The sequence below is a fragment of the Microcaecilia unicolor genome, chromosome 5 (genome assembly GCF_901765095.1).
Source record: "Microcaecilia unicolor chromosome 5, aMicUni1.1, whole genome shotgun sequence".
NCBI classification, from domain to species: domain Eukaryota; kingdom Metazoa; phylum Chordata; class Amphibia; order Gymnophiona; family Siphonopidae; genus Microcaecilia; species Microcaecilia unicolor.
In genome coordinates, this window is record NC_044035.1 from 21,214,145 (window position 1) to 21,286,233 (window position 72,089).

A 72,089-nucleotide genomic window follows, 5' to 3' on the forward strand; every position below is an offset into this window, starting at 1 on the left:
CACGTCTTTTTTTTATGGCCAGTAGAGGTTTTCTTTTGAAATAATTTTGTCACATGTTTTTATTGAAATAGAATTCAAATACATAGTCAGGTGAGTTATTGCAATTGTCAAGACTGTCTTAAAGATGATTGGAGAGAAAACAAGAAGATGTGAGAAGGTCGACAGGGTTGACCTGCAATGGAAGACGTCTCGCGGGTACCGTGCTGAACATCACATTGCCCCAGTGCTGTAGAACCCACCGTCACAAGGAGACAGACGTCGTGTCTATCGTGGAACTGCTAGAGCATTCTGCTGTAAAATACTGCTGCGTAGATTCCCACCATGAAGAGCAGACGGTAGAGAACATCTGAGAACCAAACAAGGGAAAAAAGTGAAATCCTTCAAAACGGTTTCGAGTTATTTTGGATTTGAAGAGGCCGCTCTCTTTCCTTGCTTTACTCTTACCTGAGCAGCTATGGCGACCTGACAGGCCTTTACCTAATAAAAATAAATAAATTAAATTGTTAAATTAAATAAGTAATAACCGTGGTTCTAATCTTGTAGCATTTTTTTTTCAATTTGCATATTTTATCATTCAACTTTTTCAAACAATAAATACAATAAATACCAATACAAAAATATACAGAAAATACAAACTCCAAAAATACCAAACAGATAATGTCCGACGTTGTCCTCTTTATCAGATTGATTAAATCAGCTGTAGTATAAATCTCTCCGTCCCTGGCACACCCAGCCTAAACATCCAACCCTTACAACAAGTCACTCCAAAGTCCTTCTGTGGAATGACCCATTATAAAGGTCAAATGCCCAACCCAAGTGTTGTGGTGTGGATCCTTCCGTCTTTTCTACACTTGGGTTGGGAAAAAAAAAATCTTGTAGCATCTTGATTTTCGTGTCATAACATATGGAAAGTGTTTACTATAAAATCAAACACGGGTCTTCTTACCAGATTTACAACTGCTGAGAAAACAACCAGTTTCCCTCTATCTCTCTATCTATCCATATAAACTATATCCAGCAGTTCCAGGAGGAAAAGGCCTCCATTTGAAAGAACAGCGTAACGTTCATGACTATCAACTTCTGCACATTCTGTCGGATAGGCATCAGCCATGTCCTCCTTGTTTTCACCAGGAGAGTATATATTATCAGCTGCCACACTTATGAAACAGAGTAATTTCTCTAAATATACATAGAAACATAGTAGGTGATGGCAGAAAAAGACCTGTAGAGATACTATCATCAGTGAGGGAGAAAAGTGGATCAGTAGACTGGCACGGAGGTAGGAAGCCTTTCACCTGCTTCAGTGTCACCAGTACAGACCCAATTAAGAAGAACCAAAAGGCCCAATATTCAGCCAGCTGTCGTCAGTGTTTTGCTGACCACTGCCAGCATTATCCCAGACCCTGGAAATTCAATGCTGGGCCGTGTTCGAGCAACAGCATTGAATTTCCAAGGTATATGGAGCAGGTGAAAACATAGCCAGTTAAGTGCAATATTCTACTACTACTTATCACTTCTATAGCGCTACAAGGCATACGCAGCGCTGTACATCATACATGAAAAGACAGTCCCTGTTCAAAGAGCTCACAATCTAAAGATGGAATGTTGCTAGTGGAATAGCAGCATTCCATGTAGAATCTCAAGTAATAGCAACATTCCAGAATCTCAAATAGTAACAACATCCCATGCACTAACCACTAGGCTACTCCTCCACTAGCAACATTCCATGTAGAAGCCTGCCCCTTGCAGATTACCAATGCGGCTGCGCAGGCGTGCAGGACGTCAGACTCACAGAAACAGAAGCCTGCACGGCTGCGTTGCTGATCTGCAAGAGCAGGCTTCTACGTTACTACTACTACTACTTATCACTTCTATAGCGCTACAAGGCATACGCAGCGCTGTACATCATACATGAAAAGACAGTCCCTGTTCAAAGAGCTCACAATCTAAGTAATACAGGTAAACAGAACAATTAAGAGGTAAGGGAACTAAAGAGGTGGGGTACAGGGCAAGTGAGTAGTAGTTAGGAGTCAAAAACAGTGGCAAAGAGGTGGGCTTTTAGCCTGGACTTGAAAACGGCCAAAGACGGGGCTAGACGTCCAGGCTGGTGTTGGAAATAAAGAGGAGCAGAAGGCCGCCTTAACCCTAGTCCCTGAAGAAAGAAGAGTGAAACCCGCGGTGTCGGGCGTGTTCAGGGGAAGGCGAAGGAAGAAGATATATATAGTGTCAACGATGCAGCCATTATAAGAAGCTCCAGATGCATGACTCAGGTAAGTTATTGCTTATTTTAAATAGTAGCCTGCCTTACATCATTATATATGTTGAAACAATAGTATCAATCAATGAGGCAGTGAGCACGTATTTTGGACTGGTGGGGTATAAGAATTCTTTATAAGAAAAAAAATATATATAAAAATATTGGCACCAGTCTGATAGCACTTTAATTGGGATATAATGTTTCTAAAAAAACAAAAAAAGTAGAGCAACCCGATGAATGAAGTGCTACACCACTAAGCTACAGAGAGATACTGTGTGCTAACTAGAGTGGGAATATCTGCGGGTGCTCTTTAACAAATATTGATTCTAAGTCCAATTCTAATGGTAGGCTTATGTTTTCCTGGTTTTGGATGAGCTAGTGGAATAGCAACATTAATATTCCATGTAGAATCTCCAATAGTAGCAACGGAATTTCAAATAGTACCAACATTCCATGTAGAATCACCAATAATAGCAACATTCCATGTAGAATCTTCAATATTTATTTAGATTTTGCTCACACCTTTTTCAGTAGTAGCTCAAGGTGAATTACATTCAGGTACTTTGAATATTTCTCTGTCCCATGAGGGTTCCCAATCTAAGTTTGTACCTGAGACAATGGGAGGGTTAAGTGACTTGCCCAAGATCACAAAGAGGAGCAGTGGGATTTGAACCGGCCACCTCTGGATTGCAAGACCAGTGCTCTAACCACTTGGCCACTCCTCCACTCGAGAGCAACCAGAAACATCCAAGGGAAAAACGCACAAAAACAAGCCATTGAGATGTCTGGGGGGCCAGCAGTCTCACTAGACTGGCCACACAGACATCCCAGCAGAGTAATGGAGCAGCCTAGGGGGGCACTGCAGTGAACTTGACATAAAAGGTCCCAGGTACACCTCATATCATAACCAGAAGCGTAGCCAGGTTTACACATATTTGTCGTGGAAAGAGTTAACCTTCCGGAACCCACCAAGGACCTTATGTGCCCACATATAGGTGACACTTACAGCCAAAAGGGTTAGTGTAGTGGTATACAGTTGGGTATAGTGGGTTTTTGGTGGGTTTTGGAGGGCTCACCCTACAATATAAGGGGGTAACAGTGAGATGTATACCTGGGACTTTTATGTGAAGTCCCCTAGGATGCCCCACTGCTCTGCTGGGATGTCTGTGTGGTTAGTCTACTAAGAATACTGCCCCCCAATACATCCCAATGGCTTGTTTTTGTGCGTTTTCCCGTAGGACTTTTTTTTTTTTTTTTTTTTCAAAAATGGTCCAAAAAGATAGACACACTGAGCACAAAAACATCTACTAAATGCCCATTTTCAAAAAACCCCCAAAAAGATAGACCTTTTTTCTGGTTCAAAAATCACTAGGTTCGCCACTTGATTTTTGCATGTTTTCAGCAAAATGGCCAAAATTGGGTTCAGACTTCATATCGAAAATGCCCCTCACTATTTCAGAGAAATGGTGTGCTCTGATAATAACCTAGCTGGCTTCTGTTTCAGAATGAATACTATCATCACCTTTGTACTGTAACATGTGCAACATTCCTTGAAAACAAGAATTGAGTATTAAGATGGAAATCTGCAGGGATTACCGTGAAGTGAAATTTCTGCCACTAGAACCCCTCCTGTTCGCTCCGAATGCTGTTGGCGTTTTCCACATGTCTGAGAAGAGAAACACTGGTTATTGACGCATAAAGTTGTGGAGAATAAAGGCAGCTGAACTCCCTGTGAACGAAGCACTGACTGTTCCTGACCAAGAATTCAGTTTAGGATTAATTGTCCAGTGCAATGGACACGTTACAGTCCTTCGGTTGACTGATGATTTCACCTAAATAAGTCTAGTTTTTTGGTCAGTTCATCAAAGGATATGAAGTCCTGCTTTTTAAGATAGAGAAATGGCAGCTACAATTGCACGGATGCACATGAGACAAAATTAAAATTAGTTTAGCCTGGTAGCCTGACAGGGGCGTAGCCAGACATCGCAGTGGGAGGGGGCCAGAGCCCGAGGTGGGGGGACACATTTTAGTGTACCGCCGCTTCGTCGCTCCCTGCCGCTGCAAATACCTTGGCTGGTATCCACGCTCAACTTTTAGTACGAGGAGTTACACTAACTTAAACCAGGTGTAAAGCCCGGAGTGCAAGTTGGGTGTGGATCCTCCTAATTCTATAACAATAACTAACTTTCGCAAATCCCTGAAGACCTACCTATTCGACAAAGCATACCAATAAGAGCAACAACTAGAAATATAATACACTGCAACCTTACCTACCATCAACAATGTTCTTGCTTATAACCACTTGATTGAACTTCGATCTCATTATTTCCTATGGTATCTCCACCTTACCTATTATTATTAATGCCCTCCCGCGGGAGGTGGTGGAGAGGAAAACGGTAACGGATTTCAAACATGCGTGGGATAATCATAAAGGAATCCTGTTCAGAAGGAAAGGATCCTCAGGAGCTTAACCGAGATTGGATAGCAGAGCCGGTAGTGGGAGGCGGGGCTGGAGGTTGGGAGGCGGGGATAGTGCGGGGCAGACTTATACGGTCTGTGCCAGAGCCAGTGGTGGGAGGCGGGACTGGAGGTTGGGAGGCAGGGATAGCGCTGGGCAGACTTATACGGTCTATGCCAGAGCCGGTGGTTGGGAGGTGGGGCTAGTGCTGGGCAGACTTATACGGTCTGTGCCCTGAAGAGCACAGGTACAAATCAAAGTAGGGTATACACAAAAGTAGCACACATGAGTTGTCTTGTTGGGCAGACTGGATGGACCGTGCAGGTCTTTTTCTGCCGTCATCTACTATGTTACTATGTTACTCATACTTGCTTGATTTGCGAAGATACTACTTTCTATGTAACACTAATAGCTATCTCCTAATCCACTATCTACTGATAACAACACATTGTAAGCCACATTGAGCCTGCAAAAAGGTGGGAAAATGTGGGATAGAAATGCAATAAATAAATAAATAAAAATACGTGCACTGTAAGGGAACGCCTCTGACCAACCCATGCCTCGCTAATGACCATGCTCCTTTGCAAATCTGCGCAGAAACACTTAGGCCAGTGGTTCCCAAACCTGGTCCTGGAGGCACCCCAGCCAGTCAGGTTTTCAGGATATCCATAATGCATATGCACTGGTAGCGCGTTCATATTCGCGTGCGCTAACTGGTTAACAGGGAATTAATGCAAACATTAATGAACAAGCTGGGTAAAAGGAGCCTTAAGGTTGTTGCTTAGAAGACTTCAGGAAAACAGCAAGGCAAACGATCTGCAAACTCCAAGATGGAAAGACGAAAAAGCAGATCAATCATAAAAAATGGTTTATTGAATGACAACCAAATAAACAAATCAGCCCGACACTGGCCGTGTTTCACCCAACAGGGCTGCGTCAGGGGCTATAAAACAAATAACATAACATTTGAAAACCACAATTAAAATGATATATTATATATTTAAAAACTATTTTAAAACATATATTATGTAACTAAAAAAATATATTATGTTACATAATATATGTTTTAAAATAGTTTTAAAATATATAATTTTAATTGTGGTTTTCAAATGTTATGTTATTTGTTTTATAGCCCCTGACGCAGCCCTGTTGGGCGAAACATGGCCAGTGTCAGGCTGATTTGTTTACTTGGATGTCATTTAATAAACCATTTTTTTGATTGATCTGCTTTTTTGTCTTTCCATTTAGAAGACTTCAGGGCAGGGGCAGACTGATAGTGATCTGGACCCTTGGGTAATAAGGGTCATGGGCCCCTAACCACCTATCAAAAGTGACTAAATTAGATGGAAGCTAGGGGTGTTTGGGTCCCCTACTCCTTTAGGCCCTCGGGCACTGACCTGTTGTACTGATGACCTGTTCACCCCTGCTCCAGGGATGTCGGTGATTTCTTAACATGAAGGGCAAGTTATTTAAGGCTTCCTGTATGGAATTACTGACTCAAGTCAGGGACAAAGAAAAGAACTCAATGCAACTTACCACAGGACATGCAAACTTTTCACTGTCACAGACGTAGGTGTCACAGTGAAGCCAGACCTTGGATAATCTAGGGACGTTGTGGAAGCGGAAGGCATTGAATTGAAAAGTCGCTTTGTTGTTTTTCCCGTTTTCATACACCAGGATGGAGTCATCGGTTGGGCACCTGCAACATGCAGGCCATAAGAGCAGCAAAGAAACAAAAAGTACTTAATTTGTCTTAAAACATTTATATTCTGTCAATGCATGAATTATCTTTAGCAAATCGCAAAACATAAGAAATTGTAAATATCGTCACAAAATGTAACAAACATAATTAAGTGCTGGAATTCATTGCCAGACAGTGTGGTAAAATCAGTTAGTGTAGCTGGGGTTACAAAAAGGTGTGTACAAGTTCCTGGAGGAAAAGCACACAAACTGTTGTGAAGGTAGAACTTGGGGGAAGCCACTACTGGGGGTGGGGGGGGGGGGGGGGGGGGGGAGAGGGAGCCTGGAATCTTAGCTACTTTGTAGGATCCTGCCTGGTACTTGTGACCTGGATTGCCCACTGCTAGACACAGGACACGGGTTTGATGTACCTTTTGGTCCGACCAACATATTTAGTAATATAGTAGGTGACGGCAGATACAGACCTTCATGGTTATCTAGTCTGCCCAACAAGATAAATTCCTAGCCTATGATATGATAACATATGCATATGTGATCTTGAACTGACCTTGCCATTTTCAGGGCACAGACCGTAGTCTGTCTAGCACTGGAGTTGCTGTCGAAGTCTGCTCCAGCCCAATAAGACCTATCTAGCCATGATCAGAACACAGGCTATAGAAGTCTGCCCTGCACTAGCCTTAGTTCCCAACTACTGGATTTGCCGATTAAGCATTGCCAAGTTGTTGTGATTCCATTCTTTTGCCATATAGGAATCCTTTGTGCTTATCTAAGGGCCCAGTTTACTAAGCTGCAGTAGAGGCACGTTACTGCTTTTAGTGCATGCTAACTGTGTAGGCGCCCACAATATTCCTATGGGTGCCTACACAGTTAGCGTGCGCTAATTTTGTGCACGCGCTAAAAACGCTAGCGCACTCAGTAAACAGAGCCCTATGTATGTTATTTCTTAAGATCACATCATTAACATAATAAAATACATCTCAAGCAACAAAAAATCCTAAACAATAACCACAATATAACTAAAATCAAAAGAACTATCTTGAGGGCCCAATTTACTTCTTGCTGCAATGCCCTAGGTCCCAACTGATCTCCTGTTTCCCCTTCATTTCCTTGCAGCTAGGCGAGATCTTCTGTGCTTATCTCATGCCGTCTTCAGTTCTGTTGCTTTTTATTTGCCCCCCTCTGTGTGTTTTAATAACTAAAATCCCTTTCTCACATTTTCAGGTAAATTAAAATCTTGGGGGCATGGGATAGGGGATGAATGTCTCATTGTGTGATGTTGGGTTGGCTGAACAAGCTAGGGTTGCCAACGTTTTGTCAGAGAAAAACTCAACAAGTGCCCTGCTCCATGGTCCTCTCTTGCCTCACCCATGCCTTTCCATTGTCCTACCCCATGCCCCACCCCATCCCTTGCTACACCTACTGTAGCTCCTGTCCCTCACCCTCCCCTCTACAACCAACTGTCCGCATTAGGGTTGCCATCTCAGAAAAACAAATGACATCTGAATGTACGTTCTGTGATTATTTCACAAATCCTGTCTGATGTTATGACGAACTAAAGTTAAATTAAAGTTTTGATGTCGCCTCAGTAAGGCCAACATACAATTCCTCCACTGCAAAACACTGAACACAAACTCATGCAAAAACACATTCAGAGCCTTAACATACTATAAAAGCTCCAACTCCCAGGACTCAAAGATCTATGAAAAGGCAGCAAGCATCTTGCTCACACATGCAAAACACTGACAGACCCTCAACAAACATGCAACAAAGAACCACAGACCAGTAATGGAGATATGAAGGGGCATTGGTAAGGCAACGGAGGGGCATGGAGTAGGGCAGGTGTCAGGTTTTTCTCTGTCAAAAAGTTGGCAACTCTAAACTTGCCTTGATCACTGGCGACAGCAATTAAGGCAGACTGCTTTGTCCGGCATCATGGCCTTCCCTCTGCCAGGTCCCGCCTTCTGTGAGGTAACTTCCTGTCTCCACATGGGCAGGACCCAGCGGAGGGAAGACTTCAATGCTGCCACTGCTAGCAATTGAGGCAAGTTCAGAGGACTTGGGGGGTGGGGGTGGGGGTGTGAAGAAGAGGCTCTGGACCTGGGACCATGGAGGTGGAGAGAAGGTGAGGCACGCTGGCTGGACCCAGGAGAGGAAGAATGAGGGACTGTGGGCAGGGGTCAGCCGGCAGCTGGCCTGGCCTTTTTAAAAACTGGTGGGGCAGGCTCAAAACTGGCCAGTTTGCAACCCTAGAACAAGCCTTTGAACCTGGAAAGAGCTTAAAAGGCTCATTACCTTGTTAGATGAACCTTTGTTTTGTTTTTGTTTCAATAAGTTTCAAATTTACAAATCAAGAGAAACTCTTGTACACCATAGCCTGAAATAAGCAAATTCCATTAGGAAACTAATTGAAAAAGAAAAAGAATATTAAGGCTCTAGACCACTATAGGATGAACCTTTTGAAGCAAATTTTCCGGATCTGTTTTGCAATTTGTTTTTTTAATCTGAAGCTGGCTGCATGGAATTGATGGATCCACTGTGGAATTAATTGAAAATCTAAGATCAAAACTGTTGAATTTCTTCAATTCTACAGGTAAAAATCCAATGCATTTCTCCATTGGATCTGAGGGGAAATTATCATGTTCTACCAAAGTTGACAAGACTGAAATCCTAACAAAGATATTTTTGTCAGTGGAGTCTACTACTACTACTACTATTTAGCATTTCTATAGCGCTACAAGGCGTTCGCAGCGCTGCACAAACATAGAAGAAAGACAGTCCCTGCTCAAAGAGCTATGTAATAAAAGTGAGCCAAGTATAGGACAATCAAGCCATTGTGACATCACTGATGAGGTTGGCTCTTATTGGTGGCCTGAGGCATTATGACATCACAATATTAGCTCTGGTTACAAGAGACTACTAACCTACTATTTATCACTTCTATAGCACTACAAGGCATACGCAGCGCTGCACAAACATAGAAGAAAGACAGTCCCTGCTCAAAGAGCTTACAATCTAATAGACAAAAAATAAATAAAGTAAGCAAATCAAATCAATTAATGTGTACAGGAAGGAGGAGAGGAGGGTAGGTGGAGGCGAGTGGTTACGAGTCAAAAGCAATGTTAAAGAGGTGGGTTTTCAGTCTAGATTTAAAGGTGGCCAAGGATGGGGCAAGACGTAGGGGCTCAGGAAGTTTATTCCAGGCGTAGGGTGCAGCGAGACAGAAGGCGCGAAGTCTGGAGTTGGCAGTAGTGGAGAAGGGAACAGTTAAGAAGGATTTATCCATGGAGCGGAGTGCACGGGAAGGGGTGTAGGGAAGGACGAGTGTGGAGAGATACTGGGGAGCAGCAGAGTGAATACATTTATAGGTTAGTAGAAGAAGTTTGAACAGGATGCGAAAACGGATAGGGAGCCAGTGAAGGGTCTTGAGGAGAGGGGTAGTATGAGTAAAGCGACCCTGGCGGAAGATGAGACAGGCAGCAGATGACACTAGAATTACTTGATTTCCCCCCTTACATTCCCAAATTGAATATGCTGAAATATAATATGATAGCTTTGTATATTTTGCTTGTGATGTCCTCCAAGTGTAAAAGTTAGTGCCATCATTTTGTCTTCGAGAAACAATACACACCCTTTATTGATAAGGTGCCACTGGATTTGATAGGAGTACTCAGATGAAGGAGTCGCCCAGCAGTAGCTTAAAACCACCTTAAACCTGCAACAAATTAATCTTATTTATTTATTTCATATATTTAGGGCCCTTTTGCCTAAACTTCACTAGCAATTCCTGGCACGGCAATGTCAATAAAGCCCATTCACTTTGAATAGGGAAAGGGGACTTGATATACCACCTTTCTGTGGTTTTTGCAACTAAATTCAAAGCGGTTTACATATATTCAGGTACTTATTTTGTACCTGGGGGAATGGAGGGTTAAGTGACTTGCCCAGAGTCACAAGGAGCTGCAGTGGGAATTGAACCCAGTTCCCCAGGATCAAAGTCCACTGCACTAACCACTAGGCTACTCCTCCACTAGCAACAGTCCATCTAGAAGCCTGCCCTTGCAGATCAGCAACGCGGCCGCTCAGGCTTCTGCTTCTGTGAGTCTGATGTCCTGCACATACGTGCAAGACGTCAGACTCACAGAAACAGAAGCCTGCGTGGTCGCATTGCTGATCTGCAAGGGCAGGCTTCTACATGGAATGTTGCTAGTGAAATAGCAACATTAACATTCCATGTAGAATCTCAAATAGGGAAAGGGAAATGGGACTTGATATACCGCCTTTCTGAGGTTTTTGCAACTACATTCAAAGCGGTTTACATATATTCAGGTACTTATTTTGTACCAGTGGCAATGGAGGGTTAAGTGACTTGCCCAGAGTCACAATAGGCTTCATCAGCATTACTGTGGGGGAATCGCTAGCACGGTTTGGTAAAAAAGGCCATTAAATTCCACCTAACTTCCTAGGCAGATTACAATAATACATACATAATCATAATTAAAACATTACAAAACATAAGGTGCACCTTTCGGTTTTTTTTCTAGGCAATGATACTGATCTATGCCAAAAAATATCGGATCGGAGTGAGATAAGGCTGGAAATCTGGGAAAAGAGGGTGACACAAGGGACAGAGTCCAGGATACCTCTGTGCTGCTGCCTGGGTCAGGAGGATGGTAGGGAACTGTACCCTGTGCCCTTGGAGAGGCCGGAAATGCCATGGAAAAAATAAACGTGGGTAGATTGTGCCGGTTTGTGCGTTCAGCGAATCACTCATTAAACCTGAGGTGCCATTTATTTTCGATAAGATTAACAGCCAGTTCAGCTAGGGTAACTTCTCCATCCTGTGGTGAAAGTTATCGTGCTTTAAAAGTACGTAACGAACAAGGAGCTGTTTTTGAGTTCTTTCATTATTTATAGTTGTTTACTGTATTTTCTCTGAACGTTTTGTTGTAGCCCGCCCTTATCAAACGTAAATCTGTTAATTAAATGTTAGATGTGTGCTTTGTTCAGCGTCTTTGGGTCTGTTGGGAATAGAAACAAGCATCTCCATGTTTTTTTAATGTCTAGCAGTGCATTTTCTCCTTGCTTCCTTTCAGTGGTGTAGCCACAGGTGGGCTGGGGCCCACCCAACTGAAGCACACATTTAGCAGTAGCTGGTGGGGATCCCAAGCTTGGCCAGCTGAAGACTTCCTCCTGATGGTAACGAAAACGCTACTCTCCACGATACTGGCACCTGCGCATGCTCAAGTTTCAGCGCATGCCTGCTGCAGACTGCCAAGTTGGAAAGAAGCGTTTCCCCCGCCAGCTGGTGGTGGTTGGGAGGGGGGGAGAACACTTGGTGCCCACCCACTTCTTGCCTAGGCCCACCCAAAATCTGTTGTCTGGCTAAGCCCCTGGATCCCAGACCAGATGGTTACAATACATTGGGAAATGAGTCAGCCATTCACTGATTTAATTGATACCACTGCTTCTCCATCACATATTCCATAGCTTCTCCATCTCTCTCATTCATTTTCTGTGCCTCCAACCTCTCTAACTCCCATCTCTCATTTCTCCTTTGGTCCATCTCTACCATACAGGTCTAGTGTAAGGTGATATAGAGATGGTTATAGTGAGCAGGAGCATAATTCATCAGAGAAAGAAAGACGTGCCAACTTAGCTCTCAAGAGACAAAGCCCTGTTATCATTACATCCAGTGACCACACAGTACCTGCTGCTCAATCCTTTCGCCTCAACTCCAGCGAACACGTCTGAACCAATTTCTGATGTTTCCACTATAAAAGGAGCTTCCTTTTTGTTAGAAAACTTGCCATTCTTTTGAGAAAAGAAAACAGGATTAGTTTATAAAGGCGTTATGAGAGGTACATACACTTTCTTTCAAATTTGGGCCTATGAAACGACATATTTGAAGCACCAATATTTTTGTGAATGTCCAAACTGAAATATCTAATGGTTTAATAAAGGATATGGTATGTTTCAAGGACACTTCCAAGGTATAAATTCACAAGAGTTAATGGTAAAAAAATGTATCCTTTTCTTTGGAAAGTCACACACTAGACAATAAAGTGATCACTCTTCAGAAAACAGTCAAGAGTTCGGGAGTCTGGTTATATTCTGATTTAAATGAAGGCACTCATATTAAGAAATTGACAACCGTTACCTATTTCAGTCTTAGTCATCTGTGTCAAATACGTTCATATTTCTCCACTGATGACTTACAAAAACTAGTTCAAGCTCTGTTTTTTTTTTTTTCTAAAATCGATTATTGTAATTCTCTTAACTTGTGCCTAACCTCTATATCCTCGACAAGACTTCAAAACTCCGTGGCCCAATTAATCCAATTCTGGAATATACTACCACGCAACTTGAAAACAATCCAGGAACTAACCAACTTCCGCAAACTACTGAGGACTCATCTCTTCGATAAAATTTACTGTAAGGAGCAATACACATGAAGTCCACACTCACTGTTCCAGAAATACACCAATACATTCTTTTCTGAACTCCCATCCCCCGTAATCTCATCACACTTAAACCTTCACTCACAGAAAATGTTATACCGAAGGTTCTTTTGCTAAGGTTCTATCACCCTACCAATTTCCCGTTGTCTCTTTCCATTGTTCCATTGTTCTTTTTCTTGTCCTGTTCCCTAACGATACCTTGACTTTGTCTCGCTTAACTTCTCACAATGTAATCCATAACTGATTGTAACAAATTGTTTTTCCATTATTCACAATGTATTGTAAGCCACACTGAGCCCGCAAATAGGTGGGAAAATGTGGGATACAAATGCAATAAAATAATAAATAAATAATCTTTCTCAAAAACAAATTTGATCATGTTACACCTTTGCTACAGACTCTTCATTGGTTACCTGTTCAAGCCGGAATCCATTTTAAAGCCTTAGGTTTCGTCTTTAAGATCCTAACATGGATTCTTTCCAGAATATCTTTCAACTTTGATTTATTTATTTATTTGGATTTTGCTCTCACCTGTAGCTCAAAGTGAGTTACATTCAGGTGTACTGGGCATTTCTCTGTCCCTGGAGGGCTCACAATCTAATTTTGTACCTGAGGCAATGGAGGGTTAAGGTCCCCTTTTACTAAGGCGCGCTCACGTTTTTTAGCGCGTTCTAAAATTGTGGGCGCGCTAAACATTAGAGACGCCAATGCATTCTTATGGGCGTCTCTAACGTTTAGCTTGCCCACAATGGTAGCGCGTGCTAAAAACATGAGCGCGCCTTAGTAAAAGGGGGCCTAAGTGACTCGCCCAAGGTTGCTTGTGTTCGGCCTTGTAGAACCACCTAGACTTATCCATGCGAATAAGTTACAGGCTCTTCTCAGTTACTTTTCCATTACCAAGAGATTACTTACTTTGGCTGCAGTCCCCATGTGGAGACAAATTACTTGGGGTTCTGGAAATTACTTAAATCTTGGTTTTTCTCTAATCATTTATGGATAATCATTTATCATAGTGGAGGAGTGGCCTAGTGGTTAGGGTGGTGGACTTTGGTCCTGAGAAACTGAGTTCGATTCCCACTTCAGTCACAGGCAGCTCCTTGGGACTCTGGGCAAGTCACTTAACCCTCCATTGCCCCATGTAAGCTGCATTGAGCCTGCCATGAGTGGGAAAGTGCGGGGTACAAATGTAACAAAATTTTTAATGTAAGATCTGTATTTACATACAGGATAATAGTATTTGTATATAGGATTTTTATTATTTTGTTAGTTAATATGTATTTTCATCTGGTTGTGAACCATTCCGAGCCTCTTGGTGTTGACATGGTATATAAGAACTGACATGTTATGTTATGTTTCTTTCAATGAAAATGGATCTCATAAATGTGGGGTCATAGGTTGAGAGTGAAAGGGGGTAGAATCAGGCATGATCCAGTGGCGTAGCCACAGGTGGGCTTGGGTGGGCCAGGGCTCACCCATTTATGGCTCAGGCCCACCCAACAGTAGCACATGCTTAGTGGTAACTGGTGGGAATCCCAAGCTCCGCCAGCTGAAGATTTTCCCCTGATGGTAACGCAAACGCTACTCTCCACGACACCTGCGCATGCTCAGTTTTCAGTGCATGCCTGCTGCCAAGGTGGAAAGAAGCGTTTTCCCACCAGCTGAGATAAGTTTTTTTTTTTTTTTTTGGGGGGGGGGGGGGGGGGACAACACTTGGTGCCCACCCAATTCTTGCCTAGGCCCACCCAAAATTTGTTGTCTGGCTACGCCCCTGGAATTTCACCTACTTCTGCAGCCACCACACTTTCCTATGCTCCTCCAGTTTCCCCAATATCATCATGCAGTGACCCCTCATCCAAGGCAGCCTCTGATCCACCCATAGCTGGATTTAAAGGTCACTGCCACTTTTCTGGGCTCAGCAAGGTCTCCATTACCAGGGATGAGGCTAGTTCTACATGCCTCCAAGGCCTCCCAGCAACATTGCAATGGAGTTTCCAGTCATCCCAGCAATACAATGTGGACATAAGTATCCATCGGGCCAAAAAAGGATGACACCGCAGGCTGCGAGGGAGAGCACCGGGCCCCGCCCTTCTTTTTTCTCAAAGCCAGAAACTACAAAGAGGTAAACGCTAGTGAGTATGTATCACAGAGACATGTCTGTCATCTTGCTTCACTGTCAGTCAGAGTTTCAGGATATCCATAAGGAATATGTATGAGGCATGTCTGCACACAGTGGAGGCGGGGCATTCAAATATATCTCATGCATATTGTGGATACTCTGAAAACCAGACTGGCCAGGTGGTTGTTCAGGATAAGACTGAGAACCACTGAGCATCTGTGATCATTGATCATCCTATATAATAAAACGCACCTCCAACATTCTGAAGCTGACTGCATGGCTGAGGCATTCCTGCTCTCTGTATCCATCTCCTGAATTGACATCACGTACTTCCGGGTTCGTCACAAGCAGAAGTGACCAACCACACGAGGTTTCTCGGCTTCAGAATGTTGGAGGTGCATTCTATTAAATAGGATTGGTCAGTTCCTTGAAGCACAACCAGAGCTCAGCGTCCTGCACAGTAACGCTCAACCAGAGAGAGAGGGGGGGGCCTGACACCAGAGAGAGGGAGGGAGGGGGGCCTGACACCAGAGGGGGGGGAGGTATCTCTGTCACACACACACTCTCTCACACACACTGTAGCTGTGTGAAACACACTTTCTCTCTCTCACACTGTGTCTCACATACGCACTTGCACACACTCTCATTCTCACACACACACACTCTCTCTCTCTCACAGACACACTCGCACCTAGACTCACTCTCTCTCTCTCTCTCACACACACACACACACACACACTCGCACATTCACTCTCTCTCTCACACAAAGTCACTCTCACATACACTCTCTCAAACATACACACTCCGAGGAAAACCTTATTAGCGCCCGTTTCATTTGTGTCAGAAACGGGCCTTTTTTACTAGTAAGAAAATAAGAGTAACTACACTGGGCCAAACCAATGGTCCACCCAGCCCAATATCCTGTTTTCCAAACAGTGGCCAAGCCAGGTCACAAGTACCTGGCAGAAACCCAAATCGTGGCAACACTCCATACAGCAAATCCCTGGCAAGCAGTTGCTTCCCATGTCTGTCTCAATAGAAGACTGTGGGCTTTTCCTCCAGGAATTCATCCAAACCTTTTTTTAAACCCATATGATTTCATGTTAAAAGTGGCAGGCTGAACCAGCCCCGGTTCTACTCCCCCTCCCCCCTCAACCCTTTTGCATAATCTTATAGCTCTGACTTGCCAAAAAAGAGCAGGGCCGACTGCTTCTCCCTACATGCAATGGAGGAAAGCCATGATTGGCTCAGCCTGTTCTGTCTGACCTGGGGGTTTTATAGGATCATTTAACTGTGAGCAAGAACTCTGTCTGGGATCTAGAATTTATAAGACACTGGGGTTCTTTTTCTAAGCTGCGCTAACCACTAATGTGCTCAGGCGTCCCACAGTAATTTTGGCATCTGCACACACTTCCCACGTGTTAAAAAATATATTTTATTTTTTAGTGCTGAGGATGGGTCGAGGGCAGAGAGTAGGTGTGTACTGCGCTAATTGGTTAATGCAGCTACAATGACGCACGCTAACCGATTAGCACATGAGCCAGCGGTGTACGAAGGGCGGGGCGGTGTGGGCAGTCTGCCCCGGGTGCACGCTGCTGGGGGGGGGGGGGGTGCAGAGAGCAGCCACGCACCTGTTGGCTCCGCTGGTTCCCTGCTTCTTCTGCTCTGGAACAGGTTACTTCCTTTTCCAGGGCAGAGGGAGCAGAGAGCCAGCGGAGCCAAGAGCCGCGCGGATGCTCCCAGTAGCCAAAAATGCACCCGGGAGGGGGGGGGGGTGTCGTGCTGCACCCAGGGGGGGGTGCGCATTGGCGATCTGCCCGGGGTGGCAGCCAACCTGGGATCGTCACTGACATGAGCCCTTACCACCTACAAAATAGGGGGCAATAGAGGCTCACACGCTAATGGGGAAATTAGCGCGCGGCCATTATCGTAAAAACAGACAAAGCTTCCTTTTACCGACAGCACTGAAAGTGGCCTCGTTGCGTGGGAAAGAGCCGTGCCGGGGCTACTGCAGGCCACTTCATAGCACTGCTTGGCAAAAGGCCTTCGTTATTTGTAAAGGTATTTTATTCATATCTTCGTATTCAGCTTTCCCTTCCTTCTCTCTCCTTTAGTATAATTGGTCCTCATGACTCAGTTCCCTGTCTGTGAATAATGTGTAAAGATCTGCAGAAATTTTCGCAGCAAAGCTGAACAGAAGCTTCTCAGTCCTTCTAGCATAGGAATGAGCTAAGGTGCTTTATCTTCCTGAGTATCACATGCAGAGCATTTTGCCTCTCCCATGGTAATGCGATCTCTGCATATTCAGGGATGAGCTCTTACTGTCCCTGCTGATAAAGTGCTGTGAAAGGAGGGTAGATCTCTGGGTCAGCCTGAGAAACTAAAATTCCACCAGGTAAGATAAGGATGGAAGCGAAAGAACACTCGGCCAACACCAGGCAGAGAAGGGTGACCCTCACGAATAAAAAGACCCTCTATTTCAAACCAAACCACCACAACAAAGGGTAACCCACATTGGACTCCTTGGACTGTCTCACTGATCATCTCAGCAAGAGAATAAAACAAGACGAAGTAAATATGCGTCTCTTAGGTATCAACCCCCCCCCCCCTCCCCATCTCTCTGGCGTGAGGAATAGATGGAACTATTTTAACCAAAGAAGAGATTTCCCATTGCAAAAAGGAACAGTTGGGGATCTCATTCGGACAGGCAAATTTTACACTGTTAATTTCCAGTGCTGACTGCTGAAACCTGCAAGCAACCCATGGGTGACCTGCTAAATGATGTGGCATTGTACTGGGACTCCACTGCTCTCAGCCAGTGCATTGCTAAAGGATGTTAGGGTCAATATAGTGTGGTTAGCATACATTGAACTAACACTTTATTAGCCACAGAGTCACACCAAGATTTCTTATATTCATGTGTGTGTAGAATAGCTTGTGCAAGAGAGGTGTGACCAGGGGAGTAGCTACGTGGGGTCACAGGAGCCTGGGCCCCCACAGATTTAGTCCGGGCCCCTGGTTTTGCTGGCAGGGGTCCTCAACCCCCGCCAGCCGAAGCCTTCTTCAGCACCGGCCTCTGGTGTGCCGCATTCGCTGATCTGTGCTTTCTTGAGTCCTGACATCCTGCACAATCCTTTAAGTGAAACTGGGCATGCTCAGTTTCACTTAAAGGAACGTGCAGGGCATCAGGACTCAAGAAAGCACAGATCAGCAGCGAACGCAGCGCACTGGAGACCAGCGCTGAAGAAGACCGGCTGGTGGGGGTTGGGGACCCCCGCCAGCAAAGGTACCTTGCGGCGAGGGCAGGGGGGTCGGAAGTGGTGGGGGATGGGAGGCGGCTGGGGGAGGGGGCCTAAAATGTGCCCCCTCCCACTCTGGACCCCCCTCCCGCCGAGGTCTGGCTACGCCACTGGGTGTGACAAATCTCTTGTTTGTAAATCATCCATATGAGGAAGGGGCTAAGGAGGTGAGACCTGTTCAGCTTGGAAAACAGATGGCTGAGGGGGGATATACTGTAATTGAGGTCTACAAAATTCCGAGTGGAGTAGAATGGGTAAAAGTGAATCGATTTTTCAGTCTTTCAAAAAGTACAAAAACCAGGGGACACTCAATGAAATTACATGGAAATACTTTTAAAACAAATAGGAGGAAATATTTTTTTTCACTCAACGAATAGTTAAGCTCTGGAACTCATTGCAGGAGGATGTGGTAACTGTGGTTAGCATACCTGGGTTTAAAAAAGGTTTGGACAAGTTCCTGGAGGAAAAGTCCACAGTCTGTTATCGAGATGGACATGGAGGAAGCCGCTGCTTGTGCCGGGATTGGAAGCATGGAACGCTGCTACTAATCGGGTTTCTGCCGGGTACTTGTGACGTGGATGGGCCACTGTTGGAAGCAGGGTACTGGGCTAGAAGGACCATTGGCTATTCTTAAGTTCTTGTGTTCTTAACTCTACATTCAGTGGTACAGCAAACAACCAAGTGATAAATAAATATACACACTGCAGAGATAACTGAAAGTGCTGAATCAAGACAGGATCATGTACTGCACTGATAACACTGAAAAGGTGCCGATTTAAATTCAGCTTTAATAGGTTCAAGTCGGAGGAGGACAGACAGAAGCACAGCACTTACTGAGTAAAAATTCAGGGATAACTGGCTCTCGAAGGACCCTGAACTCCCGTTCTTAACGTGCACAGTTGCAACTCTGGAAGAGGGAGAAACCCGTGTATGACTAAACATACAGGTAGGAGAACAGCACCAGCCATGCCCCAGCGTCCCTGCTTCCAGCTCTGCTGAGCATCGTTACCTCTGGTCAAAGGCGGCATGGTTTAGCAGGTAGTTAGCGCTGTAGCTGCAGGTGAATGAGTAGTTCACTGGCTGGTTTTTCACAATAAGGGTGCTGTCGTTGGAAACGATAGAGTTGTGGAAGTGGTAAATCGGATTCTTGAACTACAAGAGGGAAAGAAAGACCCGTTTCACTGTTACTCCTTTTTGTAAATTGCTGCAATGTGAGAGAAAACAGTATGGTTTTATAATATTCTTTATTCTTTATTGCACTTGCTGTACTGCTTAAACTGACACACAGAGCGAAGCGGTTTACATAAAAATATACAAGAACCATTATTATTATTATTATTAACATTTGTATAGCGCTACTAGACGCACGTAGCGCTGAATACCTGACATACAATCTAAAAATAATACAGACAGACAAGACAATTAAGGGCGAGGGAAGTACTGGGTGAGAAGGAACAAGGGGAGGGCAATTCAGTAGTGGCTAGGAGCCAAAACATTCCATCTGGAATCTCCAATAGTAGCAACATTCCGTGTAGAATCTCCAATAGTAGCAACATTCCATGTAGAATCTCCAATAGTAGCAACATTCCATGTTCCACTGCACTAACCACTAGGCTACTCCTCCACTTGCAACATTCCATGTAGAAGCCTGCCCTTGCAGATGAGCAACGCAGCCGCGTAGGCTTCTGTTTCTGTGGGTCTGACGTCCTGCACGTACGTGCAGGACGTCAGACTCACAGAAACAGAAGCCTGCGCGGCCGCGTTGCTCATCTGCAAGGGCAGGCTTCTACATGGAATGTTATTATTATTAACATTTGTATAGCGATACCAGACGCACACAGCGCTGAACACCTGACACAGAGAGATAGTCCCTGCTCGATAGAGCTTACAATCTAAAAATACAGACAGACAAGACAATTAAGAGCGAGGGAAGTACTGGGTGAGACAGAACAAGGGGAGGGTAAATTGAGTAGTGGCTAGGAGCCAAAAGCAGTGGTGAAAAGGTGGGTTTTCAGCATAGATTTGAAAACAGGTAGAGATGGAGCTAGACGTACAGGCTCAGGAAGTCTATTCCAGGCATAAGTCGCAGCAAGGGAAAAGGAACGAAGTCTGGAGTTAGCAGTGGAGGAGAAGGGGGACGACAGAGATTTGTCCAGTGAGCAGAGTTCACGGGGAGGAATGTAGGGAGAGATGAGAGTGGAGAGGTAATGGGGAGCTGCAGAATGGATGCATTTAAAGGTCAGTAAGAGAAGTTTGAATTGTATGCGGAAGCGGACAGGGAGCCAGTGAAGTGACTTGAGGAGTGGGCTAGTGTGGGTATAATGATTTTGAGGGAAAATAAGCCGTGCTGCAGAATTTTGGACAGACTGGAGAGGAGAGAGATGGCTGAGTGGAAGACCAGTGAGAAGTAAATTGCAATAATCCAAGTGAGAGGTGACAAGGGTTTAGATAAGGGTTTCGGTAGTGTATTCAGAAAGGAAGGGGTGAATTTTGCTAATGTTGTAGATAACGAAACGACAGGTTTTGGCGATCTGTTGAATATGCGCAGAGAAGGAGAGAGAGGAATCAAAGATGACTCCAAGGATACGAGCAAAGGAGACAGGGAGGATGTGAGAGCCATTAACAGAGATAGAGAAAGGGGGAAGAGGAGAGGTGGATTTAGGGGGAAAAATGAGAACCATGAGACCATGAGACAAGAAAGGAACCACAACAGTGTTTTTCAACCAGTGTGCCATGGCGCATCGGTGTACCGCGGGAGTTGAGGGTCATTATTAGTAGGGACGGCTTAATTTGTGCCGGAACAGAGTATACCTTTTAAAAGTTTCCATGTCTCTAGTAGTTGGTACCAGAGAGCAGCGATTCATACAGCCTGCTTGCGCCAACCCCGGAGCCTTCTCTCTGATGTAACTTCCTGCTTCTACATATGTAGGAAGTTACATCAGAGACAAGGTTGCCAGGTGGGCAGTTTTCCCACCCAATTGGGCGGCTTTCCGCGACCTGCTGCAGGAAAATTTTGACGGCTGCGGGAAATTGGGCGGCATTATCGCGGCCGTGGTGCGGGTTTGGGCGCTTTTCCCGGGCTTCTATTGGTCCAATTTAGTCCAATAGAAGCCCCGCGGAGGCGGGGTTAATGACGTCAGAGGCAATGTCGGGGTGGGGTTAAAACATCAGAGGCGGGGTTAAAGACATCAGAGGCGGGGTTGATGACATCAGAGGCGGGGTTGGTGACATCGGAGGCAGGGTTTGACTTTGTGTGGGTTTGGGGCGGGTTTGGGGCTGGTTTTGGGCGGGGAAAATGTTTCCCATCTAGCAACCCTGATCAGAGAGAAGACTCTGGGGTTGGCATGAACAGGCTATATGAATCTCTGCTTGCTGCCTCCAAGAGCTGGAGAGAAGGAAACTTTTAAAAGATACATAAGGTGGGGGGGGGGGGGGGGGTCAAGAGAGACAAGGGAAGATGCCTATTTACTGGCTGGAGAGGGAACAGGAGGGAGAGATACTGGGCTATTTGTGAGGACGGAGGGAGGAGAAGAGAAGGTAAATGCTGGACCATTTGTGGGGGTGGGGAAGAAGGGAAAATGCTGAAGCCTGTGTGGATGGGGGGGGGGGGGGCGGTAGTAGGTAAAATGCTGGACCATTTGTGAAGGTGTGCCTTGACAATTTTAGCGCCATGTATGTGTGCCATGAGACCAAAAAATTTGAAAATCTCTGAACTACAATATAAGATAGGATAAGAGGGGAAAAAGAAGACACCACTCAAAACCATCCAAACAAATGAATGAATAAGGGAAGACCCCCATAGGATAATGAGGAAATAGAGGGGAGGAGAGGGGAAAGGGAAAGGGGGGTACCTGGACTCGACCATTACTGTCCGAACGCCTGCCTAAATAACCAAGTTTTTATTGCAGTTTTGAATCTAGAAAGAGAAAGCTGTCCATGAATATCTAACAGATCGTTCCATGAAGCAGGGGCCAGAATATAGAAAGCACTGTGACATGTTCGTTCATATTTGGCAGCTTTAGAACCTGGGGGTACCATAGAATGGTTGTTGTTGGAGGGGAGTAAATGCATGGGAGAATTTAACAGTATAACACAGCTCTGTTTAGCACAGTGATGGCTCTTTGTCTCCATCTGTCTTCCTGGACTCAAACTGTAAGAGATTTTAGCCTCTTCAAATTGAGGCCAGCAGCCTAATAATTCAACTATAGTACCTTGGAGGTCTCATAAACATGTTTCTGAGGATTGGGTTTAGCATCCTTTTAGCATCCTTTTAGCATCCCCCCCCCATTTTGAAAGATCAGAAGTTGAAGGAAAATAAAAAAACACAGACCAGTTGATAGTCAGCCAGAAGCAGTGAGTGTTTTTTATTTGTTTTAAAGCGCTCACAGCTGCTGGCAAAACTAAACCCAGACATTCAACGTTGGAATATGTATAGACACCAGCATTGGATATCTGGGTGTGTGACGATACCTGGAAGTTATGTGGTATGACTAATATTCAATGCCCTTCACACATAGCTAACCGGGCAAAGTTATGACTCCTATTTGTGCAGTCCTACCTGCCCGGGTAACTATACAGAGTCTCTCCTGAGTGGTTAAAATCGCTTTGAATATCAAGCCCAGAATTCCTGTAGGCTGTGATGCTGATTAATGCAGCGATGAAAATGCTATTGCACGTAGGGTTGCCCAACTGGCTGCATTTTTCAGGACAGGTTGATGCAGTCCGGCTTTACCCACATTGCGTACTGGGACTTGCAGCTCTGATTTTCCCATTGCAATCCTTAAGAAAAAAGCACTGTCCCCTTTATACAGTGCGGTAAAACCAGAACTGGAACACAGTGGCGTACCGGGGGGGGGGGGGGCGGGGGGGGCGGTCCGCCCCGGGTGCACATCGCTGGGGCAGAGGGAGCATGGAACGAATGAAGGACAGGCGCGCACGGCACCCCCCCCCAGCGGCGTGCACCCGGGGGGTTCTTTCACGGGGGGGGGGGTCACGCTGCACCCGGGGGGTGGGGCGCATTGGTGATCCGCCCCGGGTATCAGCCCCCCTAGGAACGCAACTGCTGGAACAGCTTGTCCTGAAAACCTTTTTAATGTATTTATAAATGACCTAGAGATGGGAATAACTAGTGAGGTAATTAAATTCGCCGATGACACAAAATTATTCAGGGTCGTCAAGTCGCAGGAGGAATGTGAACGATTACAGGAGGACCTTGCGAGACTGGGAGAATGGGCGTGCAAGTGGCAGATGAAGTTCAATGTTGACAAGTGCAAAGTGATGCATGTGGGTAAGAGGAACCCGAATTATAGCTACGTCTTGCAAGGTTCCGCGTTAGGAGTTACGGATCAAGAAAGGGATCTGGGTGTCGTCGTCGATGATACGCTGAAACCTTCTGCTCAGTGTGCTGCTGCGGCTAGGAAAGCGAATAGAATGTTGGGTGTTATTAGGAAGGGTATGGAGTCCAGGTGTGCGGATGTTATAATGCCGTTGTATCGCTCCATGGTGCGACCGCACCTGGAGTATTGTGTTCAGTACTGGTCTCCGTATCTCAAAAAAGATATAGTAGAATTGGAAAAGGTACAGCGAAGGGCGACGAAAATGATAGTGGGGATGGGACGACTTTCCTACGAAGAGAGGCTGAGAAGGCTAGGGCTTTTCAGCTTGGAGAAGAGACGGCTGAGGGGAGATATGATAGAAGTGTATAAATAATGAGTGGAATGGATCGGGTGGATGTGAAGCGACTGTTCACGCTATCCAAAAATACTAGGACTAGAGGGCATGAGTTGAAGCTACAGTGTGGTAAATTTAAAACGAATCGGAGAAAAGTTTTCTTCACCCAACGTGTAATTAGACTCTGGAATTCGTTGCCGGAGAACGTGGTACGGGCGGTTAGCTTGACGGAGTTTAAAAAGGGGTTAGATAGATTCCTAAAGGACAAGTCCATAGACCGCTATTAAATGGACTTGGAAAAATTCCGCATTTTTAGGTATAACTTGTCTGGAATGTTTTTACGTTTGGGGAGCGTGCCAGGTGCCCTTGACCTGGATTGGCCACTGTCGGTGACAGGATGCTGGGCTAGATGGACCTTTGGTCTTTCCCAGTATGGCACTACTTATGTACTTATGTACCTGAAGCCAGTCGCAACCCTAGTTGTAGTAGAAGCGCTATCAAGCCATCCCAGCACCCTTTTAAAGACACACTACCACAGCTTCCGAAATATCATTGCCTATAAAGATGCCAGTTTTCCTCAGGCCGCTATGAGGAGAATTAATTCCCGCAGAAAGCAAGTCTCCACAGCCAACTGTGCAGCTGGTGGACACACTTGCGATATCTACTGTCTGGTTTCCACTACAATAAGTTGAAAGAAAAGGTCTCTCCGGGCCTGATTTTTACACTGATAGCTTAAACAACAGCCACTGTGCCGGTTGGAAACCCAAGTTATATAAGGCAACCTCTGTCAAGGTCAGCGCATGCTAAATACATCTGCCTCTAGCGCAATTAAAAGCAAGTCACACTCAACTGATCTAAACGTTCTACTGGTTGAATAATGCCCATTGGTTTTTATGTTTACAGTGGTGGTTCTCAACCCAGTCCTCCGGGCATCCCTAGTCAGTCAGGTGTTCAGGATACCCACAATGAATATGCATAAGATAGATTTCCATACATTAGAGTTAGAACAAGCAAATTTATCTCATGCATATTTGTAATTCCCCCGTCTCATCTGCCCGCAACCTCGGAGTCATCTTTGACTCCTCCCTGTCCTTCTCTGCGCCAAGACCTGCCAAGACCTGCAGCTTCTTCCTCTTTAACATCAGCAAAATTCGCCCTTTCCTCTCTGAACACACCACCCGAACTCTCGTCCATGCTCTCATCACCTCTCGCCTTGACTACTGCAACTTACTCCTCACCGGCCTCCTACTTAGCCATCTATCCCCCCTTCAATCTGTTCAGAACTCTGCGGCACGTCTCATATTCCGCCAAAACCGATTTACTCATATCACCCCTCTCCTGAGGTCACTTCACTGGCTTCCAATCAGATACCGCATTCAATTCAAGCTTCTCCTTCTTACCTACAAATGCATTCAGTCTGCTGCCCCTCACTACCTCTCCTCCCTCATCTCCCCCTATGTTCCCGCCCGTAACCTCCGTTCACAGGACAAATCCCTCCTCTCTGTACCCTTCTCCAACACCGCCAACTCCAGGCTCCGCTCATTCTGCCTCGCCTCACCCTATGCTTGGAACAACCTTCCTGAGCCCTTACGCCAAGCCCCCTCCCTGCCCATCTTCAAGTCTTTGCTTAAAACCCACCTCTTCAATGCTGCATTCGGCACCTAACTCTTACCGTTCACTAAACCCAGACTGCCCCAATTTGACCGCCCCTATCGGACTGTCCGTTCACTTGTCTCTTAGATTGTAAGCTCCTTGAGCAGGGACCGTCCCTCTATGTTAAATTGCACAGCGCTGCGTAACCCTAGTAGCGCTTTAGAAATGTTAAATAGTAGTAGTAGTAGTAGTAATTCCTTGTTGGTGTATAGGATTAGGTGACCGCCTAGTGCTTTTCCCCCATGGAGTGGGAATTGGGTACACGATTAGATTTATTAGTTTCAGGAGCTGAATAACAACTTCAGACTTTTTTTTTTAAGTTCTACTACTACTACTACTATAGCGCTACAAGGCATACGCAGCGCTGCACACCATAAATGAAAAGACAGTCCCTGCTCAAAGAGCTCACAATCTAAGTAGGACAGACAAACAGACAGAACAACTAAGAGGTAAGGGAATTAAAGAGGTGGGGATAAAAGGGTACAGGGCAAGTGAGTAGTGGTTAGGAGTCAAAAGCAGCGTTAAAGAGGTGGGCTTTTAGCCTGGATTTGAAAACGGCCAAAGACGGGGCTAGACGTACAGGCTCGGGAAGTCTATTCCAGGCGTGAGGTGCAATTTCCCCTTCTCCTCTTATGTGATTTACTGAGCTGCAGAGGGTCCTCACTCTCTTAATGGATGCACGTCGGCCACTTTCTAGGTTCTGTTTCTTGCAGTTTCCTATCATTTGTACATGCCAGTCTGGGTGAGTCCTACATTGCTCAGGCTTGGCTGGAATGTTCTCCCTTAAGTTTGAAAGTCCTGCTTCTGACCCTTTAGAAAGCAGGAGATTCAAGCCTAAGAAACTGTTGCTGTGAGGGGTCTCTATTTTATAGTAACATAGTAACATAGTAGATGACGGCAGAAAAAGACCTGCATGGTCCATCTAGTCTGCCCAAGATAAACTCATATCTTGAATTTGTACCTGTCTTTTTCAGGGCACAGAACGTATAAGTCTGCCCAGCAGTATTTCCCGCCTCCCAACCACCAGTCCCATCTCCCATCACCGGCTCTGGTACAGACCGTATAAGTCTGCCCTCCCCTATCCTAGCCTCCCAACCACCAACCCCTCTTCCCCCCACCTGCTCCGCCACCCAATTTCAGCTAAGCTTCTAAGGATCCATTCCTTATAGTCAGAGGGGGGTGTCTCTGCTGCCACCAAAGCCTTCCCACTGATTATACTGGACACCCCTATTGTTCTACAACTTTTCTGTACCTTCTACCCCCTTCTGGAATGGCAAGAAGCCAGGGCGTTTACTCAAAAGACACCAGGCTGCCTGACTGCTGGTGATGTCGTCAGAGGCTTTTATTCTATTGGATGACTTTAGTAGAAGCACTGAGGATTCAGGCAACACTCCTTAGTGCTGAATTCCTCAGGTTGCTACATACTCATTTTGGATATCATGAAAACCTGACTGTCTAAGTGTGTCCAAAGATTGGGTTGAGAACCTCTGTTTAAATTATAGGGTGCCCCTATGACCACTGATCCCTCTAAGCTGATCCTGCTTCACTATCACATTTTCAATAGTGAGATCCAGGCAAGATCGGCAGAGGAACCTGCTTGTATCTAGCGATTGAAATCACAGTGGTCCTTTTACTAAGGTGCACTGAAAAGTGGCTTGCGGTAGTGTAGGCGCGGGTTTTGGGCGTGCACCGATTCATTTTTCAGCGCACCTGTAACAAAAGGGCTTTTTAAAATTTTAGCCAAAAATGGACGTGCGGCAAAATCAAAATTGCCGTGCATCCATTTTGGGTCTGCGACCTTACCGCCAGACATTGACCTAGCGGTAAAGTCTCACGCGGTAACCGGGCGGTAATGACTTACATGTGTTAAATGCCACTCAGCGCACACCTGATAAGCGGATCTGAAAATTATTTTTCGGACGCGCGTATCGGACGTGCGCCAAAAATGAAATTACCACAAGAGCCAAAGTGGTAACCAGGCAGTAATTCCATTTTGGTGCACGTTGGGCGCGCGTAGACGCTTATGCGGCTTAGTAAAAGTTAAAGTACCCTTCACCCCTTCCCCCCGGCAGCAATGCAGTTGGAGAACTCTCGCTGAGCCCAGAGCAGTGGCGTAGCTACGTGGGGCCAGGGGGGCCTGGGCCCCCGTAGATTTGGCCATGGACCCCCCTGCCGACGACCCTCTTGACCCCCCCCTCCCGCCGTCGCCTGCCTTTGCTGGCAGGGGACACCAACCCCCGCCAGCCGAGGTCCTCTTCTTCCCGCAAAAGGCTTCCTTCTGTTTCTGATGTCTTCGTTCTGTGAGTCTGACGTCCTGCACTTACAAAAGAAGCCTTTTGCAGGAAGACGAGGACCTCGGCTGGTGGGGGTTGGGATCCCCCGGCAGCAAAGGTAGGCAACGGCGGGTTGGTGGCGGGAGGGGGGTTGAGAGGGTCGGCGGGGGAGGGCAAAGTTGGTGGTGGCAGGGGCGGCGGGGTCGGAAATGGCGGGGGGGGGGGGGGGTGGGTGTCGGCAATGGTGGGGGGAGGGCTAAAATGTGCCCCCTCACCTCGGGCTCTGGACCTCCCTCCCACCGAAGTCTGGCTACGCCCCTAGCTCAGAGTCCTTGAGTCCTTGAGACACATGTACCCAGTGAGGTTTTAAGGATATCCACAATGAATATTTGCATGCCCTACCTCCATTGTATTCAAATTTATCTCATGCATATTCATTGTGGGCATCCTGAAAACCTGACTGGCTAGGTGTGTCCTGAGGACTGGGTTGAAAACCCCTGGATTAGAGGAACAGTGTCTTTGAGCACCTTAGGGTGATTAATCTTGCCCTATAATCAGCAGAGATACCTTCTCTTGATTAGCTTGAGAATTTATTACTACTACTACTACTACTTATCATTTCTAAAGCGCTACTAGACGTATGCAGCGCTGTACACTTGAACATGAAGAGACAGTCCCTGCTTGACAGAGCTTACAATTTAATTAGGACAGACAAACAGGACAAACAAGAAATAAGGGAATAAAAGTGAGGATGATAAAATAAGGGTTCTGAACAAGTGAATAAGGGTTAGGAGTTAAAAGCAGCATCAAAAAGGTGGGCTTTTAGCTTAGATTTGAAGACGGCCAGAGATGGAGCTTGACGTACCGGCTCAGGAAGTCTATTCCAGGCATATGGTGCAGCAAGATAAAAGGAACAGAGTCTGGAGTTAGCAGTGGAGGAAAAGGGTGCAGATAAGAGAGATTTACCCAGTGAACGGAGTTCCCGGGGAGGAATGTAGGGAGAGATGAGAGTGGAGAGGTACTGAGGAGCTGCAGAGTGAATGCACTTATAGGTCAATAAGAGGAGTTTGAATTTAGTGCACTGAACGTGTACAGAATCCATCCTGCAGGTTTCAGTTTCATTTATGCTATATAGGAATATATTTTACCTCTGAATGGGTTCCACAGTAAGATTTGTTTCTCGGTGATAAATCTGGTATGACAAATTGATAGTATCCAGCATCAAGGACCCCGTTGTAGCAGATGCCCCCAAGTGCCAGTTGACTAACTTCCCATCCGTACGGACATTCCGGAATTCTAGCAATAATAGATTTGGGATAACAGTGCACCATAATAACATCTGAAATAACAAGTACATTTTTTTAGTTCAAGCTTTTTAGTCTGTTTTTAATATAAAACCAATAAAACAAAAATAAAAATGACAATCCAGCTTATTTTCGAAGTAGATCGATGGCCATCTTCCGACACAAATCGGGAGATGGCCGGCGATCTCCTGAAGCCGGCCAAATTGGTATAATCGAAAGCCAATTTTGGCCGGCGCCAACTGCTTTCCGTAGCGGAGCTGGCCAAACTTCAAGGGGGGGTTTCGGTAGGGTAGTGAAGGCGTGACGGGGCGGGACAGGGGCGTGCTTTGAGATGGCCGGCTTTGCCCGATAATGGAAAAAAGAAAGCTAGTCTTGACGAGCATTTCGCCGGCTTCACTTGGTCCCTTTTTTTTCAGGACCAAGCTTCAAAAAGGTGCCACAACTGACAAAATGACCACCGGAGGGAATCGGGGATGACCTCCCCTTACTCCCCCAGTGGTCACCAACCCCCTCCCAACCAAAAATATATATATATATTTTTTGCCAGCCTCAAATGTCATACCCAGCTCCATCACAGCAGTATGCAGGTCCCTGGAGCAGTATTTAGTGGGTGCAGTGCACTTCAGGCAGGTGGACCCAGGCCCATCCCCCCCCCCCCATTTGTTACACTTGTGGTGGTAAAAGTTAAGCCCTCCAACCCCTCCCCCCAAAACCCACTGTACCAACATCTAGGTGCCCTCTTCACCCCTAAGGGCTATGGTAATGCTGTACAATTGTGTGGAGTGGGTTTTGGGGGGGGATTTGGGGGCTTAGCACCCAAGGTAAGGGAGGTATGCATCTGGGAGCAATTTTTTGAAGTCCACTGCAGTGCCCCCTAGGTTGCCCGGTTGGTGTCCTGGCATGTGAGGGGGACCAGTGCACTACAAATGCTGGCCCCTCCCACAACCAAATGCCATGGATTTGGCCAGGTTTGAGATGGCCGGCCTCGGTTTCCATTATGGGCGAAAACCGATGCCGGCCATCTCAAACCTGGCCATCTCTGACATTTGGGCGGCCCAACTGTATTATCGAAATGAAAGATGGCCGGCCATCTTTTTCGATAATACGGTTTGGGACCGCGGTTTGCGGCGCCTGCCATATAGATGGCCACCCGTGTAAATGGCCGGCGCCGTTCGATTATGCCCTTCCACGTAAAACAAGCAAAAAGTAGAAGTTTGTTGAGACATTGAGAAGTTCAAAGGAGATGTTTTTGTATTTATCTAGAAGAAATGAATACAAAAATAGCTGTATCATTGTTTAAGTGAGAGAGTTTAGTTTTTATTTTTTAAAAAAAAATTTTTTATTTATCATTTTACTTAATTTCATTCACATTTATCACGTAAATGTAAGGAAAAACAGAAATTAATATAAGGAAAAAGAAAAAACATTTTCTCTCAACAATATGTATAATTGTCCACAATTGGGGGATCCAAGATCAGGAAAACAATCTCAAAGAAAATAAGAAAAACACTGAATGGTTAATCTTACAATTCATATTTTCGGTAATTGCAGCCGGTACAGTGGTAACTAAAGGAAGTTGCTGCAGAGGGTTCTTCATCTGTTCTTTTAACTCCACAAACTCTTATAATTTCTTGGGTTCAACAAATAAGTAATAAGGAAATAGAGTTTAGTTTTTATTAATGTCAATAGGTATTATCTTCAGATGGGTAAATCTCAGTTGGTTTCCATATTTGGATTATCATTTGATATTTATTAGATTTTGTCAGTTGCTTTGAGTTTGAATTTATATATTAATCATAATGGGCCTCTTTTACTAAACTGCAGTAACAATTCCCGCTGCGGCAAATATGTCCACCGAAGAATTGTATTTAAGTTTGCTGCCTTTTTTTTGCAATTATTTAAAATCCTTTGAATGGTAAGTGATATTAATATATTGACTAATTTCTATTGTGATTTATTTGTTGGCATTTAATGTTTCTTGTATATATTTGCAAATATCCTGCCAAAAATGTTCTATCACCTTACAATCATGGATCATATGTTGTAGAGCTCCCTATCCGTTTCCGCATTCAAATCAAACTTCTCTTACTGACCTACAAGTGCATTCACTCTACCGCTCCCCAGTACCTCTCCACTCTTGTCTCTCACTACACCCCCTCTCGGGTACTCCGTTCCGTGGAAAAATCTCTCTTGTCTGTCCCCTTCTCCTCTACTGCTAATTCCAGACTCCGTTCCTTTTATCTCGCTGCACCTCATGCCTGGAATAGACTTCCCGAGCCTGTACGTCTAGCCCCGTCTTTGGCCGTTTTCAAATCCAGGCTAAAAGCCCACCTCTTTAACGCAGCTTTTGACTCCTAACCACTACTCACTTGCCCTGTACCCTTTTATCCCCATCTCTTTAATTCCCTTACCTCTTAGTTGTTCTGTCTGTTTGTCTGTCCTACTTAGATTGTGAGCTCTTTGAGCAGGGACTGTCTTTTCATGTATGGTGTACAGCGCTGCGTATGCCTTGTAGAGCTATAGAAGTGATAAGTAGTAGTAGTAGTAGTAATGTAGAAGCCTGCCCCTGCAAATCAACAACGCGGCCGCGTAGGCTTCTGTTTCTGTGAGTCTGACGTCCTGCACGTACGTGCAGGACGTCAGACTCACAGAAACAGAAGCCTGCGCGGCTGTGTTGCTGATCTGCAAGGGCAGGCTTCTAGATAGAATGTTGCTAGTGGAGGAGTAGCCTAGTGGTTAGTGCAGTGGAACATGGGATGTTGTTACTATTTGAGATTCTGGAATGTTGCTATTACTTGAGATTCTACATGGAATGTTGCTACTATTTGAGATTCTACATGGAATGTTGCTATTCCACTAGCAACATTCCATATTTAGATTGTGAGCTCTTTGAGCAGGGACTGTCTTTTCATGTATGGTGTACAGTGCTGTGTATGCCTTGTAGCGCTATAGAAGTGATAAGTTGTAGTAGTAGTACAGCACCTTTATATATATTACAATGCCAGCATTTCTTTGCGTTAGGTATACCGGTTTTGTGTTTTTTAAGAGGTGTCCAAAGAGCGCAGTGCACAAAGAGAACACCAGTTGAGTTAAGCTGGTTGATTGTGTAGGTCTACAGAATATGTACCAAAAGTGTTTCCAGTTTTTTTCTTCATTATGCATGTTAAAATCTAGTTCCCATATTTTAGTAGTTCCATTATTCATAGGAAATATAAGGTATGCTAGCGTTTTTAGGGCACGCTAAACGCTAGAGACGTCCATTTATTCCTATGGACGTCTCTAACGTTTAGCGTGCCCTAAATATTAGCGCACACTAAAAACGCTAGCGCGCCATAGTAAAAGAGGCCCATATTTTATAGAAAATAGAGGTAATTTTGCCATAAGAAATACATTTTATGGGTAGTCCAACTTGGCTCCTTTCCAGAAACACTGAAATCAGGGGGGGGGGGGGGGGGGGGGGGATGGGACATGGGACTTGATATTCTGCCTTTCTGAGGTTTTTGCAACTACAATCAAAGCACTTTACATATATTCAGGTACTTATTTTGTACCAAGGGCAATGGAGGGTTAAGTGACTTTCCCAAAGTCACAAGGAGCTGCAGTGGGAATTGAACCCAGTTCCCCAGGATCAGAGTCCACTGCACTAACCACTAGGCTACTCCTTCACTGGCAACATGCCATGTAGAAGCCTGCCCTTGCAGATCAGCAACGCGGCCGCGCAGGCTTCTGTGAGTCTGACGTCCTGCAGGATGTCAGACTCACAGAAACAGAAGCCTGCTCGGCTGCATTGCTGATCTGCAAGGGCAGGCTTCTACATGGCATGTTGCTAGTGGAATAACATTAACATTCCATGTAGAATCTCAAATAGTAGCAACAGAATCTCAATAGTAGCAACATTCCAGAATCTCTCAATAGTAGCAACATTCCAGAATCTCAAATAGTAGCAACTGCAACATTTCATGTAGAATCTCAAATAGGGAAAGGGAAATTCAACTTGAAATACTGCCTTTCTGTGGTTTTTGCAACTACATTCAAAGTGGTTCACATATAGTCAGGTGCTTATTTTGTACCAGGTGCAATGGAGGGTTAAGTGACTTGTCCAGAGTCACAAGGAGCTGCAGTGGGAATTGAACCCAGTTCCCCAGGGTCAAAGTTCACTGCACTAACCACTAGGCTACTCCTCCTAGGGCTTTACCCACAGAACTGTGAATTGCACAGTTAGAACTGACTAACTCAAAATTTTCTCCCACTTACCCCCGTATTCTATACAGCTCACCTAGAGATCCGCGCCAAAATCCAAGCTTATTCTATAACAATGTGCATAACTTAATTGGCTTAACAAGCTAATCAGCATTGAGAAGAGCTCTTAACAAGTAATAATGAGCACTAATTGGCAATAATTTACGTGCACAATTCACTAAACTCATTCTGTAATGCAGTGCGCCTAACTTCTAATGTGTGCAGGCAAAAAGGGGCGTGGTTATAGGCAGGGGAAAGGGCATTTCGTGGGTGTTCTGACATGTACGCGTATAGTTATAAAATACGGCCCACTGCACCTAAATCTATGCCCCAGGATTTACACCACATTTTCGTTGGTGTAAATGGAGGCACGTAGTTTTAGGCGCTGAGATATCAACTAAGTATATTCTATATGCCGTGACTAAATCTAGGCACCTCAACTGCTTTCCATCACGGGAACCACCAAAGTTCATGGGGGCATGTCGGCAGTGTACTGAAGGCGGGACGGGGGTGTGGTTCATAGATGGGCGTCTTCGGCCGATAATGGAAAAAAAGAAGGGCATCCCTGACGAGCATTTGGCCCACTTGGTCCAATTTTTTTCACGACCAAGCCTCGAAAAGGTGCCCGAACTGACCAGATGACCACGGAAGGGAATCGGGGATCACCTCCCCTTACTCCCCCAGTGGTCACCAACCCCCTCCCACCCTCAAAAAAAATGTAAAAAACATTTTTTCCAGCCTCTATGCCAGCCTCAAATGTCATTCCCAGCTCCATCACAGCAGTATGCAGGTCTCTGGAGCAGTTTTTAGTGGGTGCAGTGCATTTCAGGCAGGCGGACCCAGGCCCATCCCCCCATACCTGTTACACTTGTGGTGGTAAATGTGAGCCCTCCAAAACCCACCCGAAACCCACTGTACCCACATCTAGGTGCCCCCCTTCACCCCTTAGGGCTATGGTAGTTGTGTACAGTTGTGGGGAGTGGGTTTTGGGGGCTCAGCACCGAAGGTAAGGGAGCTATGCACCTGGGAGCAATTTATGAAGTCCACTGCAGTGCCCCCTAGGGTGCCCGGTTGGTGTCCTGGCATGTGAGGGGGACCAGTGCACTACGAATGCTGGCTCCTCCCACGACCAAAGGGCTTGGATTTGGTCGTTTTTGAGATGGGCGTCCTTGGTTTCCATTATCGGCGAAAACCGAGGTCGTCCATCTCTAAGGACGACCATCTCAACATTTAGGTCGACCATCTCTTAGGTCGACCTAAATGTTGAGATTTGGGCGTCCCCGACCATATTATCGAAACGAAAGATGAAAGATGGACGCCCATCTTGTTTCGATAATAAGGGATGCCCCGCCCCTTCGCGGGGACGGCCTCAGAGATGGGCGCCCTTAGAGATGGGCGTCTCCGTTCGAAAATGCCCCTCTATATCGGCAATGATTTCTGCACCAATTTTTTAGGCGTCCTATATAGAATTTCCCCCTTAGTGGGTAGAAAGTATGTGCACGTATCAAACTGTTCCTGCTTTTTTATCCATGCAAAACAAGTGGGGAAAGCATGTGGAGCATGTCTCATGGAATTCTTTCTTTGCATGTGTGTGTGTGCAGTACCCAAACATTCTGCTGGTTTGGAAACAATAATAAACAAACCAAGTGTGATAATACAGGAAACCATTAGATACCTTTCTAGGGGTATATTTAGGTCAGGACAGAAAACTATAAATGTGCACTGGTCCACTTAGTTCCCCTTATCTCCCTGCAAATCGATCCCACAGAAATACAGAGGCAAAGTGCACAGGTACTTTTTCTACCCATGCCGGCTTTGAAAATTTGCTAAACTTTGAGTGGGTAGAACAGTAGTTGCTTACCTTGCTGTTAGGCAGCGTACTGGAAATGGCCGCCAGCAAGCGCAACGGAAAAAGCAGCATGTTTTTTGGAAGTCCGTACAAACATGCTTAGTGTTTTTGAATGTTATCAGTATGTCTGTGCAAGAATCGCACCTGTTCCCTTTTGGGTTTCCTTATATGGTTATCCCCAAGGTGACTGCACCTGGTATGCAATAAACCACATTACTGCAATAATTTTGTGTGCTGCAAAATACAGGACAGGTGGGGGGTGGGGGGGGGGGGAAAGCCCACTTACCTGCTTTATTTGGATTGCATGGTGCTACTCCAGAGGCTTCAGCAAAGATGGTGAACAGATTAATGACAAAAATCAGCATCTCTTTCAACGCGTCAAGTACACGGCTCTTCAGATTCTGGGTAATAAAAGAAAAAGAAAAACAGAACAGCTGAAAATATTGCTGGATCTAAATAAAATCTCTCCCTATAACAGGTCTACGGCCATGCAATCAGCTTAGCCTAAATTCAGATGCACTCCAGTGGCATGCAAGCGGCTTTTTGGCTGTGAGGAATGACAATACCACAATACACTACACAGCTCCTCCTGGGGACATGGCTACACCTGCTGGCACTGCCCCCATTTACAGGACTGGCTGATAGTCCAGAGAGAGAGAGAGAGAGAGAGAGAGAGAGAGCCCTCAAAAACAGCCAAGCAATCCAAGCACCTGTCTGTTCTGTAAGTATGCATTTTCTTACTAAACACCACTTGCAGGCAGTAACCCTTCCCCTTCCTCCCAAAGTTGATTCCACTGTTATTCAAATCATACAAACCTTGCAGAAAGAATAAAAATAGATCAGATGGTCATTGTCTCCTTTCCTTGTTCATATTCTATTTGTCGATTTTCATTTTTTTTCCCAAAGATGTCTTTCTTCCCTTGTTAGGAACGAACCAGTCCCGTTCTGCTGCTTTATAGCTTCTGTAAACGGAGCCCCTTTCTTCTCTAGATAAATGCCAACGAATCAGCGCTATGGAATACGAAATGAGGTGATTGTGAACCAGCAGTATTAACTTCTAAGGAGGCTTTAAGTTCACCAAAAAAAAAGGACAAAAAGTTTTCTTGATACTTTATACTAGGGAAATGCATTTGTTAACATGTATTCAGTTCGCTAATATGCCTTAAAAATTTTAGGCATCGCAAATCCATTTTCCATACGTTAATCTGTGAATTACATTTGCTTTGTGCACGTTAACAAGCTTTGGGGCCCTTTTACTAAACAGGTTAGGCGCTTAACGTGGTTTACCTTGTGGTAACTGTTAGCGCACAGCTGCGTTAAGGGGCTTTCCAGTATTTTCATACTTAAGGCGTGTAAACCGCACATTTAAATGCTTTCTGTGTTACAGGGCATGTCATGGGTGGAAAGTAGAAAGTGGAAAGTGGCTTCTAACAGTAGCCAATCCAGGTCACAAGTACCTGGCAGAAACCCAAATAGTGCAATATTATAAATAGAAACAAAAGGAAAAGTGATGTGAAGGGAAAAAGAGGAAAAAAGGAACCAGAGGCATCAGAGATAAATCAGTGAACAGGCTAGCAGGTCTCTTATAGCGCTTAGCTACTTCAGACCCCTGAGCCTCCTGAATGTAATCTGAGTGGAGGAGTGGCCTAGTGGTTAGAGCACCGCTCTTGCAATCTAGAGGTGGCTGGTTCAAATCCCACTGCTGCTCCTTGTGATCCTGGACAAGTCACTTAACCCTCCATTGTCTCAGGTATTGTGAGCCCTCCTGGGACAGAGAAATATCCAGAGTAGCTGAATGTAACTCACCTTGAGCTACTACTGAAAAAGGCAAGATTCTAGAATCATAAAGAGTAACAAGATTCCATGCAGAATCTCAGAGTAGCAACATTCCATGTAGAACCCCAAAGAATAAGAGTGGAGGAATGGCCTAGTGGTTAGAGCACCGGTCTTGCGATCCAGAGGTGGCTGGTTCAGATCAAATCCCACTGCTGCTCCTTGTGATCTTCAGCAAGTCACTTAACCCTCCATTGCCTCAGGTACAAACTTAGATTGTGAGCCCTCCTGGGACAGAGAAATATCCAGAGTACCTGAATGTAACTGACCTTGAGCTACTACTGAAAAAGGTGTGAGCAAAATCTAATAAATGAATCATTTGCCTCTCTGGAACCCAAACCTTGTTATATATATTTTGCAATCTTTATCAATTTCTTTTCTTTTCTTTAGTCCATAAGACCTTAAAATATCAAAGACAAAAAATAGCGACTACTCATCCCTGCATCTGCAGCTTCAGCGCTCAATTGAAACTATTATGACTGCCTGACGCTGGTATCTTGGTGAAAACTGCGTTTCGGTCAAAAGACCTGCTTCCGGGGACTGCTGACAGTCGCAGTCATTGTGGCCGGAGTACCGGCTCAGATTAGTCGAGATGAACAGGCTCCTAAGCAGTGGCGTAGCCAGACTGCCAATTTTGGGTGGGCCTGAACCCAAAGTGGGTGGGCACAAAATTTTCTCTCTACCCCCCTCCCCCAGCAAAATTTAGTCACACTAATCAGATGCATTTGTCACACAGGGTAAAGTGCTGCTTTTCAGTGCATCAGATTTCAGACAATTTATTTAATAGCCTAACACCCTTTTCAGTGAGCTTTCAGAGGGCAAAACCTCCTGCCTCAGGTCAGTATAATGCTGTTACGGTATCCTCGCCTGACCTAAGGAAGGAAGTATTGGTCTCTGAAACTTCATTAACACAGGTACCATATTACTTTATCCTAAATTAAAATAAAATTATTTTCTTTACCTTTGTTGTATGGCCATTTACTTTTTCTCATTGTGTTGCTCCCAGTCTCTAGATTCTGCTTTCCTTCGTTTTCGCTTAACTCTTCTGCCAGTGTTTCCTGGCCATTTGTCATTTTTCTCTCCTTTTTCTTTGCTTTCTTCAATATTTTCCTGCCTCTCTCTCTCTCTCTCTCTGTCCAGATTTAATTCATTCTAACTATCCATTCTTTAATTTCCTTCATCTACTTATGGCTTTTCATCTTTTTCTCACCCTTGTTCTCCCCATGCCCCTTCCTCTTATTCTCCAGTCTTTCACTACTCCCCTTTTCCATCCAGCAGCTCTCCTCTTTCTCTCCCCATCCTTCCAGTCTCCCCTCTCTCTCCCCATCCTTCCAGTAGTCTCCCCTCTTTCTTTCTGCATCCTTCCGTCCAGTGTCACCTCTTTCTCCCTACCCTTCCATCCAGTGTCTTCCCTCTTTCTCTCCCCATCCTTCCACCCATCTACCCTCTCTCCTGATCCTTCCATCTAATATCTCTCTCTCCCTCCTTCTAACCAGTGTCTATCTCTCTACCCTTTTCTGTTCAGTGTCCCTTTTCTCTCCACATCCTTCCAGTCTCTCCCCTTTCTCTCTGCATCCTTTCATCCATCTCCCCTCTTTCTCTCCCCATCCTTCCATCCAGTGTCTCTCTGCTTCGCTCCAGGGGCAGTGACATAAGAGACGGGAGGAGCCTGCAGAGCCAGCAGCCAATGCTTCGAGGCTGCCTACGGTGCTGCGCTTTTTTTTTTTTTTTTTACATTTTTTCTCGTTGTTAACGTTGGTGGCGGCACTCAGCTCAGTCAGCTGAGCGCTTCTTCTTTTTGTAGCGCCGGCCCTGCTGCTCAACAGGAAAAGCAGCAGTGGCCGGCAATGGGAGCAATGGGAGTGGGCGGGCCAGAGCTGAAATTGGGTGGGCCTGGGCCCACCCAGGCCCACCCGTAGCTACGCCCCTGCCTAAGGACAACAGAATTTGCACTGCAAATGGACAAATCAACTTTTCCGGGCAATGAATCCTTGCTTCTTGCTTATGTGCGCTTCATAACAGACAAAACTTTAACTTGAGAGATGTCTCTCCTGTCTGTCCCCTTCTCCTCTACTGCTAATTCCAGACTCCGTTCCTTTTATCTCACTGCACCTCATGCCTGGAATCGACTTCCAGAGCCTGTACATCTAGCCCGTCTTTGGCTGTTTTCAAGTCCAGGCTAAAAGCCCACCTCTTTGACACTGCTTTTGACTCCTAACCACTACTTACTTGCCCTGTACCCCACCTCTTTAATTCCCTTACCTCTTAATTGTTCTGTCTGTTTTGTCTGTCCTATTTAGATTGTGAGCTCTTTGAGCAGGGACTGTCTTTTTCGTGTATGGTGTACAGCTCTGCGTAAGCCTTGTAGCGTTATAGAAGTGATAAGTAGTAGTAGTAATGTAGAAGCCTGCCCTTGCAGATCAGCAACGCGGCCGCGCAGGCTTCTGTTTCTGTGAGTCTGACGTCCTGCACGTACGTGCAGGACGTCAGACTCACAGAAACAGAAGCCTGCGCGGCCGCGTTGCTGATCTGCAAGGGCAGGCTTCTAGATGGAATGTTGCTAGTGGAGGAGTAGCCTAGTGGTTAGTGCAGTGGAACATGGGATGTTGTTACTATTTGAGATTCTGGAATGTTGCTATTACTTGAGATTCTACATGGAATGTTTCTATTCCATTAGCAACATTCCATTTTTAGATTGTGAGCTCTTTGAGCAGGGACTGTCTTTTCATGTATGGTGTACAGCCCTGTGTATGCCTTGTAGCGCTATAGAAGTGATAAGTAGTAGTAGTAGTATTTGCAAGGCAATTAATAACAGACACAAAAGGGGAGACATTATTTTGTGTTGTTGAAAAATTCTTCAAGGACAAGGAAATTCCACTACTAATATACTGACAATAGCAACTGATGGAGCATCATCAATGATAGGCTGTTACCGTGGATGTATTGCATATTTGAAAATGCAATACCAAGCGCCCCTTTTGCCAAGCCGCGGCAAAGGTGGACCAGTGCTGGTGTTGGTAACGTGTTTTACACGTGCGCCGAGGCCCCCTTTTACTGCAGCTGGTGAAAGGGATACTCTTGATTTCCTGCAGGAAATGGCCAGGCGGCAAGTAAAGCACTTGCCGCTCAGCCATTTCAGGGGGAAGCCCTTACCGCCACCCACTGCCTGATTTCTGCCGGTTACAGTCCAGCGCTACAAAAATAAATAAATGAAAGTAAAACCCGGCTGGCTCAATCCGTCCTCCTTTTTCTGGAGCCATATGGTAACCCTAGCCGCACCGGACGGTTGTTGAAACGCTCCTGGCGTCTTTGAGCAGAATTTATTCCATTTTTTCCAGAAAATGCCACATACTAAACGTAAAGGAGTGTTGAGACTAGTGCCTCCACCTACCTCAACCTCCTCACCAGCTCAAACGTCGCTGGAACGTTTCTTTCCAGGTGTTTCCAGGCTTCAACAGGGAGAGGATCCCATTGCGGAGGGGCCCGGAGGAGCGGACTCCCTGCCGGGAGAGGAAGTCTCCCTGTCTCCACCATCAACCTCGCTGATCCCTCCCAGCTGGGCGTCAAGAGCGGCCCTGGTTGAAAAATACTGTAGACTCCGTTAAAACTGACTTAGCAACGCAAGTCCAATCTATACAAAAAGAGGTTGCAACCTTAAATGTTTTCAAAAATGTGGCTACTAAAGATTCCATGGACATTAGACGTAAAATAGAACAAGTTGAGAACCTTAACAGGCGCCTAAACCTACGTTTTTTGAATTTTCCAATAATAGCGGGGGTAACTCTGATAGATAATTTCCGGAACTATATGATTGAAATTTTGAATATTCCTGCTGAGGCAATACCCCTGCTAAACAAGATTTATTATATTCCTAAATCTAGAACTGGAGCGCAAGGTCCTGAAAAAGATACGCCCGATCTACAAAATATTTCTGACATTTTGGAACAGTCCTCTGATATTGTAATGAACAGAACTACCCTGTTTCCCCGAAAGTAAGACATCTCCCGAAAATAAGACCCAGTAGAGGTTTTCCTGAATTGGTAGATATAAGGCCTCCCCCGAAAGTAAGACCTAGCAAATTTTTGTTTGAAAGCAGGCCGCCGAGAGCTGGACAAGGCCGCCCCCGGGCCACCCCCCCACCACCTGAGGTCACCGGGCCCCCCTCCACCCACCCTCCGTCGCTCCCGGAACTAACCTTAAACGCCTCCTTTCACCTTCGCAGCAAGCAGCAGCAGGGCAGACCTCTCCTTCCTTCCATGCCCCGCCCTCATGGACGTTACATCAGGCGAGGGCGGGACACGGAAGGAAGGAGTGGCTTGCCCTGTTGCTGCTTGCTGCAAAGGTGAAAGGAGGCATTTAAGGTTAGTTCCGTGAGCGACGGAGGGCGAGCGGGCCAACCCCGATGTTTCCCCGAAAAATAAGACAGCCCCTGAAAATAAGACCTAGCGCATTTTGGGGGGCAAAAATTAATATAAGACAGTGTCTTATTTTCGGGGAAACACGGTACAATGATTGTATCAATGATGTTTGAGCAAGATTATAATACCATCTTAAGACTTTACTTTAGAAACCTTAAAGCTCAATTCTATGGCTCTAAAGTTTGGATATACCCAGATGTCACTAAATCAACTCAACAAAAAAGGAAGTTGTTTCTTGCTTTAAAACAAAATACAATAGATAAAGGAGCCTCCTTTTTTTCTTGCATATCCTTGCAAGTGTGTAGTTAAACATGGTCTAACTAAATATACTTTCTTTTCACCGGAACAACTAAAGTTGTTTATAGAATTGAAACGAGTGAAATGAAAAGAATAACCTGGATAAGGCAGCCTATACTTTTTTTGATTTGAATATTTGTTGGTAATACTTCTCTAACTCTTTTCTCTCCCCTCCAAATTGGGGTCTAAGAAAGGTATCAAGTTATTATATTTTGTGTATAAAACACTCTACTTGTAGAATTTCCTTCTACAGTGCCTTAAAATGTTATATGTGAGTGTTTGGAATATTATCATTATAATTTGCTTTTACCTGTATTTCTGTACAAGGCAATCCTTGAGTATTGTAATTAAAAGCATAAATAAAAGATTTTTTTTTTAAAGGCTTTTTTTCCAGATGTCTCAAAAGACACGCAAAAAAACCCCAAAACAATTCTTGATATTGAAACCAGAAATATTGCGGCTAGGCGGTACATTTTATCTCCGATTCCCTTGTAAATGTATAATAGGTTATGATACACACAAATATGTTTTCATGGATCCTACCCAATTAACAACATTTGTAGCCTCTAAAAGAGCTGAAGGAGCGAAATAGTATTAACCTTGCTTACATGTCTCCTAGTTGTTAAGTTCCTTCAAAAGAAATTTCTTTCTTATAATCCTCCCATATTAAGGAGGTCTCTTTACTTAATGTGGACTCGAGTGTTGAAATATGTGAAATTTATATCTTTTTTTCCTTTTGTTAACTTGAGAAAATAACACTTTCCAATCAAGTGTAATTCCTTGAATATAATTGTATATGCATAAAAATTAAAATAAAAAAAAAAGGCTTTAAAAAAAAAACCAAATGAAATAGTCATGCGGCAAGTGAAGCACAGCTGCACAGCCATTTCGGGGAGGGGGGGAGCACTTATTTCTACCCACTGAGGTGGTGGTAAGGGCTCCCACGCTAACCTAGCGGTAACCGGACAGCATGCGACACTGCCTGATTACCGCCTGGTACACTGACGCTACAAAACTGGAAATGGCACACACTGGAGGTAGGAACTACTGCCAGGCTGCTGCAATAGCCCAGTGGTACTTCCAGTTTAGCAAGTGGTAAGTCCGCATCGGCTTAGTAAAAGAGCCCCTGTGTGATTCATCAGGCAACATTTGGTTGCAAAATATCTGAGTGATCGGCTGCATAAATCATTGCACTATCAGGCTTATTTTTGAAAGGGATCGCCGGCGATCTCCTGATCCCGGCCAAATCAGTATTATCGAAAGCCGATTTTGGCCGGCTTCAACTGCTGTTTCGTCGCGGCGCCGGTCAACCTTCAAGGGGGCGTGTTGGTAGGGTAGTGAAGGCGGGACGAGGGGTGGGGCAGGGGCGTGGGTACGAGATGGCCGGCTTCGCCTTATAATGGAAAAAAAGAGGCCTGCTCAAAAAAGGATTTCGCCGGCTGGACTTGGTCCATTTATTTTTAGGATCAAGTTTGGAAAAAGTGCCCCAACTGACCAGATGACTACCGGAGGGAAGCAGGGATCACCTCCCTTGACTCCCCCAGTGGTCACCAACCCCCTCCCACCCCCCCCACCCCCCAAAAAACTAAAACTTTTTTTGCCAGCCTGTATGCCAGCCTGAAATGTTATACCCAGCTCCTTGACAGCAGCATGCAGGTCCCTGGAGCAGTTTTTAGTGGGTTCAGTGCACTTCAGGCAGGTGGACCCAGGCCCATCCCCCCCTACCTGTTCCACTTGTGGTGGTTAATGTAGAGCCCTCCAAAAAACCCCAAAACCCACTGTACCCACATGTAGGCGCCCCCTTCACCCCTTAGGGCTATGGTAATGGTGTAAAGTTGTGGCAAGTGGGTTTGGGGGGGGGATTTGGGGGGCTCAGCACACAAGGTAAGGGTGCTATGCACCTGGAAGCTATTTTTGTTTGTTTTTTTAAAGTTTTTAAAGTGCCCCCTAGGGTGCCCGGTTGGTGTCCTGGCATGTGAGGGGGGCCACTGCACTACAAAGGCTGGCTCCTCCCACGGCCAAATGCCTTACATTTCGCCGGGTTTGAGATGGCTGGGCCCGGTTTCCATTATGGCTGAAAACCGAAGCCCGCCATCCCATATAAACCCGGCAATCCGCCGGCAATCCTGTTGTAAACCCGGTGAGCGATTTGGCCGGCGCCAAGCGTATTTCAAAAATACACTTGCCGCTTACGGCGCCGGCCCCGAAGATGGCCGGCCATCGATTTGGCCGGCACCGTTTGATTATGCCCCTCTATGTTATGCAGTTAATAAAATCAAAACTCATTCTCTCAATAATTGATTATTCCGAAAGCTGTGCGAAGAGAATGATGAAGATTTTAAACGTTTGCTCTTCTACACAGAAGTTCGACGGCTCTCGAAAGGCAACTGTGTGAGCCGTTTTTAATACTCTTTTTGACACTGTTGTTGAATTTTTTGATGACAAGGACACTTCAGAGATCAGCTGTAACGTCGCTTATTTATCAGATCTATTTGCAAAGTTTAATGAAATGAATTTGCAGTTGCAAGGGAAAGACATCAATCTGATTAAGGTCAAGACAGTTGCTACATTTATTTCAAAGCTTAGTCTGTTCGAACGCAATATGGGACGCCGTGAGTTTTACCAGTTTCAGAACCTCGCTGGTCTAGAAGAGAAAGGAAGGATTTAAAAAAATGAAGATCCTCAAGTCTATCGTAACCATTTGAATATGCTGCATAAAGACGTGTCTGGACGATTTGAATATCTTCTTTTCATGGAAATTCCAGATTGGATTATCAATCCATTTTCAAGAATTGAGGAAGTTGGAGCAATAACCTCGCAAATGGAAGAAGAACTCATTGAATTACAAAATGATCTGGAAAGAAAACAGAAATTTAAGAGTAGGTATCAACAGTTTTGCTATCCTGCAACTATGGACCATAGTTTTAAAAAAAATGCTCATTGCATTTCCAAGGTACACTATTTTATTAAAATTATTTTTTTTGAAAAATGTGAATTGTTTTCGTGTTATAAATTAAACAAAAATTCCAATTCCATCATTAATATTTAATGACTAGTAAAAAAGCCCCGTTTCTGATGCAAATGAAACGGGGGCTAGCAAGGTTTTCTTCTGTGTGCATGTGGGAGTGTGTGTGTCCCTGCCCTCTGGCCTCTCTCCCCTCCCCCCTCTGAGTCCTTCACTGTTACAGAGCGAGGGATTTGATTTCATGCTTTGCTGTTTTCCTTCACTGACTGTTTGTGTTACAGAGAGGGCGGGGCAGACACTCATGGGGAAACCGGATATCTCTCCCCCTTCACACTTCCGGCTGGAGGCTTCATAGAACGCTGGTGTTGCCTTTTATATAGAGAGATACTATTTGTTATTTATTTATTTGTTGCATTTGTATCCCACATTTTCCCACCTATTTGCAGGCTCAATGTGGCTTACATAGTACTGTAAAGGCATTCGCCAAGTCCGGTAGAGAAACAAATACAAGGTGATATTGTGGTTGATTGAAGGTACATGTGTTTCAGGGATGGTGGGGAACAAGGAGAGGAAAGGTTATATAATGTCCATTATGAGCTTTGGTTATGCTGTGTTGCAGAATGTAGGTATTTATGTTGGGTCGGTGGTGTATGCCATTTTGAAAAGGTTGGTTTTTAGTGATTTCCTGAAGTTTATAGGTGGTTGTAGATTGATTTCACAGTTTTTGGCAGTGCGTTCCATAGTTGTGTACTTATATAGGAGAAGCTGGATGCGTAGGTTGTTTTGTATTTAAGTCCTTTGCAATTTGGGTAGTGGAGGTTGAAATGTGTTCGAGATGATCTGGTTAGGTTTCTGATTGGTAGGTCTATGAGGTCTGTCATGTATCCTGGGACTTGGCCGTAAATGATTTTGTGGATCAGGGTGCAGATTTTGAAGGTAATACATTCTTTGATTGGATGCCAGTGTAATTTTTCTCGGAGGGGTTTGGCGCTTTCAAATGGCGATTTACCAAATATCAGTCTGGCTGCTGTATTTTGAGCGGTCTGGAGTTTCTTAGTGAGTTGTTCTTTGCATCCCGCGTAGATTCCGTTACAGTAGTCTGCATGGCTTAGGACCATTGATTGTATTAGGTTATTAATTAAGAGGCCCTTTTACTAAGCTGCACCAAAAAATGGGCCAGTGTAGGCGCATGTTTTGGGTGTGTGCAGATCTATTTTTCAGTGTGCCTGTAAAAAGGCCTTTTTAAAATTTTTTGCCGAAAATGGACATGTGGCAAAATCAAAACTGACACGTGTCCATTTTGGGTCTGAGACCTTACCACCAGCCATTGACTTAGCGGTAAGGTCTCACGCGGTAACTGTGCGGTAATCATCTACGGGTGTAGAATGACGATTGCCGTCCGGTTTCTGCCGCGCGCCAGAAAATAAAAAATGATTTTCCGACACAGGTAGCAGATACACATCAAAAATAAAATTACCACAAGGGCCATGCGGTAGCCGGGCGGTAACTCAAAATTAACACGGATGTGCGCGGATAGGCGACTACGCAGCTTAGTAAGAGGGCCCCTAAGTAACTTTTATCAAAATTTTGAATAATTTGAGTGATAGCCTCAATGGATGAGGGGGTGCTGTAATAAATTTATGGAACCAAGGGGGCGGCGGGTCAAAAAAGTCTTGGAAATCACTGCATTGGGCTATTCCTCTACTCTGCTGAAGGATCACCTAGTTGCAAAGATATAACGAACAAAAGCTATTCAGTGGCCTGAACTTGCTTTGTTGATTTGTGCTTATTTGGTTACAAAGGCCATGCAGAAAGGAAATCCACGCATGACAGAATTCCTTCCTTTTGAAATCACATACATCTGAAATAGCCAGCTTTTGGACTAAAGGAGGTTAATAACGTTAATGACCTAAGTAAGAAAGAAGAATTTTCTTGCTATCTTTTGAGAGGAAAATTGCTGCCTGAGTATCACAGGATACTTTTTTGTGTCGACAGCATAAAGCAACAAGTGAGTTTGCATTTGACTCCACTTCTGATTCAGTCCAGGGACCACTGCGGATGTATTGATTAGCATGAGAAGTGCAGGTGAACAAAATGTATTTAAAGTCAAACAGTGTTCAATACCTTCTCTGATAAAATGTTAGGACTCTGAGAAGGTTTGTATTTCTCTGCGTAATTACAAGAAAAAAAGAGAACGCTCATTACATAAAGTCAACTGCAGAGACTCCTTAACATAGTGATTAAGCAATTCAAACAATCTTTAAAGAGCTCCATAAAGAGAGTAACTGAAGCTAGCTTTCCCAATAGATCATCTCACTTTCTGCTTCTCTTGAAATAGCTCCATTATCAATTCCTTCAACAAGCTAGAGAAATGCAACACTTTTGGGAAATAGCTGAGGGCATTTGTCCCCTTGACCTAGTTGAGATAAAATAGAACATTCTCATGGCCATGATTGCAGGCAAATGAAAATCCTTCTGCTAGAGCGACTATTTACAATAACTTATGGGTTTTATCTACAGCAACTTCCCTAAAACATCATTAAAATTGCATTTTGGACTGCCTTGACGGTTCGTTGGTTAGCACACAGAGGGCACTGCGTTGATTCCTAGACCTTGATTCTGCTCTTTGGGCTGGCAGGAGCTAGTGATACTGCAGAGTGCTTGCTTATAGCTTCTGGGAGATTGGGAGGGGGGGGGGGGGGGAGTCCAAGCTAAACCCAGTAACATAGTAAATGATGACAGATGTATGGTCAATCCAGGCTGCCCAGCAAGGTGGCCAGATTGTATCTGCTGCTGGATGCAACTTACACCCTTCTATGCCTTGTTTGATTTAAATCCATGCTCTTTCTACATAGGGATCCTCTGTCCTTATCCCATACATTCTAGAACTTGGTCACTATTCCTGTCCTCACCATCTCCCCTGGGAGGGTATTCCAGACATCCACCACCCTCTCCATGAAAAAGTATTTATTTCCTGATGCTACTCCTAAGTCTGCCATCCCACAAATTCATGTTCTACCACTTCCCTATCTCTGAAAAAGATCTATTTTCATAGTAATCCCTTCCATAGGAAAAAAAAACATAGAAAAAGTAAGGCAGATAAAGACCATCCACCTTATAATCGAAAGAGAAAAACGCCTAGATTTCGACCCAAATCGAGAGATAGACGTTTATCTCACAAAAACGAATAAATCGGTATAATCGAAAGCCGATTTTGGACGTTTTCAACTGCACTCCGTTGCGGATGCGGACAAAGTTGATGGGGGCGGGTCAGAGGTGTGGCGAAGGTGGAACTGGGGCGTGGTTATCGACCGAGGAGAGATGTACGCGTTAGGGCGATAATCGAAAAAATAAAGGCGTTTGTAGCGAACATTTAGGACACTTTTGTTGGACCCTTTTTTCACACGAACAGGTCCCAAAAAAGTGCTCTAAATGACCAGATGACCATCGGAGGGAATCGGGGATGACCTCCCCTGACTCCCCCAGTGGTCTCTAACCCCCTCCCACCACAAAAAAATGATGTTTCACAACTTTTTATTTTCACCATCAAATGTCATACCCACCTCCCTGGCAGCAGTATGCAGGTCCCTGGAGCAGTTGTTAGGGGGTGCAGTGGACTTCAGGCAGGTGGACCCAGGCCCATCCCCCCCTACCTGTTATAATTGTGCTGCTTAATGCTTATTAGTCGTCCAACCCCCCCAAACCCACTGTACCCACATGTAGGTGCCCCCCTTCACCCCTTAGGGCTATAATAATGGTGTAGACTTGTGGGCAGTGGATTTTGAGGGGGATTTGGGGGGCTCAACACACAAGGGAAGGGTGCTATGCACCTGGGAGCTCTTTTACCTTTTTTTTGTTTTTGTAAAAGTGCCCCCTAGGGTGCCCAGTTGGTGTCCTGGCATGTGTGGGGGACCAGTGCACTACGAATCCTGGCCCCTCCCATGAACAAATGCCTTGGATTTGTTCGTTTTTGAGCTGGGCGCTTTCATTTTCCATTATCGCTGAAAAACAAAAACGCCCAGCTCACAAATTGTCGAATAAAACATGGACGTCTATTTTTTGCGAAAATACGGTTCGGTCCGCCCCTTCACGGACCCGTTCTCGGAGATAAACGCCCATGGAGATAGACGTTTTTGTTCGATTATGCCCCTCCACATGATCTATCTTCCTATCCATGGGGCTCATTTTCAAAGACTTACAAAGTTCCATAGGCTACTATGGGGCTCATTTTCAAAAGAGAAAAATGTCCCAAAAGTGGCATAAATCTGCATTTGGATGTTTTTTTACTCGTTCCAAAAGTACAAAGACTAGGGGACACTCAAAAAAGTTACATGGAAATACTTTAAAAATAAATAGGAGGAAATATTTTTTCACTCAACGAATAGTGAAGATCTGGAACTCTTTGCCAGATGATGTGGTAACAGCGGATAGCGTATTTGGGTTTCAAAAAGGTTTGGACAAATTCCTGGAGGAAAAGTCCGTAGTCTGCTATTGAGACAGATATGGGAAGCAACTGCTTGCCCTGGGACTGGTAGCATGGAATGTTGCTACTCTTTAGGATTCCAGAATATTGTTGCTCTTTGAGATTCCGGAATCTTGCTACTATTTGGGTTTCTGCCAGGTACTTGTGATCTGTCTTGGCCATTGTTTGGAAAACAGGACACTGGGCTAAATTGACCATTGGTCTGACCCAGTATGGCTACTCTTATGTTCTTATAAAAGTCCAACTTGGTATTTTCGAAACCAGTTTCTAGACATTTTTCTATGAAGTCCATCAGAAGTGCGTTCAAATCACAAAGGGGTGTTTTAGGGGTGTGTTAAGGGCAGGATCTGGGCATTCCTAACACTTGGACATTTTTCTGCCATAATGGAATAAAACTAAAACATCCAGGGCTACAAGTTGAACGTTTTGGTTTAGACCTGTTTTATTAATGAATAAGCCACAAAATGTGCCCTAAATGACCAGATAACCACTGGAGGGTAAAAATCAGCTATATTCAATATCCAGTATATGTATTTCTAAATTAGAGGAAAAGCCTCAAAATCTAGAGGAACACTCTATTGTTGATTATATCAACATAGGAGGTCCCCTAAATCATCATGGGCAAAAACCTCATTAAATATGGCTAAATATGCTCAAAAATCTTTTAAATATAAATCTCATGCTCAAAACACTTCCATATATCGTGTGAAAATTCACTAATCGATACTTAGCTTTAAACAGTCAGTAGACACCAACCACGGCCCAACTCCGGCCAGAGTTTCAAAGTACTGCCTCAGGGTACCGCGGTGTATGACTGTAAAAAATCTGTAAAGAAAAAAAGAAAGAAAACATACATCAGTGCAGTCCTCTTGAACTTACAGAGCCCAAAAAGCTTCATAGACTCTTACAAGATCCTCATCCAGGACTCTCGTGTCAAACTGATCACAAGATGGCTAACGTTCTTTTATGCATTGACGTCAGACGCCTTCATTTGAGCTCCACCCTTAAGGGTGTTCTCGATCCAAACTACCGGATGGAAATAAAAATATCAAAGCCAAAAAATCAAAAAACAGGTTTTCAAGGAAAAAGTTTGCCAATAGTTTGCCAATAGTATTAGATCAAATTGGCATGTTATACAGACATTACCTGGTTTTGGAAACAGTAAATTGAGAATGGCATTCAGCAGAGGACGTAATTTAAAAGAAATTTTGGCGCCTTCTGTTTTACGACACTCGACTTCCTTGGATAGCAATGCTATGGGTCATATAAAATGTGGACAGTGTGCAATGTGTTCCATTATGCTCTTTATTATGGTTTAGAGTTTTTCTAACCACTGGAGGTATGACCTCTCCTTACTCCCCTAGTGGTCACTAACCCCCTCCCACCCCCTAAAAATGTGATTAAAAACATTACTTTCCAGCCTCAGATGTTATGCTGAGGTCCATTACAGCAGCATGCAGGTCCCTGGAGTAGTCTAGTGGTGAGTGCAGTGCACTTCAGACAGGCGGACCCAGGCCCATACCTCCCCCTACCTGTTACACTTGTGGTGGAAACTGTGAGCCCTCCAAAACTCACCAGAAACCCACTGGACCCACATATAGGTGACCCCTTCATCCATAAGGGCTATTGTAATGGTGTACAGTTGGTTGTAGTGTGTTTTTTTTTTGGGGGGGGGCTCAGCAGACAAGATAAGGGAGCAATGGTGCGATGTGTAACTGGGAGCATTTATTTGAAGACCACTGCCCCCTAGGGTGCCCTATTGCTCTCCTGGGATGTCTCTGTGGCCAAACTACTGCTGGCTCAATTTTGTGCATTTTCACACAAAGAGCACAAAACATTTAGCAAATAGCCATTTTCGAAAAAAAAAAAAAAAAGACGTTTTTCTGTTTTGAAAATGGCTATGTTCCCCACTTGAATTTTGGACGTTTTTAGCAAAACATCCAATGTTGGACTTAGACATCATATTGAAAATGCCCCTCTATGTAACTTTGTAAGTCTAAGTACTTTGAAAATACACCTCCCTATGAGGAAAGGCTGAGAAGGTTAGGGCTCTTCAGCTTGGAGAAAAGGCGGCTGAGGGGTGATATGGTGGAGGAGTGGCCTAGTGGTTAGGGTGGTGGACTTTGGTCCTGGGGAACTGAGGAACTGAGTTCAATTTCCACTTCAGGCACAGGCAGTTCCTTGTGACTCTGGGCAAGTCACTTAACCCTCCATTGCCCCATGCAAGCTGCATTGAGCCTGCCATGAGTGGGAAAGCGCAGGGTACAAATGTAACAAAAATAAAATAGATACTATTGGAGATTCTACATGGAATGTTGCTACTATTGAGATTCTGTTGCTACTATTGGAGATTCTACATGGAATGTTGCTACTATTGGAGATTCTACATGGAATGTTGCTATTCCACTAGCAACATTCCATGTAGAAGGCTGCACAGGCTTCTGTTTCTGTGAGTCTGACATCCTGCAGGACGTCAGACTCACAGAAGCAGAAGCCTGCGCAGCCACATTGGTGATCTGCAAGGGCCGACTTCTACATGGAATGTTGGAATAGCAACATTCCATGTAGAATCACAAATAGTAGCAACAGTGGAGGAGTGGCCTAGTGGTTAGGGTGGTGGACTTTGATCCTGGGGAACTGAGTTTGATTCCCACTTCAGGCACAGGCAGCTCCTTGTGACTCTGGGCAAGTCACTTAACCCTCCATTGCCCCATGTAAGCTGCATTGAGCCTGCCATGAGTGGGAAAGCGCAGGGTACAAATGTAACAAAAATAAATATGATAGAAGTCTACAAGATAATGAGCGGAGTAGAGCGGACAGCTGTGAAGCGTTTGTTTACACTTTCAAACAACAACAAAACCAGCGGACACAAGATGAAGCTAGAATATGGTAGATTTAAAACAAATAGGAGAAAGTTTTTCTTTACTCAGCATGTAGTTAGACTCTCGAACTCGTTGCCGGAGAATGTAGTAACAGCAGCTGGCCTTACTTTCTTTTATACATATTGAAATCTTTAAGTCTGTCCCCATTAGATTTATGATGAAGACCACTGACCATTTTAGTAGCCGCCCTCTGGACCAACTCCATCCTATTTATATCTTTTTGAAGGTGTGGTTTCCAGAACTGTAAACCTCTAAATGAGGTCTCACTAGAGTCTTATACAGGGGTATCATCACCTCCTATTTCCTACTGGCCCTTCCTCTTCCTATGTACCCAAGCAACCTTTTAGCTTTCCCTGCTGACTTTTCTACCTGTTTGGCCATGAGCACACCCAAATCCTACTCCTCTTTCACGCACAAAAGTTCTCCACCCCCCTAAACTGTATCGTTCCCTCGGCTTTATGCAGCCCAAATTTATGACCCTGCATTTTTTAGCATTAAATTTTAACTGCCAAATTCTAGACTATTCTTCAACTCTAGAGAATTATTGAACAGGTCAGTCAGTGGAGCCGCCAGAACTTCCCTAAATTCCTTCAGAACCCTCGGATGGATGCCACCCAGCCCCGTCGCTTTGTCCAACTTTAGTTTAGCTTGCTCCTCATGAACATAGTCCTCTGGAAATCAGTCAGGTTCTACAGCGCCTCTATTCCTATTTGTGAGAAGCAAAACCACAGATCTATTTACAAAGGGACCATCTCTACTACTAACATAGGTGCAAGGGAGAAAATCTGTTCTCTGCACATTACATCATTTTGACGCTATTACGTTGTTCCATGGTGCAACCACACCGCGAATATTGTGTCCAAGTCTGGTCACCGCATCTCAAAAAAGATATAAAGGAATTAGAAAAGGTGCAGAGAAGGGCAACGAAAATGATAAAAGGGATGGAACGACTTCCCTATGAGGAAAGGCTGAGACGGTTAGGGCTCTTCAGCTTGGAGAAAAGGCGGCTGAGGGGTGATATGATAGAAGTCTACAAGATAATGAGCGGATTAGAGCGTACAGATGTGAAGCGTTTGTTTACACTTTCAAACAACAAAAGAACCAGGGGACACAAGATGAAGCTAGAATACGGTAGATTTAAAACAAATAGGAGAAAGTTTTTCTTTACTCAGTGTATAGTTGGACTCTGGAACTCGTTGCCAGAGAATGTGGTGGCAGCAGCTGGCCTTACGGAGTTTAAGGGGGGTTTGGACAGATTCCTGAAGGAAAAGTCCATTGAACATTATTAATTTGGGGGGGGGAGGTTGACAGGTTCTTGAAGCCTGGATTGGCCACTGTCAGAGACAGGATGCTGGGCTTGATGGACCCTTGGTCTTTTCCCAGTATGGCGGTGCTTATGTGCTTATGTACATATTTCACCCCTGACGCAGGCGCTGTGCCCCGAAACATGGCCTGTGTCAGGTCATCTTTTGGAAGATTGATCTTCAAAGCTCTATGATTAAAGGAATCGTGTCCCTTTTTTGAAGGCTCTTGGTGCTTTTTTTGCTATTTTGATCTCAGTAACAGCAACGTAAACGCTGTCAGTACCAGGCATGTGTGTGAAAAGTTATACAAAGCTCTACAAACATTCATTTAGGACCTAGAGTAAATCTACCATTCCAACGTAACTTCCAAAACTCACAAAACAAAGACCCTATATAAGAAAAAGCAGCACCGTAAATATTCAGGGACCTAGAACATCGGTATAACTATGGAAAAACTGAATAAGCCAGATTCCTACAGATCCTTACATGGGAACTCTATGCTAAGAGAATACCCAGCCTCAGTCACAGAACACAAACTGATGATCCTCACCAAATAAAAACAAAAGTGACCACAAACTGGAAATAGAAACATAGAGAAAGAAATGAAACTGAAGCCCCCGAGAGGTCGGATTCCTGCATGCTTTACAACATCAGAAAAATAGAAATATATTTCCCTCTATACTGCACAAAATATAAAGATTTTGTTTATAGAAATGTATAACCTGCGCCATCTACTATTCTAGGCATTTTACAAGGTAACATCCATAATAGCATCAACATATAAATCAAACACTTCAATAAAAATGTTCAAAGTCAAAACCATCGCAATAACTGAGCATCAAAATCAGCAGAACAAAATTGTACAGCATGAAAAAAGCCTGTTGAAAAAGGAAGGCTTTTTTAACTGTTTCCTAAAAGGGGGAACTAATTGGGCATCACGCAGTTCCACAGTTTAGGTGCATGGGATATGCATAGAGGAATCCTGTGCAGAAGGAATGGATCCTCAGAAGCTTAGCTGAAATTGGGTGGCGGAGCAGGTGGGGGGAAGAGGGGGTGGTGGTTGGGAGGCGAGGATAGGGGAGGGCAGACTTATACGGTCTGTACCAGAGCCGGTGATGGGAGGCGGGAAATACTGCTGGGCAGACTTATATGGTCTGTGCCCTGGGGAGGACAGGTACGAATTCAAGGTAAGGTATACACATATGAGTTTGTCTTGGGCAGACTGGATGGACCATGCAGGTCTTTTTCTGCCGTCATCTACTATATGTTACTATGTTAGGTGCTGCAATCATAGATATCTTCTCCCTATATATATATATATCCAGTCTCACTTGAAGGTACCCCAAGCAAATTCTGATTCTGGGATCTCATTACGTGCATAGGGATATAAAGCTTAAAGGGAATTTGGGACTTGATATACTGCCTCTCTGAGGTTTTTGCAACTACATTCAAAGCGGTTGACATATATTCAGGTACTTATTTTGTACCAGGGGCAATGGAGGGTTAAGTGACTTGCCCAGAGTCACAAGGAGCTGCAGTGGGAATCGAACCCAGTTTCCCAGGATCAAAGTCCACTGCACTAACCACTAGGCCACTAGCAACATTCCATGTAGAATCTCATTGGGATTCCAGAATGTTGCTATTCTTTGGGGTTCTACATGGAATGTTGCTACTGTTTCAGACTGTGCATGGAATCTTGTTAATGGAACTTGATATACCACTTTTCTGAGGTTTTTGCAACTACATACAAGGTGGTTGACATATATTCAGGTACTTATTTTGTACCTGGGGCAATGGAGGGTTAAGTGGCTTGCCCAGAGACACAAAGAGCTGCAGTGGGAATTGAACTTAGTTCCCCAGGATCAAAGTCCACTGCACTAGCCACTAGGCTACTCCTCCACTAGCAACATTCCATGTAGAAGCCTGCCCTTGCAGATCAGCAACACGGCCGTGCAGGCTTCTGTTTCTGTGAGTCTGACGTCCTGCACTCTTTAAGATTCCAGAATCTTATTTATTTAGATTTTGCTCTCAACTTTTTCAGTAGTAGCTCAAGGTGAGTTACATTCAGGTACTCTGGATATTTCTCTGTCCCAGGAGGGCTCACAATCTAAGTTTGTATCTGAAGCAATGGAGAGTTAAGTGACTTGCCCAAGATCACAAGGAGCAGCAGTGGATTAATAAAAAATTGGTTTTATCCTTGTGTAATTTTATATGATGATTAAACATCCATTTTTTCAATTAAAAAATGCAACTCTGAAACAAACAGAAAGGAAAGCTGAAAATGTGAACAGTAGAGGGAGTAACAGCGCCACGAATGAGGGAAACTGAGGACTGCACAGTGGATACAGTGAAGAGGGAGACTGCTGAGGGCGATACATTCTTTCTTACGGCTTTGCTTTTTGGGTCTGTGATGAGTGAATCATCCAGACATTGATGATTGCTTCTATCAGGACTTGGGGTCCAGAGGGTGTAGTTAGAGCATGATAGTAACATAGTAGATGACGGCAGAAAAAGACCTGCACGGTCCATCCAGTCTGCCCAACAAGATAACTCATATTTGCTGCTTTTTGTGTATACCCTACTTTGATTTGTACCTGTGCTCTTCAGGGCACAGACCGTATAAGTCTGCCCAGCACTATCCCTGCCTCCCACCACCAGCTCTGGCACAGACCGTATAAGTCTGCCCAGCACTATCCCTGCCTCCCAACCTCCAGTCCCGCCTCCCACCACTGGCTCTGGCATAGACCGTGTAAGTCTGCCCAGCACTATCCCTGCCTCCCACCACCGGCTCTGGCACAGACCGTATAAGTCTGCCCAGCACTATCCCCGCCTCCCAACCACCAGCCCCTCCTCCCAACCACCGGCTCTGGCACAGACCGTATAAGTCTGCCCAGCACTATCCCCGCCTCCCAACCACCAGCCCCGCCTCCCGATCTTGACTAAGCTCCTGAGGATCCATTCCTTCGGCACAGGATTCCTTTATGCTTATCCCACGCATGTTTGAATTCCGTTACCGTTTTCATTTCCACCACCTCCCGCGGGAGGGCATTCCAAGCATCCACTACTCTCTCCGTGAAAAAATACTTCCTGACATTTTTCTTGAGTCTGCCCCCCTTCAATCTCATTTCATGTCCTCTTGTTCTACCACCTTCCCATCTCCGGAAAAGGTTCGTTTGCGGATTAATACCTTTCAAATATTTGAACGTCTGTATCATATCACCCCTGTTTCTCCTTTCCTCCAGAGTATACATGTTTAGTTCAGCAAGTCTCTCCTCATACGTCTTGTAACGCAAATCCCATACCATTCTCGTAGCTTTTCTTTGCACCGCTTCAATTCTTTTTACATCCTTAACAAGATACGGCCTCCAAAACTGAACACAGTATTCCAGGTGGGGCCTCACCAGCGACTTATACAGGGGCATCAACACCCCCTTTCTTCTGCTGGTCACACCTCTCCCTATACAGCCCAGCAACCTTCTAGCTACGGCCACCGCCTTGTCACACTGTTTCGTCGCCTTCAAATCCTCAGATACTATCACCCCAAGATCCTTCTCTCCGCCCGTACCTATCAGACTCTCCCCGCCTAACACATACGTCTCCCGTGGATTTCTATTCCCTAAGTGCATCACTTTGCATTTCTTGGCATTGAATTTTAATTCATGGCTACTTAAGACTCCAGAACATATGAAAAACCTTTTTTTTATTGACAATAAATGTCAATCATCCATACATAACAACATACAATACAATTTTACCTCACTCAGACATTCGCATGCTGTTGTCTACAGTTTCCGGTGGTGCGATTCTTGGGCGGAAGCCTGGCCGATTACCACGTAGGCGTGCAGCCTGATATAGAATTATTACTTTGGTTCCTCCTGAGGAAGGAGACGAAATGCCGATCAGCATTGGGGAACCGGCGATTTGAAGTTTCCAAGCACGGACGCATGTCCCCAGCCAACCCAATTTTGGGGTTTGGATATTCTCAGTGATATTTGTCATCGATTGGGAACACCATTGTGGCCTGAAGAATATCCTTATCATACGCGTATATGGTGCAACATTGTATTAAGTTTGTTCTAGTCAAATACAGGACAATTGATATAGAACATGCGCGGGTTCCAGTTTATAGAACCAGCGTCAATGGTGAACTTTTTGATCAAACTGACAAGTTCTAAATTGTCATATTTATATTGTATTTATTGATAATGAGCTGTAACATCTTGTGAGAGTTGTATATAGCTGTGCACTATTATTACGAATATTGATGGATGGCTGGAGCATGCGAATGTCTGAGTGAGGTAAAATTGTATTGTATGTTGTTATGTATGGATGATTGACATTTATTGTCAATAAAAAAAAAGGTTTTTCATATGTTCTGGAGTCTTAAGTAGCCATGTGTTAAAACTGACTCTGGTTTTGAAAATAATCCCTATAGTTAAATAGTTGGTTATTGAATTTTAATTGCCAAACCTTAGACCATTCCTCTAGCTTCCTCAGATCCTTTTTCATGTTTTCCACTCCCTCCCGGGTGTTCACTCTGTTACAGATCTTAGTATCATTCGCAAATAGGCAAACTTTACCTTCTAACCCTTCGGCAATGTCACTCACAAATATATTGAACAGAATCGGTCCCAGCACCGATCCCTGAGGCACTCCACTACTCACCTTTCCTTCCTCCGAGCGAATTCCATTCACCACCACCCTCTGGCGTCTGTCCGTCAACCAGTTCCTAATCCAGTTCACCACTTCAGGTCCTATATGTGTCTCTGACATACTTTGTATTGTATCTGTGATACTTTGTACCATACTCTGTAAGCCGCACTGAACCTGCTATCGAGCGGGAAAGAGCGGGATATAAATGCTACAAATACATAAATAAATAAATATAAGGACAGTTAGTAATACATTTTGGGACAGTTCCCCTTTATACTACAACAAGTAAGACAACTGGAATACAAATATAAAAAGCCTGGAGTCATCTAGCTCAGCCATGAACTGAAATCTCTCTAATACATTATCATCAAGCAACTATTGAATGAAAAAAAAATCAACTAACCCACATATGTTTTTAAAACTGTATCACTATAGTGTTGTTTGCACTTTACAAAGAGATATTTTTTTTCAAAATATTTTATTGGTTTTCCAAATGTGACAATAACCAAGGACAGTAAAGGAAAGGAAAGAGGGGCAAAAGAAAAATAAGGTGGGAAAGGAGAATAGGAGGAAAATGTCCAGGTGTCTGATATGCAAGTTCCTTACGTTGGGCCAATATTAAGTCTGAAGAGACTAAAGGTAGTTTTCCAATGGAGACCAGACTTTTTTTTCGTAGAGATTGTCATTCGAAACTTCTCTGCCATGGCAAACTCAAATTTCTGATGTTGTAAAACTGTATTCCACCAAAAATGAGCATTCAATAGATGTGCTGTTTTCCAGTTTTGTGAAATATTCCATTGAGCAATGGTAAGGAGAACTTCTAGTAACTTTGCTTGTGATGTTGACAAATCAAAAGATTTAGAGGCAGATTTAAAAATTACTATGGAGTAAGACAGGTCATCCTCGATAGGTAAAAAAATCTTTTGTATGATGCAAAGAGATACATTTTTCCATCCAAGCCCATGGCCACTGTTATCACCACTCAAAATGCCCACTTAGCACCAATAATAGAATGTGGTAAAGGCGATTAGCTTAGCGGAGTTTAAAAAAGCGTTGGCCGGCTTCCTAAAGGAAAAGTCCATAGACCGTTATTAAATGGACTTGGGGAAAATCCACTATTTCTGGGATAAGCAGTATAAAATGTTTTGTACATTTTTGGGATCTTGTCGGGTATTTGTGACCTGGATTGGCCACTGTTGAGAACAGGATGCTGGGCTCGATGGACCTTTGGTCTTTCCCAGTATGGCAATACTTATGTACTAATAAAGCCATTGATTTATTAGTACATAATAATTGGGGGCATTCTGGGGGTGCGACCACTTCAATCCCGATATTTATTTAGCCAGCCAGGCTTAGCAGCTCCCCCCCAAAATCAGGCCTATCTTTGCTCACTAAGCCATGGCCCGTTAAGTCTGAATATTGACTTAACTGGTCATGCACTAGACAGCATTGAAAAACCCAGACATTCAATGCAGGTCGCCTTTGAATATCTGGGTTGAAGGCCTCAGCAGGCAGTCAAAGAGCTCCCTGCCACCGGCTGAAAATCGGGTGGCTAATAAATAAAACAAATAATAATAATGCAAGCTCGTTATTATCATCAATAGGGTTTATTTACTATGGGGGAAATTATAAATATGGCACTAAATGTTGGGCAGTCCTTTCACGCCAAATTTTCAGTGCAAAAAAGCATTATAACAGAAACCAGGCACAGAATCGGGGCAAAAATGGCAGATCCACACAAAAACACACAAACTATGGAGCCCTTTTACAAAGGCGTGCTGATGAATGGCCTGCGGTAGTGTAGACACGTGTTTTGGGCACGCGCAGAATCATTTTTCAACACACCTGAAAAAAAAAATGCCTCTAAAATTTTTGCTGAAAACAGACATGCGGCAAAATGAAAATCGTCACGCATCCATTTTGGGCCTGAGACCTTATCGCCAACCATTGACCAAGTGGTAAAGTGTCACACGGTAACTGGGAGGTAATGACCTACGCGTATCAAATGCCACTTGGCGTGCGTCCAATACTCACGTCAGAAAATAAAAATTACTTTTTAGCCACGCATATCAGACATGCACCAAAAATGAAATTACCACAAGAGCCATATGGTAGCCGGGCGGTAACTCCATTTTGACGAGTGTTGGGCACATGTAGAAGCTTACGCGGCTTAGTGAAAGGGCCCCTCATTGGTTGAATAGTGCGTGTTTCTATGTGGAACTATAAAGGGGACGTATCCGTGGGAGGGACATGGGCGTTCCCTTCAAAAAGGCCTACCTCAACGACCCCACGTAACCCTCTTCGCCTACCAACACAGCATGACTATGATCGCACAGGACAATACGCAATCTTCATCCATTTCGACTCTCCACTTATACCTCATACGATCACTATACAACTTTGTATTTGTTATCCACCAACTGGGCAAACGCCTTTGCTGGTACTATGTAAGCCACATTGAGCCTGCAAATAGGTGGGAAAATGTGGGGTACAAATGCAATAAATAAATAAATAAAATGCACACAGTGTTATAGAATTTGGAGGACCTGCAACCCAACTTGCACGCCGGGATTTACAGCTGTTTTCAGTTGGCGCAACTCCTCATACCTAAAGTTGTGTGTGAATCTTGGTACTGCTCGCTATTCTTTAAAGGGTGATGATCCTGGAACGCCCATTAGAATACCGTTCAGCGCTGATTTTTTTTTTCCTGCGTCAAATTTTGAACCACCATTTATAGAATATTCTCCTATGCACTTAGCTTGGATTAATGCATGGCATCTTGTTAATGCACTTTACTAAACAAGGCTCTTAAACTGTAAGCTCTCTGGGTCAAGGACCTTGCCAATGCAAATGAAGTTATAACTCATGTCAGTCAATAAAGTCATTGCTTGATAAGAAATCTCTTTTACTTTGCTTACACATGCTTTGATTTTTGGTCATTTGGACTATCGTAATGCTCTTTTTCAGTGCCTTTATCAACAGGATATCCAGTGTTTACAAATTATTCAAAATACTGCCACAGAACTTATTATGGGATCAAAACGATTTGATCATGCGACTCCTCTTTTGAAACAGGAACATCAGTTGCCAGTGACTTATCATATAATATTTAAAATCCTTATCCTTATGCACAAGATTTATTACACTGGAGAACCATCATTATTTTCTCCATATATAATTCTATATATGCCAGCTCGTACTCTTAGATCTAGTGAAAATAATTTGCTAGTGATTCCTTCCCTTTAGATTCTACATTTGGATACAGTACGACAGATCATTTTTTTCTGTTACAATACTTTGGAATACACGAACATGGCACATTTCACACATACTTGCAGATACCATTAAAAAATGCAAGCCCTAGACCTGTTGGAAAATTTTGAATGTTAAAGGTAGGTGCTCCTTTCTGTGCATTGCACGGAAATGCCTGTGCATCACACTGAATGCTCATTTTAATACTAATTAGCTTGTTGCAATACATTTGCATATGATTATCGGTAGCTGTTACCACGAACAGTAAAAGCGATGCAGAATAGAGACCTGCATGGTAACGGGGTTCGCGGGAATCCCGCAGAATTCCCGTAGGGATGGAAGCAGTTCTGCGGGGATCCCGTGGGGACGGAAGAAGTTCTTGCGGGGTTCCTGTGGAGACAGAAGCAGTTCCTGTGGGTTTCTCATGGAAGTATATGCTGCACTTGTACCAGCCTCTCACCTACCCAGTACAAAGTTCTTTGAGTGCTGTCTCCTCCTCCTCCTTGCTTTAACAGCACAGATGTGGAAAGCCTCCATTAAGGAGGTGGTATAGACACAAATGGTGATGAAATTCAAAAAGGCATAGAATGAACACAGATGATCTCTAATTAGAAAATGGAAGTTATAAAAAACCTAAACTTAAATGGCTGCTTGGGTGTGGATGTGTCGAGTGACACTTAAATGGTGACTCTGCCTGTAATGAACTAGGGCCGATACCGGGAGATCTTACGGTCTGTGTCTCATATATGGAAATCTGGTTTAGGATGGGTTGGAAAAGGCTTAGACAGCAACTTTAGTGGCTGGAACACGAGGACAGTGCTGTAATGGAAGTGAATTGTAAAGATTGTTTTTCATCTCTGTCTTGACCGACCAGTGCACCCAGGGTCTGTATTGTTGATTAGAAGTAATTCTGTTTAAAAATGATTGTTTAACTTTAATTATGTGAAAACAAGTTGGAATGTGGAAGATAAGACACAGCTCTAATTAATTTGGTATGTGAAGAGGAGTATGGCGCTTGCTTCCCAGCTCCAGCCCGGCAACCTGGAGTTGGAGAGCATGTGACCACGTTCCCACAGTATGGCTTGTTTACCTAGACAGAGAAGCATTTTGTAATTTTCCTTAGCTCTGAACATGAGTTCTGAGCCTAATAAAAAGGGGAGTTTCTTTCAGTGAAATCGGGGGCTCATCTGTGAGTGCACGCACTGTGCAGAGGATCTGTTCCTGGTCTAAAAAGCTCCTGGCTTTCACTGTAATGCCCCCCCCCCCCAGCTGATGTTAAGAGCCTGGATGATGTAAGGACCAGTGATGTTGTATATATGTATTATTGCTTCTTTTCCTGGTCTAAGAACTCTTAGCATTGCTTAGATGTAGAGACTAGTGATGTAATGATTGTTTATAGATAGGTATTGTCTCCTTTCAGTCAGATGATTTAATCATTGTCTATATCTTAATCATTGTAGAATTTAGCACCTCTAATAAAGGTTTCATTTTTCTAATACGAATCCAAAAGAATCCACAGTAATTATTGAGTAGTCTGTGTCAGTGAGACAGGCTGTAAATCCATAGCGGTACAAGTGCTGGACAGACTTTTACGGTCTGTGTCCCGCAAATGAGATGATGAATAGGCTGGAGTGGGCTTTGAGGGCAACTCCAGCAGTTGGAACATAAGGATAGGGCAAGGCGGACTTCTATGGTCTATGTCCCAGAAACACCACAGAAAGACCATAATCAAGTATATAATATCACATTCGTTGTTGATTTAATCATAAATTGATAATGATTGTGACTATTGGGCAGACTGGATGGTCCAATCCGGTTTTTATGTGCTGTCATTTGCTATGTTACTATTAATCCTCGCTACCGGGCTGATGTGCAGACTTCAGCTCTGACATAGGCACGAGCATCAGATGTCACCTGACCCACTGGCATGTGCATGTGGTGATCTCTTAGCACACAGTGCCAGTGAATCAGAGAAGTCTTACATGTGCGCACCAGAGTGTTCCAACTTCCATTCCTTCCTTGCCTGCAGTGCTGCGGCTCAAACCCAGAGACTGAGAGAGCTGACAGCAATTTTTTTTTTTTTATGTACCATTAAATTTTTGTGGGACTGGGTGAGAACAGGTTCAATTCTTGTGGGGATGAGTAAGATTCCCCGTGGGGACGGGCAGGGATGGGTTAGATTCCCCATGGGGATGGGTTAAACTCCCTACGGGGACAAATGGGGATGGGTTGTATTCCAGTGGGGATAGGCGGGGACGGGTTGGATTTCTGTCCCCGTGCAACTCTCTAATGCAGAACCCCTTTGTGCATTAAACACTGAATAATGTGTGAACTGGGCTGGCTTCAACCGGTCTAAATCAAATGTTGCAAGTGCAGTAATCTTTGAGCATCGAGGCCTTAGTTATTGGTAAACTCAAGGAGACTGGAACCTCGTTTTAGTGAGGCCCCTCTCACATATGCATGTACAGGCTGTGGGTGTGTGTGAAACTTTACCCAAACTGAGTTAGGGAGGGGTTTGCATTTAGGTGCCTGCTTTTGAAAATATGTGCAAACGCCGCATATGTGCACAGATTAAATCCAGCAATATGTGAACGGAAAACAGCAGGTATAAGTGTAAGTGAATACATTCCTTGAGTTAATTTTCAAAATGGAAATACGCATGCATTTTTGTTTGGAAAATTTGTCAGTTACTTGCACAGGGATAATTATGTGCAAACTATTTATACGTACGATCAGTAGTCTAAAAACTGACCCCTAAAGAACAAAATGTTATTGGGGGGTGGGGGGAGGAGAGACTTATGAACCCACCACAGACATTCTGTTCTTATAAAGTACTTACCTTTCAGAAAGTAGGCTAAAAATGTATCTATCTTATGTTACACTTTACTTCTATTCCACAATCATCCATATAATTCTACGAGGATTACAATAATGAAGAGTTGGACAACAAAAAGTTCAGGTTACAATTTATATAACCAGTACATTCACTTATTAATTTTATTTATTTAGATTTTGCTCACACCTTTTTCAGTAGTAGCTCAAGGTGAGTTACATTCAGGTACTCTGGATATTTCTCTGTCCCAGGGGGGCTCACAATCTAAGTTTGTACCTGAGGTCAATGGAGGGTTAAATGACTTACCCAAGATCACAAGGAGCAGCGGTGGGATTTAAACCAGCCACCTGTAGATTGCAACCACTAAGCCACTCCTCCACCCCAAAGAATCTTGTTACTCTTTGGGGTTCTACATGGAATGTTGCTACACTTTGAAATTCTGCATGGAATCTTGCTGTTCTTTAGAATTCTAGAATCATTATTTATTTACTTGGATTTTGCTCACACCTTTTTCAGTAGTAGCTCAAGGTGAGTTACATTCAGGTACACTGGATATTTCTCTGTCCCAGGAGGGCTCACAATCTAAGTTTGTACCTGAGGCAATGGAGGGTTAAGTGACTTGCCCAAGATCACAAGGAGCAGCAGTGGGATTTGAATATAGAGGCCCGCCAGAAGGCTCTGGGGATCAGTTTCATTGTCTTGCCCTCCACTGGATAGCCAGACAACTTGGAATTGTGTCCCCAATTTGAAGACTTCTAAGTGGCAAGCACTAGAGATGAAGATCCAACCAGCAAGAACAGGACCCACTGGAACTCTTGGGGAATTTTATCCATCAATTCTGAATTCACAATAGTTGTGACAATCTTGGAAGGAGGTATGATGATAGGGGTTTCTAACTTTTTGAAAGAGAAAAAACCCCCCCAACTACAGCCCATACCCCACCCCTGTTCCGCTCCTAGATCACCACTTCGGAGGGTAGGCAAAATAACATGCATTGGATGCGATGTGTACTTTTACCTGTGAACGTGTTGGGCAGTAACCAAAGCCGTGATTTCTCTGGTATGATTCAATTTTAACAGTGAAAATAGCTTTGATTATTGCTCTCTAAATGTTTACACTATATAAATATAATAGAGCACAATATTGTAAATACTAATAAGCATATAAACTTTTTTTGCAGTTAAATTGGAGGAGGTGTGGGGCGGTTGGATCATGTGTATACAGCGATCTGAAGTTGTGCCATCTTCCAAAATCCTCCAACCCTCATAGATAGGATCCTCCAGTCTGCAATTTGCATACAGAAGCATCAAACTGTGCTTTTTTCCTGAATGTTGCCAGCTCACCCCCGGATAAGGCTGCCAACTGGATCCAGATTCACAGTTAACAAGTTCTTACTGAATAACCAAGTTTTTTAGGCTTTTGCAAAACATTAATCTGTAAATGTAACTTTATGGCTTTCAAAAAATTCTTGAAGCAGCATTTGTTAGACTATTACAGCCCTAATGCTTCTGGGAACCGTGACTGACCACTCTCTGTAGTGATTGATTGAATGAATGATAATTGAATTTGAGTGTGTTTACTGATGGCCTGGTTGGCTATTATAGTTGGTTACACTGTTATGTCAATTGAGGGTGGTTGTTGGTTTTTTTGTTTATATTTTATGATTTTATACATTTGTATGTAAGGTTAAGGGCAGAATATAAATTTTAATACAAGAAACGAAAAGGCAAAGGATTCCATAAGTACGTAAGTATTGCCATATTGGAACAGACCAAAGGTTCATCAAGCCCAGCATCCTGTTTCCAACAGTGGCAAATCCAGGTCACAAATACCTGGCAAGATCCCAAAAAAGTACAAAACATTTTATACTGCTTATCCCAGAAATAGTGGATTTTCCTCAAGTCCATTTAATAACGGTCTAAGGACTTTTCCTTTAGGAAGCCGTCCAAACCTTTTTAAAACTCCGCTAAGCTAACCACCTTTACCACATTCTCTGGCAACGAATTCCAGAGTTTAATTACACGTTGAGTGAAGAAAACTTTTCTCCGATTCGTTTTAAATTTACTACATTGTAGCATCATCGCATGCCCCCTAGTCCTAGTATCTTTGGAAAGCGTAAACAGACACTTCATATCTACCCGTTCAACTCCACTCCTTATTTTATAGACCTCTATCATATCTCCCCTCAGCCAACTTTTCTCCAAGCTGAAGAGCCCTAGCCGCTTTAGCCTTTCCTCATAGGGAAGTCGTCCCATTCCCTTTACCATTTTCCTCGGCCTTCTCTGCACCTTTTCTAATTCCACTATATCTTTTTTGAGATGCAGCGACCAGAATTGAACACAATATTCGAGGTGCAGTCACACCATGGAGTGATACAAAGGCATTATAACATCCTCATTTTTGTTTTCCATTCCTTTCCTAATAATACCTAACATTCTATTTGCTTTCTTAGCCGCAGCAGCACACTGAGCAAAATTTCATCATATTATCAACGACGACACCTAGATCCCTTTCATGGTCCGTGACTCCTAACGTGGAACCTTGCATGATGTAGCTATAATTTAGGTTCCTCTTTCCCACATGCATCACTTTGCACTTGCTCACATTAAACGTCATCTTCCATTTAGATGCCCAGTCTCGTAAGGTCCTCTTGTAATTTTTCACAATCCTCCCGCGATTTAATTACCTCACTAGTTACTCCCATCTCTAGGTCATTTATAAATATGTTAAAAAGCAGCGGTCCCAGCACAGACCCCTGGGGAACCCCACTAACTACCCTTCTCCACTGAGAATACTGACCATTTAACCCTACTCTCTGTTTTCTATCTTTTAACCAGTTTTTTTTAATCCACAATAGAACACTACCTCCTATCCCATGACTCTCCAATTTCCTCTGGAGTCTTTCATGCCAAACGCCTTCTGAAAATCCAGATACACAATATCAACCGGCTCACCTTTATCCACATGTTTGTTCACCCCTTCAAAGAAATGTAGTAGATTGGTGAGGCAAGATTTCCCTTCACTAAATCCATGTTGACTTTGTATCATTAATCTATACTTTTGAATATGCTCTGCAATTTTGTTCTTAATAATAATCTCTACCATTTTGCAAGGCACCGACGTCAGACTCACTGGTCTATAATTTCCCAGATCTTCTCTGCAACCTTTTTAAAAAATCGGCGTTACATTGGGCACACTCCAATCTTCCGGTACCACACTCGATTGTAAGGATAAATTACATATTACTAACAATAGCTCCGCAAGCTCATTTTTGTATTGTATTGTATTGTAACATTTTTACCCCACGCTTTCCCGCTTATTAGCAGGCTCAATGCGGCTTACATAATATATAATAGGTTTAAAAGATAACACAAAAAGGATAAAACAGCTAAATATAGTATATAAAGAGATGAACAATAAAAGTGGGTAAGTAAGATGGGTAAGGGAGGAAGGTGGTAGAGGAGGAAGTGGGAAGAGTGTTTAAGTTGGAATAGTGTGTTGTAAATTAAAGAAGAATGAATAATGATGGTTGGGGAGAGGGATGAATTCAAAAGGATAAATGAGGAAGCATATTACAAGTTCTGTCATATAATCATATCCAGGTAACTCAGATGGATTCCTAATTTAAGTTAAGTCATTTGTGTAGGCTTGCTTGAAAAGGTGAGTTTTTAGCAGCTTCCGGAAGGGTAAATGGTTATTGACTATTCGAATCGATCTTGGTAAGGCATTCCAGAGCTTGCAGTTCTATCAGTACTCTGGGATGAATACCATCTGGTCCAGGAGATTTGCTACTCTTCAGTTTGTAGAACTGCCCCATTACATCCTCCAGGTTTACAAAGAATTCATTTTCTCTGACTTGTCAGCTTCTAATGCCATTTCTGGCACCGGTATCTCACCCAAATCTTCCTCGGTGAAGACTGAAGCAAAGAATTCATTTAATCTCTCCGCTACGGCTTTGTCTTCCCTGATCACCCCTTTTACTCCTCGGTCATCTAGTGGTCCAACTGATTCTTTTGCCAGCTTCCTGCTTTTAATATACCTAAAAAAAAATTTACTATGTGTTTTGGCCTCCAACACAATCTTTTTTTTTTAAGTCCCTCTTAGCCTTCCTTATCAGAGCTTAGCATGTGACTTGACATTCCTTCTGCTGTTTCTTATTATTTTCAGTTGGTTCCTTCCATTTTCTGAAGGATTTTCTTTTAGTTCTAAAAGCTTCCTTCACCTCACATTTTAACCACCCTGGTTGTCATTTGGTCTTCCATACTCCTTTTTTAATACATGGAATATATTTGACCTGGGCTTCCAGGAAGGTGTTTTTGAACACCATCCACGCCTGATGTAAATTTTTGACCCTCGCAGCCGCTCCTCTAAGTTTTTTTTTTCACCATTCTTCTCATTTTATCATAGTCTCCTTTTTTAACGTTAAACACTAATGTATTTGATTTCCTATGTATACTTACTTCAAAGCTAATATCAAATCTGATGATATTATGATCACTGTTATCAAGCGGCCCCAGCACCACCACCTCCCGCACCAGATCATGCGCTTCACTAAGGATGAGGTGTAGAATTTTTCCTTCTCTTGTCGGCTCCTGTATCAGCTGCTCCATAAAGCTGTCCTTGATTTCATCAAGGAATTTTACCTCCCTAGCATGCCCCGATGTTACATTTACCCAGTCAATATCGGGGTAATTGAAATCACCCATTATTATTGTGCTGCCCAGTTTGTTTGCGTCCCTAATTTCCTTTAACATTTCTGCATCCGTCTGTTCATCCTGACCAGGCGGACGGTAGTACACTCCTATCACTATCCTTTTCCCCTTTACACATGGAATTTCAATCCACAGTGATTCCAAGAAGTGTTTTTTTTCTTCCAAAATTTTCAATCTATTTGATTCAAGGCTCTCGTTAATATACAATGGTACCCCTCCACCAATTCGATCCATCCTATCACTACGATATAATTTGTACCCTGGTGTGACCGTGTCCCACTGGTTATTCTCCTTCCCATAGGAGCCAACGTTTCAAAATTATTGGGGGTGCTAAGCCCAGTGGCAATAACCCCTCCCTGGACACATTCATTGAATATTCTCAATATTGGGGGTGCTCAAGCACCCACAGCACCCACAGAGTCGGCTCCTATGCTCCTTCAACCAGGTCTCAGAGATGCCTATTATATCTAATTTTTCATTTAATGCAATATATTCTAACTCTCCCATCTTATATCTTAGGCTCCTGGCATTCGCATATAGACATTTCAAAGTATGTTTGTTGTTCCTATTTACATGATGCTTAGTATTTGACAGTATTAATTTGCAATCTTTTGTCTGATTTTTATTTTTATTTAAGGACACCTGATCTACTACGGTCTCTTTTGCAACCTCACTATCAGGATACCCTATCTTCCCTGTTTTGGTGATATCTTTGAAAGATACCTTACCCCGAACCATGTGCTTTTGAGCGACTGTCAGCCTTCCCCTCGTTTCTAGTTTAAAAGCTGCTCTATCTCCTTTTTCCAGCAGCCTGGTCCCACCCTGGTTAAGGTGGAGCCCATCCTTTCGGAATAGGCTCCCCCTTCCCCAGAATGTTGCCCAGTTCCTAACAAATCTAATACCCTCCTCCCTGCACCATCCTCTCATCCACGCATTGAGACTCCGGAGCTCTGCCTGTCTCTTGACAGCTTGATAATAGGATGAAGAATTATACATTTTTTGAATTTTAAACTTTTTTACTGATGGAAAACATAAAAAACAACTGATTACGGTTTCTATGTATGAAGTCATGGTGCAAAAGAGTAACCCAGTCACATAGGTAGGAAGGTGCTAATCCATTCATAATCCTAAAAAATAATAGTCCATAATTTAAATTTCAATAAAGTGGATCCATTTCTTGTTCTCCCATAACATTTTAGGTTGCTGTATGTGTCTTTGCTTTCTGCTCCCCTGCATTTAAGCACTTGGCAAGAAAGGGAACAGATGTTTCCTGTTTATAGGACTGTAAGAACAGTGTGTATGCTTGGCAGCAGAGACTGTTTGTTTGCTCATCCCACCTCCTTGAAAGTGAGGGGTCCTTTTAGCAAGCTGTGGGAAAAAGCGTCCTGCGCTGGCTGTTTTTCCAGTGCCACTCTTTCGCTCGTTAGGATACAGAAAGTGAAAGTGCCTTGTTGCTTTGTAGCCTTTACTATATGAAACGTGCGGTAAGGAATAATATATTGTAGAGGAATATTTTCAAGTTATTCCCCAAGTTTTCCACGTCATCACTTTGACCCCTGACACAGGTGCTAGTCACCGAAACACGGCCCGTGCCGGGTCTTTTGTCAAGGCTTATTCATTAAAGAACTGTGTTCCATTTTTAAAGGCCCGTGGTGCTGTTTTTTTTGTTTGTTTTTCCAGTGCACCAGTGCCCTTTTTACTGCAGTGGGTAAAAAGACCCCAGACACACATGGCCATGTGGTAAGAGAACTCTTACTGCATGGCCATGGGACGGGGAGCCCTTACTGCCACCCACCGATTACTGCCGGGTTATCGCTGTGCAAGGCATTTCCAGGGGTTTTCTTTTTCCCCTGAAAATGGTGCGTACTCTGGGCGGGACTACCGCTGGTGGCCACATTGGGCCCGCGATTGTCCCGAAAGAGCAAGTGGTAAGCCCGCATTGGGCTTACCGCCGCTCTGTGAAAGGGCCCCTGAATACATAAAAGCGCAAAACCCCTCCGCGAAAAACTACACTGGCTCCCAATCAAAGAACGCATTGCTTTCAAAATCTGCACTCTGGGTTCACAAAATTATCTACGGTGATGCTCCGGGATTCATGACAGACCTGATCGACCTACCAACTAGAAACACATCCGAATCAACACGAACGTACCTAAATCTGCACTACCCAAGCTGCAAAGGACTCAAATACAAATCAACTTACGCGTCTGTTTTTTCCTACATAAGCACACAACTGTGGAGCGCATTACCAAAAGCCTTGAAAACTACGAACAACCACCTAAACTTCCGGAAATCACTAAAAACCAACCTGTTTAAAAAGGCATACCCTACCGATCCAACTTAAATGCCTGATATCTGCAACACAACAAAACTAAAGTACGTAATGGACATAACACAACTCTTCCGTTGTATGATTCCCTAATGTGGCTGTGCCATATGAACTTTATACCACAATGTTACTTTGTATTTGTTTACACCGGAGTCTGCAAACGCCTCTCCAGTACTATGTAAGCCACATTGAGCCTACAAATCGGTGGGGAAATGTGAGACACAAATGAAACAAATAAATAAAACACGTGTTAGGGGCCCTTTCACCGCTCACTCTTCCGGGACTACTGCTGGCCCAACACGGCCACCGGCGGTAGTCCCGCCCTGAGCGTGCGCCATTTCTGGGGGAAAAAAGAAAACCCCAGGAAATAGCTTGTGCGGAAATAACCCAGCGGTAATCGGGCATCGCCACATGCTGCCTGGTTACCGTGGGGTTAGCGCTGGAGCCCTTATTGCCACCTCAATGGATGGCCATGCGATAAGAGTGGGATAAGCATAAAGGAATCCTGTGCCGAAGGAATGGATCCTGCCATGAGTGGGAAAGTGCAGGGTACAAATGTAACAAAAAATAAAAATAAAAAAATCTCAATTCATGTCCTCTAGTTCTACCACCTTCCTGTCTCTGAAAAAGTTTTGTTTGTAAAGTAATACCTTTCAAATATTTGAATGTCTTTATCATATCACCCCTTTTTCTCCTTTCCTCCAGGGTGTACATGTTCAGGTCCTCAAGTCTTTCCTCATATGTCTTGTGATGCAAACCTCATACCATTTTCATCACTTTTCTTTGAACCGCTTCAAGATGTGGCCTCCAAAACTGAACACAATGCTCCAAGTGAGGCCTCAACAAAGACT

At 44.1% G+C, this 72,089-nt stretch overlaps 1 protein-coding gene across 1 annotated transcript; it reads right to left on the reverse strand.

Annotated features, from left to right (window-relative positions):
* Positions 1 to 278: 278 nt before the first annotated feature.
* On the reverse strand, positions 279 to 35,642 carry TECTB (tectorin beta). Its single transcript, XM_030204714.1, has 10 exons — positions 35,564 to 35,642; positions 29,034 to 29,224; positions 19,299 to 19,441; positions 19,124 to 19,196; positions 12,124 to 12,227; positions 10,045 to 10,128; positions 6,252 to 6,414; positions 3,854 to 3,923; positions 445 to 477; positions 279 to 346 (listed from the first exon to the last, which is right to left on the reverse strand). Exons 1-10 carry the CDS (start codon positions 35,640 to 35,642, stop codon positions 279 to 281), a joined length of 1,008 nt encoding a protein of 335 aa, XP_030060574.1.
* Between the last annotated feature and the right edge of the window lie 36,447 nt (positions 35,643 to 72,089).

Excerpts from the sequence above, each read along its gene's own strand:
- TECTB (XM_030204714.1), bottom strand. The coding sequence starts at position 35,642 with ATGCTGATTTTTGTCATTAATCTGTTCACCATCTTTGCTGAAGCCTCT. Across the intron at positions 19,197-19,298 it reads CATGCCGCCTTTGACCAGAG|AGTTGCAACTGTGCACGTTA; the intron begins GTAACGATGCTC and ends TCCCTCTTCCAG. Across the intron at positions 3,924-6,251 it reads AAAAGTTTGCATGTCCTGTG|ACATGTGGAAAACGCCAACA; the intron begins GTAAGTTGCATT and ends TTCTCTTCTCAG.